General features: G+C 48.4%; 1 protein-coding gene across 2 annotated transcripts; it reads right to left on the reverse strand.

Annotated features, from left to right (window-relative positions):
* Positions 1-7,427: 7,427 nt before the first annotated feature.
* Positions 7,428-34,762, reverse strand: LAPTM5 (lysosomal protein transmembrane 5). Of its 2 annotated transcripts, none has more exons than XM_054517260.1 (8): positions 34,636-34,762; positions 28,274-28,367; positions 21,195-21,271; positions 19,909-20,037; positions 17,245-17,367; positions 16,482-16,577; positions 12,138-12,230; positions 7,428-9,299 (listed from the first exon to the last, which is right to left on the reverse strand). In XM_054517260.1, exons 1-8 carry the CDS (start codon positions 34,720-34,722, stop codon positions 9,225-9,227), a joined length of 774 nt encoding a protein of 257 aa, XP_054373235.1. In that variant the 5' UTR covers positions 34,723-34,762; the 3' UTR covers positions 7,428-9,224. The 2 variants fall into 2 exon arrangements, with proteins under 2 accessions (XP_054373235.1, XP_036252767.1); XM_036396874.2 differs by having other exon boundaries at positions 17,245-17,370.
* Between the last annotated feature and the right edge of the window lie 36,621 nt (positions 34,763-71,383).

Genomic DNA, 71,383 nt, shown 5'->3' on the forward strand with positions numbered 1-71,383 from the left:
AAAGACGGAGAAAGACTTTGGACAAGGGATGGAGGGACAGGACACAGGGAATGGCCTCAAACTGAAAAAGAGTAGGATTGGATGGGATATTGTGATGGAATTGTTCCCTGGCAGGGTGGGCAGGGGCTGGGCTGGAATTGCCAGAGCAGCTGTGGCTGCCCCTGGAGCCCTGGCAGTGCCCAAGGCCAGGCTGGACATTGGGGCTGGCAGCACCTGGCACAGTGGGAGGTGGCCCTGCCATGGCACAGGTGGCACTGGATGGGGTTTAAGGTCCCTTCCACCCCCTTTCCTTCCTCTGTGGATGCTTTCATGGTTATATTTATAAAATCAGGGATTTAGGGCAGTGCAAACACAGCAATCCCCTCGCGTGTTCACACGCACAGAGTTTGCTCCCCAAATACATGAAACTGCCCCCATCCATTTATGACTGTCAGGGCCCACAGTGAAATAAAAGCCTGAAATTTGGGAGATTTTGCCCTGGACCCGTCTGGGCTGGGGTTTCTCCTGTTTTCCTGCCCTGCACACAAGGATCTCTTGGTGCAGACAGCACTTGCTCCCCATGAATGGGGATCATTCAGAGCCCTCTGTAAATGAAGCCTCTATGGCTGTTCTTGCGGGGAAAATATAAAGTTGCTCTGTGTCATTCTGCTGTTAATTAGCAAAGATAAATACATTTCAGGTGGATATTTTCACCAGCAGAGCTTGTGGCACACAAGCAGCATTAAAGCTTTGAAAAAAGGGCGAGAGGCAAAGGTGTGCTGGGAGCTCTGGGGCTGCATTGACGCCTCTGGAAAAGCAGTGTTTATTTTTAAAATATGAAACATCATTTCTCCCCAGGCCCCTGAGAAGGAGAACACTGGAGTCAATATTTCAGGAGGAAAATATGCATTTTGAGCTCTTCCTCAGCCTCCTGCAAGGTAAACACACGAACTGTGAACGGCCCGTGCTGGCCCCAGCGTGGCCCTGCTGCTGTTGTGGCCTTCACATGTCCTGGCAGGGGGAGGCTTTGCCTCTCCTCCAACACCCTCAAACCCATGGGCCCTGACTCCAAAAGTGATGCTCTAATGTGGAAACCCAGGGCACTGGGAATATTTCTCTGTCTGCTCTGCCCTGACCCCCAGGGCAGCACTGACTTTGACCCTCATCCATGGAGAAAGTTTCCCAGACTTCAAGATAGACTGGAATCCACAGAAGTGTGAAATAGATTACAGAGAGTAGTGCACGTGTATCACTTGGTGAGAAATTTGGGTTTTGGAATTTTTAGTAAGTTGTGGATGGAAGCAAGATGGAGGGCACAGGGTGTTGTCCTGGGTTTCTTCTTCATGCTGCTTCTTCCTCCTTCTTCACGGGTGGCATTTTATAATTGGGCAGAAAAGTCCCATTGCAGGCTCTTTGGGATCAGTTATTGGGTTAAAAGGGAAAATAATCCAGGTGTCAGTTCTTAATTGGATGGTTTAGTCTTAAAAGACCTTGGAACAAGATATTGTTGGCCATTTTGTGCCTTCTAATGAAAAGTGCCAAACTCACAACAGTGAGACTGTTTTACTGATCAGAAATAACAAATACCTGAGTCCCAACATGAACTACTGTCTCAAGTGCCTTCAATCCAGACCCAGAGAAACCCACAACTGGTGTCCCGCCACTCTAAAACACCAAATCCTCCCTTTCCTTCCACTGATGGAGAACCAGAAAATTTTGGTGTCACCTTGCTCCTGCTGGAGGCAAAAGGTTCAGAGTCCCCCATGCTGGGCATTGGTGAGGTCACACCTCAAATTTTGGGGGCAGTTTTGGAAAATAAGGACCTGGAGGGGCTGAAGAATGTCCAGGGAAGGGAATGGAGCTGGGAAGGGTCTGGAGCCCCAGGAGAGGCTGAGGGAGCTGGGCAGGGGCTCAGCCTGGAGCAAAGGAGGCTCAGGGGGCCCTTGTGGCTCTGCACAGCTCCTGCCAGGAGGGCACAGCCGGGAACAGGGACAGGAGCAGAGGGAACAGCCTCAGGCTGGGCCAGGGCCGGGTTTGGGTATTTGGGAACGTTTTCTCAGGAAAAGGGTTGTGAAGCATTGGCTCAGGTGGAATCAAAGAACTGCTGGAGTCCCCATCCAAGGAATGTCCTAAGAGGCCATGGAGGTGGCCCCTGGGGACACGGTCAGTGGTGGCTGTGGTGGTGCTGGGGGACAGAGGATTTGGTGATCCCAGAGGTCCTTTCCAGCTGAGGAATTCTGTGATTCCAAGATCCCAGTGCTGCAGTTTGTCCTCCCCAGCGTGGACAGCTGGGAATCATCATCTGCACCCATGCAGGACAGAGCTTTGAGTTCCCCTCACTTCCAAAGCTCTGCAAGATTCCCCAAATTCCTCATGGTTTCCCCATGGTTCTGGTTGTCCTTCGGCTCCTCTGTTGTTTTCCAGACAAATTTCCTGGTTTGCAAATCCCTGGTTTGCCGATTCCCCATGGTAGAATTCCACACTGCTGGACCCCTTCACCTCTAAAGTGCCAAATCTGCCAGTCTTGGGGCAGGGAAAGCAAAGCCCAGCTTAAGGATAAGTCCTGAAAGCACTAAAATGAAAACATTAGAGCAAAATTAAAGCTGGGAGAGGTGGCAACTCCTCATTTGTCATCACACAAATAACTGATGGAATAAATTATGTAAATGAAGATCTTCCTCCATCACAGCCCTTCCCAGGAATGCTGATCAGCTGGGAAAAGCCGGGAAAAACAACAATGGATTTTTCATGGGACTGGAAATTCTTGTTTAGAAGCAGCATTGCACTCATGCCATTTGTTCTGCTCGAGTTTTAGTTCAAAAGTGCATTTTAGCTTTGGATTTCCCTATTTCCAGTAGACACTCCTGACTGCATTCAATATCTCGCTGTAAACTTCACCCTGCAGCAAGCCCAAGTGTTAAAATCAAAATGCAGCAGCAGTCCCTGAGGCACTGCTGTGGAACTGACCCAGAAAAATGGGAAGGTTTTCTTGGGGGGGAAAAAAGGGAAATCAGGGATCTCAAGACATTCCCAAACTTCCAGTGGAGCTCCAGCAGAAGGCAGATTAGGAAATCGTGTCAGGTTGGACCAGGAGAGGTTTTAAATGGATACTGATAAAAATTTCATCATGGAAAGGATGAAATTTTCATCATGGTCAGGAATTGGCACAGGCTGCCCAGGGCAGTGGTGGAATCAAATCCTTGGAATTGCTCAAAAAATGTGTGAATTGGGCATTTTAAGATGTGGTTTAGTGCTGACCATGGCTGGACATGAGGATCTAAAGGTTTATTCCCACCTTCACAATGCCATGAGTTAAATACTGGGTTTTTCATTATTCTTTGTAGCCCTGGACCAGAAATTCTTCTCCAAAGGGATCTGGAGGGTGCCTGAGTCCCACAGATGAGGCAGAATGAAAAGGCTGGGAAGGGAGCAGCAGCCAAACTCTGAGTTGTTTGCTGTTGGTTCTCATTTCTTTCTAAACAAACCTAGGACTTGTAGTAAACACAGCTCTGCTGCCCTCCAGCCTCCAGAAAGCTTCAAGGTTTTACAAAATGGTCTGTAATTTCTGCCTATTTCTGGTTTCCTTTGATGTTCCAGGTGAGTGTTCCAAGCTGGATTCCCAGCTCCACTTTTCACCCACAGAGAAATGATGACAAAAGCTCCAATTCTTGTGTTTTACCCCCACAGTGCTTCTATTTCACTTTGAGGGATGGAGGGACCCCTCCCAACCTCCTGCATCCCCATTTCCCACCCTGGCAACGTGGAATTACAGCAGTGGGGGCAGAGCAAAGCATCCAACAAATGATGCAAAGGAAAAGCTGGGGAGGCAGGAGTGGCTTTGAAAATAACCCCTGCACCGAGTCAGGATCAAAGGAATTTCTGTTTATCCTTCCAGCTGCAAAGAGCTAGCAAATATCCCTGGGGCTGCTGCTGGAAATAGCAAATGCTGTTTATGGCTGGGCCTTGTTTGTGTGTTTTATGGGTCACACTTATTTCACAGGGATTACTTTTTGTTTGTTCCCCGTGCCCACAGCTTCCCCTGGGACTGAGCTGCCTCCTGGGCACGGTTCCTGCCTCTCCTGCTGGCCACCTGCAGGGCTCTGCTCCTCCATCCCTGCCTGCATTTCTGCACCTGTGCAATTCCTCACTTCTGGCCTGGACCAGGAGGCCCTGATGTTGTTTCTGTGCTAAAAATGGCTGGGATGGCACCAGAACTTTGTGCAATTTTGGGTGGCACATTAGAAAAAAGGTCTAAAGGTGTTAGAGAGTAGCAAAGAAGGGACATGGAGATGGGGAAGCGTTTGGAGGAGCAGCTGAGGGCATTTGGAGTGTCCAGCTGGAGCAAAGAGCTCAGGGATCTGCACCTCCTCCCGAGGGGCAGCTCCCATCTCTGCCCTGGGCCAGGGACAGCAGCCAGGGCACAGCTGGAGCTGGGCCAGGGCAGCTCAGGCTGGAGCTCAGGGCAAGGTTCTTCCCCCAGAGGGTGCTGGGCACTGCCCAGGCTGCCCAGGGAATGGGCACGGCCCCGAGGCTGCCAGAGCTCCAGGGATGCCCAGGCTGGGCTTGCTGGGGGCTCTGGGCAGGACCAGGGTTGGATCCATGATCCTGTGGGTCCCTCCCCACTCAGGATATTCCAATATTTGATGATCCTATGAAAGAACAGCAGGATAAGATTCACCAGTTGCAAATGTGGTCACTGTGTGGGCAGCTCCTTTTCTCCAAGGGGAATGACCCCAAACACCTGATGGATCAAGGCAAGGCACACAAAAGCCCCAGGAATCAGAGGATCCCAGAATCCTGGGGTAGTTTGGGCTGGAAGGGATCTTAAAGCCCATGCAATGCCACCTCCTGCCATGGTAGGGTCACCTTCCACTCTCCCAGGTTGCTCCAAGCCCATCCAAAATCGCTGTAAAATACTTCCATTGGCAGGAATGTTCTACAAAATCCTCTTTTCCACTGAAGCTTTTGCTGGGTGGAAAAGCCACAGGGAATTTAATGGTCATCCCTGGAATCCAGGAACATCTCAGACTCCGAGAGATGTTGTTGGTTCATTCAAGACCCTCTCATTTAACTGTGCTGAGATCCTCAGCTCAATCATCAGCTTAATCTTCTCCTACAGCAGAGAAGTGCTGCTCATTTCTCCTCTGCCCTGACTAAATCCAGCTTGGAGCAGCACTGAGATCTTTGCGTGAGCTGGGCCTGGGCTGGGGACACATCCATAAATCAGTTTGGAGAAGCCAAACCAGAATAACAGGGGCATTTAAAAGGGTCTTTTCTCAGTCTCCAGCCCAGCCCTGGTGGGGCTGTGGTGGGGCTCAGGAGCAGCCTGGGCCAGGCTGGGCTCAGTTTGTGTTGGCCGAGCCCTGTGGCATTTCAGAAACCCAAGTCCACGTCCTGTCTGCAGCTCAGCCCTGGCATGGCTGGGAACTCACAATAAATCCACACATTTTATCAGGGCTGGGGAAACTGGAATGCTGGAATGCTGAACCCTGGAGGGAAAGCTCTGCCCCAGGCAGGAGATGGGCTGGCTTGGTTAGAGCCAGGCTCAATTAGACCAGGTGTGAACCCACACTGAAACCAGCCCCAGCTCTGCCAGGCACGTCCTGGCCATTTTTTAGCTACTGCAGCTCTATTATCAAAGCCAATTAAAGCAAGAGGCCCAGGGACTGATTTACCCTGCTGCAGCCACTCAACAGCCAGGAACATTCCCCATTATAAGCAGGAATTTAATTAGAGAGAGAGCATCTGAACCACTGAAAGAGGCGGAGGAGGGGTTTGAACAGGATTTAGCAGGACCACACTGAGCAGCCCTCCTCTGGTTTGGAAACCAAGAAAATTGCCAACATTTCACATTTGGGCAGCCCCAGTTAATGGGGTTTTGGTGGGAGGAGCCTGGTCAGATGTCCCAGAGCTGTCCCACAGCATCCCAGGCTCTGACAAGGAATATTTAGGGCAGGATGTGCTTTTCCAAAGGGAAGGCCCACACTGAGGCCTCCTCCAGGCCTGGCTTGGAGCAGCCAAGAAGGGAAATGAGAATGGCTCCAGCACCCAGCCTGGTCCCATGGCTGTGAGCAAGAGCAGAAGTGTGGAATGTTCTGTCCCAGAGCTGTCCCACAACATCCCAAGCTCTGATAAAGAATGTTTAGGGCAGGATGTGCTTTTCCAAAGGGAATCTCCACCCTGGCTGCCCATCCCCAGGCCTCCTCCAGGCCTGGCTTGGAGCAGCCAAGGAGGGAAATGAGGACAGCTCCAGCACCCAGCCTGGTCCCGTGGCTGTGAGCAAGAGCAGAAGTGTGGAATGTTCTGTCCCACAGCATCCCAGGCTCTGATATGGAATATTTAGTGCTTTTCCAAAGGGAAGGCCCACACTGAGGCCTCCTCCAGGCCTGGCTTGGAGCAGCCAAGGAGGGAAATGAGAACGGCTCCAGCGCCCAGCCTGGTCCCGTGGCTGTGAGCAAGCGATCTGTAGAATGTTCAGAAACCAATTAATAATTCAAAAATCACATTTAATCTCTCCACAGAGTAAAGCAGGAAACTGGGCTGGGCCTTGCTGCAAGGATCTAGGCTCTCCTGCAAAGTTTCCTGGTGGAATTTTGAGTTGCTCGCTTGCTCTTTGGTTACAGTTAAACAATTGGCAGACGTGGGGGCAGAAAATTGATTTTCTCATAGAAGAATTTGAGTGGTTTGAGCTTTTGGGGGGATTTCTGAGCATGTTTAAAAGTGCTGGAACCACTGAGATGTCATCTGGGGCACCCTTCCAGACTCCAGGTCTGCTGTGGAGCATCCTGGTGCCCAGAACAAGGAGATGGAGCACAGAAAAATGGAATTATCCTCCCTTAATGGGAAAATCAGCTGGAAAATATACAACCAACATTATCCTCTCCATCCCCATTACAGAAATGCACATTGAGTGAAAAGAGCAGGGGCAGCAGCAAATTTCTTATTCATCCTCAGCAAATATCCCATTGAAGTTTGCTGATAAATATTCCATTGAAGCCCGATTTGTGCTGGTTCAGAGTGGAGCAGCCCCCCCAGGCTGTGATCTGAGCTCTGCATGAGGCTGGAATGGAGACTTTATTTAAGACTGAGAAAACCCCACTTTTTTCCCACCGTGATGTTTGAAAAGAGCAGGAAATTATCCTGAAAGGGGAGCAGGTGTGGAATTCCAGGGACATCAGCAGCGCCATCAGTGACATCTGCAGGGCCTGAGCTGTGCAGAGTCACTGGTGAACAGGCCACAGATCCTTATCACTGCTGATAAGGCAGAGAGGCAGGTTTTGAGAGGAAATTGAATGAGAAATATCAGCTTTTCCTTTGCAAGCAGCACAAGCATGAGAAAGATCAGGCCAAGGTCAAAGCACCATTTTTTGCTCACTAATGTTTTTTAGAAATCAAATTATTTCTTCCTTCGCTTAACAATCAGACACGCTCCGAAACCAGACTCACAGTTTGGAAGCCATTAACATTTTTATTTTAATTGAAACTCATCTTCCAAGTGACATAAAAGCACAGAAAAATGCACCCACTCAGGTATGAAATGGCAGAGCTGGATATTCTGGGTTGTGTCAATCACCACAAGCAGACAGGGTGAGAGCTGCAATTCCTGGGGAATTTTTGGCTGATGCCTTTGCTGTAGGAATTCTGCTGGAGCAGCTGCAGGGCTGGGTTATCCCAGAGAAAATTCCTTCCCTGTTCATCCCTGTCACAGTTTGACATGGGATTTCCATGTCCCATTGAACATTTCCATGTCCCATGGAACATTTCCATTTCCATGGAGCATTTCCATTTTCCTTCCACATCCCATGGAACATTTCCATTTCCATGGAACATTTCCATTTTCCTTCCATGTCCCATGGAAACATTTCCATTTCTATGGAACATTTCCATTTTCCTTCCATGTCCCATGGAAACATTTCCATTTTCCATTTTGGCCAGAGGGACTGATAGGGGACTGAGCCAACCCACCAAGGGGACTTTTCTGAGTTTGTCATCTCTTTTGGAGTGGCAAGAAGTTTTGTTGTTTAATATTGTTAATTTTTTGTGCTGATGAATGCTTTGCCTATTAAATAAACAGTTTTTTCCCACTTTTCTCAAGGAAATCTTTTTCCTGAGCCAGTTAGGGGAGGAACCACTTGAATTTGTTTTTCTAGAAGAAACCTCTTTAGAAGTTTTTCTCCCAAAGTTGCCTTAAACCAGGACCATCCCTTAATCCCACTTGCTAAAGGTTTCCCTGCTCAGCCAGAGGAGAGCCACCATGGCAGAGGGCAAAGCTGGCAGGGCTCAGGCCAGCCCTGCACCCACAGCAGCCAAATCCCAGATTCCAGGGATGGCAACCAGAGCCAGAGTCAGGAAATTGGGGTGCCAGAGTCAGGAACTTGGGGTGCCAGAGTCAGGAAATGGGGGTGCCAGAGTCAGGAATTTGGGGTGCCAGAACTAGGAAATTGAGGTGACAGGGTCAGGAAATCAAGGTGCCAGAGTCAGGAAATTGGGGTGCCAGAACCAGGAAATTGAGGTGACAGGGTCAGGAATTTGGGGTGCCAGAGTCAGGAAATTGGGGTGCCAGAGTCAGGAATTTGGGGTGCCAGAACCAGGAATTTGGGGTGCCAGAGTCAGGTAATTGGGGTGCCAGAGTCAGGAATTTGGGGTGCCAGAGTCAGGAACTTGGGGTGCCAGAACTAGGAAATTGAGGTGACAGGGTCAGGAAATCAAGGTGCCAGAGTCAGGAAATTGGGGTGCCAGAACCAGGAATTTGGGGTGCCAGAACCAGGAATTTGGGGTGCCAGAGTCTGGTAATTGGGGTGCCAGAGTCAGGAACTTGGGGTACCAGAACCAGGAAATTGAGGTGACAGGGTCAGGAAATTGGGGTGCCAGAGTCAGGAAATTGGGGTGCCAGAGTCAGGAATTTGGGGTGCCAGAACCAGGAAATTGAGGTGACAGGGTCAGGAATTTGGGGTGCCAGAGTCAGGAAATTGGGGTGCCAGAGTCAGGAATTTGGGGTGCCAGAGTCAGGAACTTGGGGTGCCAGAACTAGGAAATTGAGGCGACAGGGTCAGGAAATCAAGGTGCCAGAGTCAGGAAATTGAGGTGCCAGGGTCAGGAAGTTGGGGTGCCAGAGCAGGACAAGACTCCAGCAGTTCCCTGGCAGGATGTGGCTGGGAAAGGCTGGGAACTGCTCTGGGTGAGCACTGGGGCTCTGCTGGGAGAGGCAGCAGCAGCACCCAGGGTCAGCTCCCCCCAGGCTGGGCTCAGATGGCCACGTAGGGAGGGGGACAATCCTTGGAAGGCAATTCCAGGGCTTCCTCATAGGATGGCAGCACAGCCTGGAAGAGATCAAAGGTTATGAGATCACAGGGAATTCATCCTGGAGTTCATTAGGAGTTAGAAATTAAACTTAAAGTAGAAACTAATTTTAGATTTAGCTGAAAAGTGCTGTTTCAACTTGGTGAGTCTATAGTTTGCTAAACGTATTTAATCTACTAACTTACTGTGCTCATAAAAAGCCTACAGAAAAAAACCAAAAAAAACCTAAAGTTACTTAAAAAAATACAAGTTTCTAATCTAAAGAGAGATAAGGAGGGGCCCCACTGACCTTAAAAAGAAAACTAAAGCTGAGTTGCAGACACAGCAACGTTACTAGAGAGCTGCACAGGCTCATAAAAACTGATGAGACAGTTTTAATATGAAATGGGAAAAAAAATGGGAAAAAAGTGGAAATAAATATGCATGAACCTATCGTGAAACTTTATGCATATGCAACGGGTTAGGGGATAAACTAGACTCAGGAATTCTCGGAGGTACACGTGTCCTTTGGGGGAGCTATCCCACATGTGACCAACCCTGAAAGAAATCAGACCAACTTTACAACTTTTACACGTTGTAGAGTTGGTTTTTTCTGCAAATCATGGTTCCTCTGCCTGGTTCCAAAGGGAACCAGGGACAAAGAACTGCTTGGGATTTAGGGCACAAAGGGCAGAAATGCAGCAGGGTTTGGATGCACCTTGTGCCAGTGCTGCCCCCATTCCCTGGACAATGAATGGCCCAGGGCTCCAGAATGTGCAGTATCCCAGCCTCATTCCCAAGGAAAGCTGAGGAATTTTGCAGAGGGGCACAGCTGGGGCACTGCTGCTGGCAAGGGAGGGCCCAGCAGATTGGCTGAGATAAAAGCTAAACCACAGCATTCCACATTCCTCAGCATTCCCTATGCCTCAGCATTCCCCATCCCTCAGCATTCCACATCCCTCAGCATTCCCTATCCCTCACCATTCCCCATTCCTCACCATTCCCTATCCCTCAGCATTCCCTATCCCTCACCATTCCCCATTCCTCACCATTCCCTATCCCTCAGCATTCCCTATCCCTCAGCATTCCCTATCCCCTCACCATTCCCTATCCCTCAGCATTCCACAACCCCTCAGCATTCCCTATCCCTCACCATTCCCTATCCCTCAGCATTCCCCATTCCTCAGCATTCCATCCCTCAGCATTCCCCATTCCTCACCATTCCCTATCCCCTCACCATTCCCTATCCCTCAGCATTCCCCATCCCTCAGCATTCCCTATCCCTCAGTATTCCACATCTCTCAGCATTCCCTATCCCTCACCATTCCCCATTCCTCACCATTCCCTATCCCCTCACCATTCCCTATCCCTCAGCATTCCCCATCCCTCAGCATTCCCTATCCCCTCACCATTCCCTATCCCTCAGCATTCCACATCCCTCAGCATTCCCCATCCCTCACCATTCCCTATCCCTCAGCATTCCTTACCCTCAGCATTCCACATTCCTCAGCATTCCCTACCCTCAGCATTCCATGCCCTCAGCATTCCCTACCCTCAGCATTCCATCCCCCAGCATTCCATCCCCCAGCATTCCCTATCCCTCAGCATTCCATCCCTCAGCATTCCATCCCTCAGCATTCCACATTCCTCACCATTCCCTATCCCCTCACCATTCCCTATCCCTCAGCATTCCCCATCCCTCAGCATTCCCTATCCCTCAGTATTCCACATCTCTCAGCATTCCCTATCCCTCACCATTCCCCATTCCTCACCATTCCCTATCCCCTCACCATTCCCTATCCCTCAGCATTCCCCATCCCTCAGCATTCCCTATCCCCTCACCATTCCCTATCCCTCAGCATTCCACATCCCTCAGCATTCCCCATCCCTCACCATTCCCTATCCCTCAGCATTCCTTACCCTCAGCATTCCACATTCCTCAGCATTCCCTACCCTCAGCATTCCATGCCCTCAGCATTCCCTACCCTCAGCATTCCATCCCCCAGCATTCCCTATCCCTCAGCATTCCATCCCTCAGCATTCCATCCCTCAGCATTCCACATTCCTCACCATTCCCTATCCCTCAGCATTCCACATTCCTCAGCATTCCCTGTCCTCAGCATTCCCTACCCTCAGCATTCCATGCCCTCAGTATTCCATACCCTCAGCATTCCATCCCCCAGCATTCCTTATCCCTCACCATTCCCTATCCCCCAGTATTCCATGTCCCACCCATCCATACAACACTGAAAATCCCATCCTCTCAGAAGAAAAGTGAAGAAAAAGCTGATTTTAAACACTTTTAGCTATGGAAACCAAAGTCCCACTGGAATTGCCCCCAAATTCCTGGGTCAGGGATCACAGGGAATCCATTCCCATTTATCTGCTGTGCCTGACTTTCACCTTCTTTGCACATTGACTTTAAAGATTTTATGCAGAAAATAAAGAAGTAAAATTAAATGGATATATTGTAATTAAAAGCTGATTATTACCACTTGCTACTGGGGATTTGAAGGGTTGGAAATTCTCTCAGATCCCAAAAAAGCAGAGATAAGGATCACCGCTCTGGAGGATTTCTGTTCATGGAATAAATTCACTTTTTCTCACCTCTCCAACTGCTTATGAGTCCATTTTCAGGAATAAATTCACTTTTATGCCCCTTTTCCACTTCTTGTGGAAGAGGAAGTGCAGTTCCTGGGGAAATTTTGGCTGATCCCTTTGCTGTAGGAATTCTGCTGGCAGAGCTGCAGGGCTGGGTTATCCCAGAGAAAACTCACTTTTCCACTGCCTGTGGCTCCACTTCCAGGAATAAATTAATTTTTCCTCACCTTTTCCACTGTTTTGGGTCCACTTTCAGGGGCAAATTCACTTTTCCTCACCTTTTCCACTGCGTGTGGCTCCACTTTCACCTCCTCCCTCCTGCTGGCTTTGATGAACTTGAAGCAGCTCAGGACACACTTGAACATGTAGGCCTGGAAAAGAGGGAAAAGGGAAGGAAAAGGGCATTTTCCCATGGCACTGCAGGGCAAAAAGGGCATTTCCCCTTTTGCCACCAGCCTGGGATTTTCCTGCTCTTTTCTCGGGAGACAGAAGTTTGGGACCACGATCCCATGGCCTTAAATCAGAGTCTCCATCCTTCTCTGGGAATGTGATGATTCCATGAATTCAGAGCAGCACTGGGTGGGACTGGGATCAATAATTCAGTAAATATGAAGTGATTAAACACAAACCCCATTAAACTCAGCGCTGAGAGCTCTGAGAGCACAATATCCTGAGCAGGAAAGGAAAGCGTGGCCTTGGTGTCATTTTCCAGAGCAGATTATAAAGTCTGGATTCCATGAATTCAGAACAATAAAAGTAATATAAAGTGATTCATTAATAGAAATATAAATTTATAAAAATATAAATTGATTAAAGTGATTAATTCCATGAATTCAGAAGAACACTGGGATGGGACGGGGATCAATAAAATAAATAAGTAAGTAAATAAAAAGTGATTAAACATAAATCCATTAAAACACAACATTGAGACCTCTGATATCACAATATCCCAAGGTAGGAAAGGAAATTGTGGTTTTGATGCCACTTTTTGGAGCAGGTTATGAAGTCTGGATTCTATGAATTCAAAACACTGAGGTGGGACTGGAAATCCAGTAAATAAAAAATGATTAAACATAAAATAATGGGACTGGGATCAACAATCCAGTAAATATAAAGTGATTAATCATAAAATCCATTAAAACACAATATTGAGACCTCTGAGATCACAATATCCCAGGTTAGGAAAGGAAATCGTGGCTTTGATGTCATTTTCTAGAGCAGGTTATGAAGTCTGGAATCCATTAATTCAAAACACTGAGATGGGACTGGAAATCCAGTAAATATAAAATGATTAAACATAAAATAATCCCATCCCAACTCTGGGATGGGACTGGGATCAATAATCCACTAAATATAAAGGGATTAAACATAAAATCCATTAAAACACAACACTGGACACCTCTGAGATCACAATATCCCCAGGTAGGAAAGGAAATTGTGGCTTTGATGCCATTTTTCTGAGCAGATTATGAAGTCTGGATTCCATGAATTCAAAATACTGAGGTGGGACTGGAAATCCAGTAAATATAAAAGGATTAAACATAAAATCCATTAAAAACTCAACATTAGACACCTCTGAGATCACAATATCCCCAGGTAGGAAAGGAAATCGTGGTCTTGATGCCATTTTTCAGAGCAAGTTACAAAGTCTGATGCCTCAGGAAAGCACCAAAGGCACCACAGAGATCCAAGGACTGCCCCAAAAATCCCTTCATTCAGCAAAATCCCACTTTTGCACTTCCCTGACAGGACCTCCTGGCACCCCACGGATTTATCCATGCAATAAATGGATATTTATCCATGCAATAAATGGATATTTATCCATTTCTGAGGAAAAAGGGCTGATTGAGGGGCTGTGGCCCAGGGAAATAAGCGGGGTCTGTGGGGCTGGCCCTGTTAAATCAATATTTTCCCTGCTCTGAGCAGCACCAGTCGTGTGCCTGGTGTTTGTGTTGGCCTGGGAAGGGGCTGGGAGCAGTTGGGATTTTCAGGGAACACAGGGAGCCACAGATCCCAAAGCAGGGCTGTGCAGCTGAGCATGCCCAGGACAATGAGGGCTCTTTGTGCTGGCCCCAAGCCAAGAGAAAGAGAAACGAATGAATGAAATATCTGAGGTGAAAAAATCCATCTCGACATTGCAGAGATCGGAGGCAAATCCAAACTTTGGGCATCTTTTGGGAATGTTGCAAAACCCTTCCTGTTTCCAAAGCCTCTTCATGCAGGGAGCAAATCTTGAGCTGCCATAGAAACTGGGTAGAAACCTCCACTCATCCATGGGGAAAAAACCTAGAAATCTGAAAAATCTAAAAAATAAATCTAAGAAATGAATAAAACTACACAGCAAAGGAATGCACTCCCTGAGTTTGGTTTTCAAATAAAAACTACACAGAAAAATAATGCACTCTCTAATTTTGGTTTTGAAATAAAATCATACAAAGGACTTCATTATTCCCTGATTTTGGCTTTGAAATAAAATCGTACAACAGAGGAATGCATTCCTCAATTTTGCTTTTGAAGTATATAAAAATCACTCAACAAAGGAATGCATTCCTTGATTTTGGTTTTGAAATAAAATCATACAAAGGATTTCATTCCCTGATTTTGGTTTTGAAAAAAATCATACAACAGAGGAATGCATTCCTCAATTTTGGTTTTGACATAAATAAAAATCACTCAATCAAGGACTACATTCCTTGATTTTGGTTTTAAAATACATCAAAATCATACGACAAAGGAATGCATTCCCCCATTTTGATTTTGAAATAAATTAAAATCATACAACAAGGAATGCCCTTCCCAATTTTGGTTTTAAAATAAATCAAAACCACAAGGAATATTTTATTCCCCTTAATTTCTGCTTTTTTATCCCCGTGGTGCTGGAGGTCTTTATGACTCCAAAGTGAGATAAAGATTATTGTGGAATTATTATATTCCACACATTATTGTGGAATATTTGCCCACCTGCCACCCCTGGAAGTGTCCAAGGCCAGGCTGGAGCATCTGGGACAGTGGCAGTGAGATGAACCCAAAGGTGCCTCCAGCCCACCCCACCCCATGGATTTAGGATCACTCATGGCTGCAGAGTGGAATTGCCCTAATGGCAGCATCACACTGCCCTTGGAAGAATTTGTCCAAGGAATTTTGAACAACAGATCCTGTCAGAGCCCTACAGGCAGCAAAGACCCAGCCCCACACTGCCCTTGGAATATTTTTTCCATGGAATTTTGAACTGATTCTGCCACCACAGATAATGCAGAACCAACCCCATGCTGCCCTGGGCCAGGAGGCTGCAGGGAGAGAATTCCATGGGATTTTACCCATGGAAGAAGAGAAGGATTGGCACTGGGATTAAAGGATGGGGGTCCTGATGGCTTTTTGGGGTTTATTATCCCACCCCACCCCTCCTGTTACAACCCCAGCAAGAAAACCCATTGAAATTCCAGCATTTTGTGGGTAAAGCTGTGGAAAATTCCACTGAATCCATGTGCCAGGTCAGGGAGATTCTTGCCAGCCAGGGCTCGGGGTTATCTTTGCTCCAGCTGCACACTCCACGCAAATATTAAAAAGAGATTTTAAAGCCATGCTTGAAACGCATCCACACAAAACTCTCCACTCCCCACTGGCTTATCTGGCCCACCTGGAGGGCTCGGAATATAAAATGGTTTCCAGCTTACAAGCAGCACTTTCTGTCCAAGCACCTGCAAGATTCTGGTTTTCTTCATGGGGCTGAAGGCGAAAAATCAGTTCTCTGAGCCACTGAAGCAATAAAAGAATACAACTCCTCTCTAGTGGAGCTTCCTGAGGCACCAGCAGGGTTTAGCTCCTGGCTTTAATGAACTTTGGGAGTGTCAGGGTGGAGAACCCTGCTCCCATCAGAGAGGACACAGCCACTCACCCCGTGAAAGATCTCACCTGCTGCTCAATAATCTCATTTATTTGGGCACTTTACAGCAGAGCACTTTGCTGCGGTTTTTTTCAACCTTTTTCTCCTTCTAGACAGGAATGGACAGTGACAATTTGGGGCTGTAAGAGGGATTTTGCTTGGTAACTCACAGAGAGGAGCAAAGGCAGGGATTTGGATAAACCACATAGAGGCACAGCTCCCACTGTGCCCGAATGTTGGATTAAGCTTTTTTCTGACCTAGAGATGGGGTAACTGAGAGGTGTTTTAAAAACTTTTATTCTATTTTCAGTCTCATGTGGGGGGTGAGACAATACAGATGTTATAATTCACACCATCACAAAAAAATCAGAAGCCAAGTATTTCCTAATTAATAAATATATTATAAGTGTTTCTTGGTTTATCAGCTTTAGCCACACCGTGCTGTAAATGCCTTAAAGCCAATAATCTAAAATTAGTGGGACCCTTCATGGGTCCCACTTCAATGCATCTTTCACAGTTCTGTTTCTCCAAAGTATCCAGCCTTACTTGCCAGGCCATTCTTTGAAATTTGTTCCCAGTTCCATTTCTCTCTCAACAGTGTCTGCCCTATTCCATGGCATTTCTACATCAGCATTTCTCATCTCAAAGTTTCCCACACCCAAGGAGAGCCCAACAGGGCAGATCTGGGAGAGAATTAAAGCTGAATTTCCTGGGGAAGCCTCAGTTCAGAGCCTTTTACCTTGAGGACGAGCACAGCCACGAAGGCGATGGTGAAGGTGATCATCACTTTGGCATATTCCTCTGCTGGCAGCTTCTCCAGGGCTGGCAGAGAGCCCTGGGGGAAAAGGGAGAAGGTCTCAGCCCAAACCACTCAGGTCTCAGCCCAGAGCACTCATTCCCTCTGCCAGGGGCACCCACAGAGAGGAGTTCAGGGTTCAGGCAGAGCAAGGAATGAGGGATTTTCACTGGCAGCAGGATCACAGGGATGTTGTCTTACACCTGCTGTTTACACTCCCTGGGCAAAGCCCTGTTTAAATGAACTTTTAAAATTTTAATTTCCACTTTTGCCACCAGCCTGGGATTTTCCTGGTTTTTTCTCTGGAGGGAGAAACTTGGGACCGTGATCCCAGGGCCTCAAATCAGTGTCTCCATCCTTCCCTAGGAATGGGATGATTCCATCTGCTCATAACAACACTGGGGTGGGACTTACTAAATATTATTAAATATTAAATATGACTGCTTAATAAAGATGAAATTTGAGGCATTTTTCATGCCAGCAGCTCCACAATTTGCATCCATCAGATTCCTACAAGGAGAAACAAGGTGTATTTTTAAGGAACACAGGAACTGTCAGTCAGGAGCAGTGCTGGGGAGAACACAGAAAATCCTCTTTGTTGTCAGGCTGAGCAGTTCTGGATGCTCCAGAGGAGCTTCACAGCCATGGAATGGGAATTCATAGGAGTTCCAGGGTGGGAAATGAGCAGAGCTGGCTCTAGACCTACCCCGCTCTCCACAGGCTTGAGGCTGAGGAAGGTGGGCACCTCCATGTAGGAGCTGCACAGGGTGAGGATGCTCAGGCAGAAATCCAGCAGCTGCAGCGCCAGCAGGGGAGTCCTGGAGTGGCCCTGCTGAGGGGACAGGAATTGGGTTACAATCATAGGGTTTGGTCACTTCTGCACGTTATTCACACTTTACACAGAGCCTGTGGCTGGTTCACATGGAGTCTAAACCACTAAATTCCCTTAAATTCAGCCCAAAGCTTCCCTTCTGCTGGCCCAGAGAGTGAGCAAACTGTTTGTGGGGCTTCATCCGAGCTCCAGAGAAGCCTCTGGCCAGGGCAGTGACAATGTCAGTTTGTCTCCAGTGATGCCTTGTGAAGGCTGACCTAGAACAGAGACTGGACAGAACTAAAGAATAAAGCAGGGATTTATTAAAAGGCCTCAATGGATGCACCTTGGGCAGCACCAGAGCCCAGCCAAGGCTGCACCCAAGATGAACCAAAATGGTCCCAAAATGCACGGCCGGGCACGGGGTCTCTCCCTTGGATCAGTTCTGCTCCATTTGCACCTTGCAGTTCATTGTCCCATTCCAGCTTTAGCCCCTGCAGTCCCACCCTGCTTGTTTTTCTCTCTCCAGCCCACGGTGTTTGTGCTCTTGGGCTGAGATTTGGATCATTTGTCCTTGGTGCCCAACTGGAGCAGGAATTGTTTTGTCTCCCTGCTCTGTGCACAGAGCTCAGCATCCCATAATGTGAAGCCCAGACCCACACACTAAAGCAGCACAGAACCTGAAAAACAGAAAAGCTGAACCCGAGGTGTCACCAGCAAACCCTTCCTGCTGGGGGCACACCCAGAGCCACCTCCCTCAAAGCCAGGAGGAAATCAATATTTCAGGACAGGGGAAGATAAATATCCCAGCTGCCACTGCTTTCCTTCAGCCTCCAAGGATTGCCTCCTGTCTAGCCAGGAGAAACCACCTCACATCTGGGTTCAGGATCCTAAAAGTCTTTTCCAAACTAAAGGATTCCATGACAAACCACAGCCCAAGATAACAACCCTTTATTCCAACCTTCCAGGATCCTAAAGGTCTTTTCCACCTTAAATGATTCCATGACAAACCACAGCCCAAGATAATGATCCTTTACTCCAACCTAAAGGATTCCATGCAGAACCCAGCCCAAGGCAATGACCCTTCATTCCAACCTTCCAAGATCCTAAAGGTCTTTTCCATCCTAAAGGATTCTATGAAGAGCCACAGCCCCAGGGTAACCATCCTTTACTCCAACCTAAAGGATTCCGTGCAGAACCATAGCCCAGGGTAACCAACCTTTATTCCAACCTTCCAGGACCCTAAATGTATTTTCCATCCTAAAGGATTCCATGACAAACCACAGCCCAAGATTATGATCCTTTATTCCAGCCTTCCAATATTCTGAAGGTCTTTTCTACTCTAAATGATTCCATGAAGAATTGTAGTCCAAGATAATGATCCTTTATTCCAAACTAAAGGATTCCATGACAAACCACTGCTCAAGGTAATGATCCTTCATTCCAACCTTCCAGAATCCTAAAGGTGTTTTCCACCCTAAATTATTCCATGAAGAATTGTAGTCCAAGATAATGATCCTTTGTTCCAAACTAAATGGTTTCATGAAGAACCACAGCACAGGGTGGTGATCCTTCATTCCAACCTTCCAGGATCCTACAGGTCTTTTCCATCCTAAAGGATTCCATGCAGAACCACAGCCCAAGATAATAATCCTTTATTCCAACCTTCCAGGATCCTAAATGTATTTCCCAACCTAAAGGATTCCATGACAAACCATATAGCCTGGGGTAAAGATCCTTCATTCCAACCTCAATGATTCCATGAAGAACCACACCCCAAGGGAAGGATCCTCCATTCCATGCATTCCCCACCTCAGAAAAGCCAGAAGCCCCCAGAAGGTGAGGAATCTTCGCTTCTTTCACAGTCCCACAAACCCCAAGTTGTGCAGCACTTCACTCTCACACACTGAAAATGGAGCCCTGTCTCTCTCTACAAGGCCTTTTAAGGATAAACTGTCCAATTAAGAAATGACACCTAAATTATTTTTACTTTTAACCCAATAACCAACCACCCATGGCCTTCAATGGGGACTTTTTATCCAATTACACAAAACCACCCAAACCCATGGAGGAGAAGGAGAAGGAGAAGGAGAAGGAGAAGGAGAAGGAGAAGGAGAAGGAGAAGGAGAAGGAGAAGGAGAAGGAGAAGGAGAAGGAGAAGGAGAAGGAGAAGGAGAAGGAGAAGGAGAAGGAGAAGGAGAAGGAGAAGGAGAAGGAGAAGGAGAAGGAGAAGGAGAAGGAGAAGGAGAAGGAGAAGGAGAAGGAGAAGGAGCCTCTGCCCCAAAACCTCCATCTTGCTTTATATCTATCACGATATTCTAAGACTTTAAGTTTCCCACCCTGTGATGTGATTCCACTTCTATCCAAACTCCACACCCACAATCCCAGCTCTGTCATTCCATTCTGGAAGCTTCTGCAGGGCCTCAGGTCAGTGCAGTGTTCTCTGGGGGTCAGTGCCTGGCAGCACAGAAAGTCTGGAATTCTCAGTGACCAGGGTTCCAACACGGAGGAGGAGCTGCCACCCACCCAGAGCCCCCAGGAGGAGGAGCTGTCACCCACCGTGTGGCCCAGGGAGGACATGGAGATGATGGCTGGCACCTGGATGTAGGAGCTGAACATGGTCAGGAGGCTCAGGAGGAAATCGATGACTTGCAGAGCCAGGAAGGGGATCAGGAGCCGCTCCCTCATCTGAGGAGGAAAAGCAGTGCTAGTTATTTATTATATAACCATGATATATAATGGTTATTTCCATTCCAAGTGGGAAATGAGACCAGCTGGCACCTTAGATAGTGCTCCAAGAATTAACACTTCCCTGGAATTTCTGATTTCAGTGACAACCGATCCAGAGAAAATTATCAGAGCTGATTTTTTTTCACCCCTTTGGAGAATTCCTGTGAATTCTCACTCTGTGACATTGGCACTTCCCATCAGAGCTGTCATCCCACTGTCCCTGAAATTCACCTGTGCAGAGGGAGAACTGGGTTCAGATTCCTGGGATTTCCAGCCCCAGGCCTGGCCATTCCTCCTCCTGCCCTGGGAAATGAGTCCCCACAGTTCTCTCACAGTGACAGTTCTCTCTGACTTGCAACAGGGCAAGGAAATGAGGCAAGAAAACCTTTCTAAATCATAAAATCTCCTTCCTTTGACACCAAACATAGCCCTGATGGAAATGCTGCCCAGATTTGGTAGATCTGGGTGTTTGAAGCTTTTCCCAGGAACTTGAGGCTTCAAACCAGTCCCTCTCCCCCTGTGGAACCAGAAGACATTTTCACCTGCCTTTTTTCCTGTGTGATTTTGTGATTCTGGGATCTCTATCTGCCTTTTTTTTTTAATGTCTGATTCTGGGATTTTAATCTGCCTTTTGTTCCTGTGTGATTCTGGGATTTTTATCTGCTTTTTTCCTGTGTGATTTTGTGATTCTGGGATTTTAATCTGCCTTTTTTCTTTGTGTGATTCTGGGAATTTTATCTGTCTTTTTTATCCTGTGTGACTCTGGGAATTTTATCTTTTTTTCTCATATGATTCTGGGATTTTTATCTGCCTTTTTCCCCCTGTGTGATTTTTGTGATTCTGGGATTTCTATCTGCCTTTTTTCCTGTGTGGTTCTGGGATTTTTATCTGCCTTTTTTCCTGTGTGGTTCTGGGATTTTTATCTGCCTTTTTTCCTGTGTGATTCTGGGATTCTGGGATTTCTATCTGCCTTTTTTGTCTATGTGATTTTGTGATTCTGGGATTTTTATCTGCCTTTTCCCCCCTGTGTGATTCTGGGAGGTTTTCCTGCTTTTTTTGACCACAATTCCAGTGATCACCATCCAAACCCTGAGTGTCATTTGTGGGGAACATACCTTGAGCACCCCGAGCAGGAGGTGGAAGCTGATGACAAACAACATGAGGATCAGCAGGAAACTGGTGGTGATATCAGCTGAAAAGGATAAAAATTATAAAATTAATCACCACATCCCCAAAAGATGTCCCAACTCCATCACACCCCTAAGGGAGGGTTCAACCTGGCACAAAGAATTGTGTCTGTGCAGGAATTATTGCCACACAGCTGGAATTAACCCTCTTTTCCATTTTTACACCCATTTTTATCTCTCTATGAAGTTCCTGTATCCATCAGGCACTGTGGGTTGTGAGCTTGAGGGAACCAAGGCCTGAAATGTTAAATACCCCAGGCTAAAAAATGAAGAAATAAAAAAACCCAGAGGGCTTTTGGCTCATAGCTCTGAGCTGGAAATCATTTAGGGGCTGAAAGGCAGATAAAGGAACCAGCAGTGAAATGCTGAAGGATCTTCAGAAGCTCTCAGAGAAGAGTAGGAATTTTCACCCTTGGGAGGGTCGGGGGATCTCTCCCCCAGCTCTGCAGCTTTGGGGTGCAGGGGACACCTCAAAATGCCATATGAGGGGCTTTAGGGTGATTTTTGGCAGCTGCTGTGGGTGCAGGGGGTGATGTTTTATATCCACAGAGTTCCTGCTCAACCTTTGCCTGGAAGCAGCTTTCCCTCCTGGAATCACAGCCTGCCCTGCTGCTGATTCACCTCTCCAGAGGCAAAACCCTGCTGCTTTTTTTATCTGTCTGCGCAACCTTTCCCAGAGCTTCCTCCAACTCCTTTCCTTCTGTTTCACCTGGGTTTAAATCAGCACTGGCCAGTTTGGCTTCTTCAATTCCTAAGTGCTTCAAGAAAGGTTTAATTCTGCTAGAAATGAGCCAAAGTTTTCATTTTTCTGTTTTTTTTTTTTTTTAAACAGCTGATCCTTCCCATAGGTGCACAGGACTGATGGTCCTTGGGAGTCCCTTCCAGCTGAGGATATTCCACACAACCATGAATAAATCCAGTGCCAAACTCTGTTTTATCCATCACCCCGCCACTGTTTTCATAAAGAACTCTGGGAATTGTGCCTGTAGAATCCCTGCCACATGCCTGCTGCTCTGAAATCCTTAACTGCTCCATGTCACCCTTTTTTCCCCAGGAAAATTCATCTCCATCTCCCCCAGCTCTGAGTGTTCACCTGGACCTTTGGTGAGGGAAGATTTCAGTGCTTGGGCAGACCCCAATTCATCCTTTATTCCCTTTCTAGAAGTGGACATTCTTTATTTCAGTTAATATTTCTTTATTAAATATATTTATTTTTAGTTGGTTGGTTTTTGGTTTTTTGTTGTTTTTTTTTTTTTTTTGGGGGGGTGTTTATTTGTTTTGGTTTGGTTTTGGGGGTTTTTTTTGATGCCAAGAGGATAAAATCATTCCTAAGAAGTCAGGGAATGATTGGAAGGAACAGGAACCTGTCCCTGTTTTTCAGGCAGGTGACCCCAACAAAGATAACTTTATCAGAATTTGGACATTTGCTGTGTTTAGGGGGAAATGCAAAGATTTCCCCTGGGGTAAAGTGATTCAAATCTACCCCCAGCTCCAGAAAGGACTGAAAATGTCACTGAGAAGCTCTGGAACAATTCCAGGTTTGCTGAAAACCTTCCTGAGCCACATCTGGGCAGGTGGCAGCAGCAGTGCCACCCCTCCCATCCTCCCTCTGCTGACAGAGTTCATTTAAATGCAATTCAAATTCATTTCAATTGATACAAAAGAGATTTTCAATTCCCCTGCTGTCTCCTCTTTAAACCTCCTCCAGAAATGAGCTTTGCTGATGGGAAATTTCAGCGAGCAAAGCCCTGCCCAGCACTTCCTCCCCCCAGCACGAGGAGCCTCTTCCTTCCTCAGGCTCTGGGGAGGCTGCAACCCCCCAGGAACCAAAACCGCTGATCTGGGGGGGGACTGGAGCCATCTGGAGGGGTGGGATACAGGGAATGATCCAAATTCTCCACCCACCCTGCACCAGGAAAGGAGGGCTGCGATGGTGCAAAGCAAGGAAAAGGATTTTCCTCATTACCTGCTAAAACCCCAGTGAATTCAGAGCAGCACTGGGTGGGACTGGGATCAATAACTCAGTAAATATGAAGTGATTAAACACAAACCCCATTAAACTCAGCACTGAGAGCTCTGAGAGCACAATATCCTGAGCAGGAAAGGAAAGCGTGGCCTTGGTGTCATTTTCCAGAGCAGATTATAAAGTCTGGATTCCATGAATTCAGAACAATAAAAGTAATATAAAGTAATTCATTAATAGAAATATAAATTTATAAAATATAAATTGATTAAAGTGATTCATTCCATGAATTCAGAACAATGCTGGAATGGGACTGGGATCAACAATCCAGCAAATATAAAATGATTAAACATAAATCCATTAAACACAACATTGAGACCTCTGAGCTCACAATATGCCCAGGTAGCAAAGGAAATCGTGGCTCTGATGACTGCTCTGTGATGGCTGCTCCTCCCCAGGCCATGGGAATTGAGACCCCGAGGAGGAAGAAATCTCCTTAAACAATGAAGTGAGAACCCCCAAACCCAGCAAACCCCGAGGAGAGGGGGAAAGGGCTTTGTCTCCTGGAGAAAATCAGGAACACAAAGGGCAGCTCCCTCCAAAGGCAGCCAATGCTGCTTTCCTTCTGCTCCCACGGGTGTGGGAAAGGGAATTCCAATTGGAATTCCAAGGCAGAACAACAACCCCAGCTTTGAGGAGCAGGGGAGTGGAACCAAGGCTGGGATGTGGTGCACACAGAGCCAAAGATTAACAGGGAACAGCCTAAACCCAAAACAGATCTTAAAAAAAGGAGCCAGACTCAGCCTTTGTGAGACCAGTCCTGAAGGAGCCAATCCCAATCCCATTAAAAGCCAGGCTCCCAAAGCCTTTTCCCTAAAGGAGTCAATCCCATTAAAGCCCAATCTCCCAAAGCCCTTTCCCTAAAGGAGCCAGTCCCAATCCCATTAAAGCCCAATCTCCCAAGGTTTTTCCCTGGGTTTTGCCCAGCACCAGCACTCAGGAATTTGTCCAGAGAGGATTTCCCTCCTTATCCCAGGATTTTCTGGGGTCCAGCACAGCCACATTTTCCTGCCTCTCTCTCCCCATGGGCTCCTGCTCCAGCTCTCTGGCAGGATCCCTAATTAATTGGGAAGCAGCCATTGCCAGCTAATTGCCCAGCTAGATTTTCCAAGCAGAACCTGGAATAAACCCCCCCAAACAAATCTCCCACAAACACAAAGGGATGGAAAGAAAAGGAAAATGAAGGGAAAACAACTTTCCATGAGCTGGCTGCCTCCTGTTTGTTCCCAGGGAACAGAGTCATCCTCCCTGCTGGCAGCAGGGGTGGGTTGGTGCCATGGACAAAAACCCAAAAAATGCAACAAAAAAAAATCCCCAACCCCCTCCAAACAAACAAAACAAAAACCCTCAAACAAACAATAAGCCAAACAAAAACACAAACAAAACCCCAAACAAACAAGAATCCAAACCAACGAACAACAACAAAAAAACACCAAAAACAAAACCAAAAAATACAAACAAACAAACAAAAATGCAAACAAACAAAACCCCAAATCAACAAATGAAAAAACTCCAAAAAACAAAACCAAAAAATTCAAGGAAACAAAAACCCCAACAAACAAAAAACCCAAATACACAAGCAAACAAAAACCCCAAAGGAACATAACCCCAAACCAACCAGCAAAAAACCCCAAAAAGCAAAACCAAAAAATCCAAGCAAACAAAAGCCCAAATATACAAACAAACAAAAACCCCAAATAAACAAAAAACAACCAAACAAAACCAGAAAATCAAACAAACAAACAAATCTTCCAAATGTACAAACATTAAAAAAATAAAAACACCAACCCAACCCAAACCAAAAACCAAACTCTGAAAGAGGAAGGAAACCCTTGAGGTCACACTTGCATCAAGTTCTTCAATTCCCATCAAAAAATGGAAGTGGGAACACATTTTACAGGAATGGATGGATGATGGATGGATGGGTGGATGGATGGATGGATGGATGGATGGATGGATGGATGGATGGATGGATGGATGGATGGATGGATGATGGATGGATGGATGATGGATGGATGGATGGATGGATGGATGGATGGATGGATGGATGGATGGATGGATGGATGGATGGATGATGGATGGATGATGGATGGATGATGGATGGATGGATGGATGATGGATGGATGGATGGATGGATGGATGGATGGATGATGGATGGATGGAGGATGATGGATGGATGGATGGATGGATGGATGGATGGATGGATGGATGGATGGATGGATGGATGGATGGATGGATGGATGCTCCTGGTTTCCTTGTGCTGTTCCCAGCCCTAGCTCTGGAGCCTGCTGGATCATTCCCTGCTGGATCATTCCCTGCTGGGTCATTCCCTGCTGGGTCATTCCCTGCTGGGTCATTTCCTGGGAAAGCTCTGCATGAAGGGGTTTGCACTGCAGGAAGGGGTTTCCACCCTGAACTGGGGGCTGAGCTGAGCAGAGCAGCCTCCAACCCATCCACAGGAATATTTGGGAATATTTCTCCATGGGAAACGTGGGAACCATTGCACTGCCCCTTGCTCAGGTTCCTATCAGCAGGACTCACCCAAATTCCCATTTTTTGCTCACTGCTGATGCCCTTCCCCTTGGAACCAGGTGATTTATGTCCCTTCCAATCCAGACACTCCATGATTGTGTTGGATGAACCAAACCTTTGAGTGCTGATGTCAAACATCCCTGGGGGATCCCAGTGTTCATTTTTCCTTGGAAAAAACTGAAGCCAGTTTTTATAACTTCACCAGGCAGTACCTATTCCTGGTGTGGTGCTTTACCCTATTTCTGACTCCTGTCCTGTGGAACAATGTGCAGGAACCTGTACTCAATCTCCTTTTCCTCCACGTACAGGGAACAGCCTCTGGAAAACCAGGGAACAGCCTCTGGAAAACCAGGGAACAGCAATTCCTGCCTACCAGGGGTTGTGTTTTCCCTCCATGGGCATGCATGGGGCAGGGAGGGGGCCTGGCTTCCTGATTTTGCTCCCAGGGTTCTCTCAGCTTCTGGTTTTTGACAGAAAATGACTCAAGAAAGGAAAACCCCCCCTGCACTTGTTTCCAGACAGCTCCGGCAGAACATCCTGGTTGGGCAATATTTGAGGGCTTTGGTTTTTAGATGGCACCTCATGAGACAGCTCCGGGTCTTTTCAAGGATCTGAGCTGGATCCTTCTGGAGAAATTCAATCCTTGAGGAATTGTGAGCTACGGGACAGCTTGGCTGCCTCTTGCAGCCACCAATGTTCTGGAAAAATACACCAGGGGCTGGGAAAATCTGGGAATGGGGGTCACAGGGGGAGGGAGGGGTGGTGTGGCTCTGTCCAGCTGAGAGGCAGGAGATCCACAGGAATGGCTCCATGGGATTGTTTCCATGGGGATGGCTCCATGGGGACGGCTCCATGGGGATGGCTCCATGGGGATGGCTCCATGGGGATGGCTCCATGGGGATGGTCCCATGGGAATGGTCCCGTGGGGATGGTCCCATGAGAATGGCTCCATGGGAATGGTTCCATGGGAATGGCTCCCATGGGAATGGCTCCATTGGAATGGCTCCATGGAATGGCTCCATGGGAATGGCTCCATGGGAATGGCTCCCATGGGAAGGGCTCCATGGAATGGCTCCATGGGGATGGACCCATGGCAATGGCTCCAATGGGAGTGGCTCCATAGGAATGGTTCCATGGCAATGGTCCCATGGGAATGGCTCCATGGCAATGGCTCCATGGGAATGGTTCCACAGGAATGGTTCCATCGCAATGGCTCCATGGCAATAGTTCCATGGCAATGGTTCCATGGAAATGGCTCCATGGCAATAGTTCCATGGCAATGACTCTATGGGAATGGCTCCATAGCAATGGCTCTATGGAATGGCTCCATGGCAATGGCTCCATGCAAATGGCCCCATGGCAATGGTTCCATGGCATTGGCTCCATGGGAATGCTTCCACAGGAATGGCTCCATGGGAATGGCTCTATTGGAATGGCTCCATGGCAATGGCTCTATGGGAATGGCGCTATGGCAATGGCTCCATGAGAATGGCTCTATGGGAATGGTTCCACAGGAATGGCTCTATGGGAATGGTTCCATGGCAATGGCTCCACGGCAATGGCTCCATGGGAACGGCTCCATGGGAATGGCTCTATGGGAATGGTCCCATGGCAATGGCTCTATGAGAATGGCTCTATGGGAATGGTTCCACGGGAATGGCTCTATGGGAATGGCTCCATGGGAATGGCTCCATGGGAGTGGTTCCATGGCAATGGCTCCACGGCAATGGCTCCATGGGAACGGCTCCATGGGAATGGCTCTATGGGAATGGTTCCATGGCAATGGCTCTATGGGAATGGTTCCATGGCAATGGCTCCATGAGAATGGCTCTATGGGAGTGGTTCCACGGGAATGGCTCTATGGGAATGGTCCCATGGGAATGGCTCCATGAGAATGGCTCTATGGGAGTGGTTCCACGGGAATGGCTCTATGGGAATGGTTCCATGGGAATGGCTCCACGGCATGGAGGCATGTTGGAGTGCTGGTGGCAGTGTCCCACAGCCCACACATCCACGGGATCAATATGGGGTGCGATTTGTCCCCTCTCTCCATTGAGGAGTTCTGGGACACTTCAGTGTTTCCCTGGAAATGGCCAGAATGTGAAGGAAGCCAGGAGTGCGTGTGAGGCTGGAATGATCCACACCTGGGGAAAAGGGAGATGAAGGGAAACCAGGATTGCCAGGGGAATCCCAGGAGATTCCAGAGGGAGCTGAAGGACTCTGTGAGTGCTGCAGAGTTTGGACTGATCCTCTGAAATAAAAACTTCTCTGGGCTCCACATTGATCTCCAACACAGCCCTGGCCTAAAGCAAACCCCAAACAGAGCCTAAATTCCTTCCTGAGCTTTTGACCAGAATTCCAAACTCTTTGATGGAAAAAGCAGAGGGAGCAATGCAAGACTGAGGGATCCCTCCCTGCCCCACAGCTGCTTCCCAGCATTCCCAGGACCCACCAATTCTGTAGTAATCCTTGTCCAGGTCTTTGCAGAAGCCCTTCCCGTTGGCCACCTCCAGGGAATACTCGATCAGCAGCAGGACACTCATGACCTGGAGAACAAAGCAAAGAACACAATTCAGGGGCCTTGGCCCAAATTCCCAGCAGTGAATTTATTTCCAGGGGATGCTGGATGGACGAGTCTCCAAGTGAGCCAAACACAAAGGGTTTAAATCCCAGGAAGTTCTGAGACAGCAATTATCAGTTTATGAATATTTTGGATTTAACTGCCAGCAGAAGGAAGATGGAGAAATGATAGAGGCAGTGAGTTTTGTTTCAATGGTTTTTATCCTGGTTTTATGTTTGGAAATTCCCTTTTGCTCCAGAGTTGAGGAAAATGCAACACCAGTATTCCAAAGAGTAAAAAGAAACACAAAAGAGATGAAAGATCTCCCTGTAAGTGCAGCTGTGCCACTCCACTGACAAACCATCACTTTCCTTCTTTTATTATTTGAGGAAAATCCCCAAATGTTCTTTTTTCACAATGAACTGGAATGATTTTCCCCAAGTTTTCCAAGTGGACCATCAAACCCCAGCCTCCAGGGCTCATTCTGTTCGGAGTTTAATGAGCTGGGAGATGGAGGGAGGTCCAGAGCTGTGGGCTCAGTCCCGGCCCTGAACTTCTGCACTCAGCCAGGAATGTCTGAACCCAGCTTAGGAGATCTCCATGGAATCAGGGAATCCCAGAAAGGATGGAACTTGCTGGGGTATTCCCTGCTGGATCATTTCCTGGGAAAGCTCTGCAGGAAGGGGTCTGCACCCTGCACTGGGGGCTGAGCTGAGCAGAGCAGCCTCCAACCCATCCACAGGAATATTTGGGAATATTGCTCCATGGGAAACCTGGGAACCATTGCCCACATTGGAAGGGATTTGCCCATGGGCTGGAAGGGATTGGAAAACTCATCCCATTCCACCCCTGCCATGGGCAGGGACACTTCCCACTGTCACAGGCTGTTCCTGGCCTGTCCAGCCTGGCCTTGGGCACTGCCAGGGATCCAGGGGCAGCCACAGCTGCTCTGGGCACCCTGTGTGTCCCTGTCTGTCCCTGTGTGTCCCTGTCTGTCTGTCCCTGTCTGTCCCTGTGTGTGTGTCCCTGTGTGTCCCTGTCTGTCTGTCCCTGTCTGTCCCTGTGTGCAGGGCTCAGAGCAGCCCCAGGCTCTGCTCCAGGCCCAGCCATGGCCCCAGAGCCACGGGCAGGGCCTGAGCCCAGGAGCTGCCCCTGCCCAGGAGGCAGAGCTGCCCTGGGCAGTGCCAGCCCTGAGCAGAGCCCAGAGAGGGGCTGGAGTCTCCTCCCTGGGACATTCCAGAGCCACATGGACACTCTGCTGTGCCCTGAGCTCTGGGATGGCCCTGCTGGAGCAGGGGGTGGCACCAGTGACCCCCTGGGGTCCCTCCAGCTGCCCCTCTCCGTGACCCCCGAGCCCTCTGCCCCGCAGAGATGCAGAAGCCAGGCCCTATCTGCCACCCACATCAGCACCAGCTCGGGCAGAGATGAAACGATTTTTCCACCAGAGCTGCACCAACCTTTCACTTCAACCACAGCCTGAGCAGCACCGTGGGCGAGGAGGAAGTGGCACCGCTGTGGTCTGGGCTTGTGTTTGCAAACTGGGGCTGCTGGAGCAGCACAGAGCCAGCTGCTGCACGGGCTGGGCTGGGCAGAGGATGGGGATTCCAGAGGGATCCAGACACACTTTGGGCAGCTGGATGCCCAGCCAGGGGAGCTGTGCTTGCAAAGGAGCTATGGGAGGGAAGGCTCTGCCTTGCCCAGAAAGGGGAAAGGGAGGCTGGGAGGTGACGGGAGCTGAGCACAGCCCCTCCCTCTGCCTCTGCGTCAGCTGCAGAAGACCTAGAAATAATTTCAAACCGAATTCATCAACTTTCTGAGCCCCCAGCTGCAGCTCCCTGAACTGTGGCACCCACCAAGCCACGCTGTGAGGGGACTGGGAGCCCCTGTCCACCCTGTCCCTCTCAATTTAAAATCCTGTCCAGAGTCTGAGTGAGAAAGAAGGATGTGTCAGGTTTTCCCTGGGCCTGTCTGATACCAGCTTGTTCAAGAGTCACTCTGCTGTCTTCCCTTTTTTCCAATTAAGTAAATGAACTTTGCAATTTGCTCATGAGCTGGCAGCAAAAGGAGGAATATCCAGATCTCATTACACGAGGACACGACAAAGTTACACGAGTTCAGCTTAATGGAACAGCATTTCAGCTCCCAGGGCATCTCTGAACCCTGTCAAGGATGAAATTGCATCGATCCAAAGTGTCTTTACAGCTGCTGGTGCCCCTTGGGAGGAGAGGGATCTCTTAATGAAGACACATGGAGATCACACCTGACTGCAAGGTGGCTGAGAGGTTTTGTGTTCAGGCTCCCAAACACATTTTGCTTCCTTTATTTCTGCTGTTGGTCCAACCCCTCAATTGCCAGCTTGGGAAATACGGGCAGAAATTGCTTTTTCAAGCTCCACTTAAAAGGAGGCCTGAGCAAAAGGGATGAGCTGGGCCCTAAATATCAGTTTTGTTCTGAAGGAAGAGTGGGTGAGAGCAGGACAGCAAACCCCAAATTCCCCCATGCCATCCAGCAGATCTGGAGGCTGAAGCTGAGCATGAGGAGCCCTCTCTGATGTGTGCCAGAGAAGAACAAGGCCCTGGTTTCCTTTCTGGAGGAAGTGAGCCACACAGCCCAAGTGCAGTCACACAAGATAAGGACATGGCAGGAAACCCCAGCCCAGCCTGGGAGATTCAGGAGACTTTTAAGGCAAAAGTTGGTTTAAATTTTTCCATTTTGTGTAGAAAGAAAGAAGCCCTGAGATGTGAGCAGGCAGAGACCTCCAGGCCTTTCCCTTGGCATGGAGAGCCAGGCTGGCACAGGACACCTCTGCAGCAGCTGCCTTTGGCACGCTGGGATGTGGAGCCTTCCTTATTCCTGCAGGGAATGCACATCCAAGGGATGAACCCTCTGCAGAGGGGCCTTTTGGGGGAAGGCAGAGGAGGATGGATGTGGTGCCTGCCCTGCACTCCTTGCTCAGCTGCTCCCACTGCAGATCCACTGCTCAGCTCCAGCAGGAACCAAAAATTTCTCATTTCACACAGAAAAATACCCAGTTCCCTTTCCCTTTGCAATGCCACAGCAGGACAAATGTAGGTTTAAAATAGAGGATTTCACTTCCAAGTGCTCCATTCCCAGCCCCTCTCCAGCCCCTCATCCCTGATCTCCTCGAGCTGGAACTTTTGTTGCTGCCTGTCTGTAAAAGGAGCTTCACATTTCTGGGTGGAAGAAATTTGAATCCTCAGAAAATGAACAGCTGGAGCTGAGCCAGGGCAGCTCAGGCTGGAGCTCAGGGCAAGGTTCTTCCCCCAGAGGGTGCTGGGCACTGCCCAGGCTGCCCAGGGAATGGGCACAGCCCCGAGGCTGCCAGAGCTCCAGGGATGCCCAGGCTGGGCTTGCTGGGGGCTCTGGGCAGGGGTTGGATCTGGGATTGATCATCCCTGTGGGTCCCTTCCAGCTAGGGGCGTTCTGGGATTCCATGATATGCTGAAATAATGTAGGACTGAGATAAATCCAGTCATTAAATCAAGGGAGATAAATTAGGGTGTCTTGAAGGCAGAATCTGACACACAGAGCCCCCATTCCCTGGGACAATCCTGCTGCAGCTGCAGTGGGGTTAAACTGCTCTTTGAGGTCACCTTCTGCCAGTTTTTTTTTTCTGAAATATTTGCAGCTTGACTGATCTCCAGGTGATTTATCTTTGTGCACATGGCCCTGGTGCGAGGCTGCTCCTCTGCTGCTTCACAGGAGGCGTTTCTGCCAGGGGAGCTTGAAGGCCTGAGGAACAGGGGCCCCTGGGGACAGGAACAGGGACAGAGACAGGGACAGGGACAGGGACAGGGACAGGAACAGGGACAGGGACAGGGACAGAGGGACAGGGACAGGAACAGGGACAGGGACAGGGATAGAGACAGGGACAGGGACAGGGACAGGAACAGGGACAGGAACAGGGACAGGGATAGGAACAGGGACAGGGACAGGGATAGAGACAGAGACAGGGACAGGGACAGGAACAGGGACAGGGACAGGGATAGAGACAGAGACAGGGACAGGGACAGGGACAGGGACAGGGATAGAGACAGAGACAGGGACAGGGACAGGAACAGGGACAGGGACAGGGATAGAGACAGAGACAGGGACAGGGACAGGGACAGGGACAGGGAGAGGAACAGGGACAGGGACAGGGATAGAGACAGGGACAGGGACAGGGACAGGGACAGGAACAGGAACAGGAACAGGGACAGGGATAGAGACAGGGACAGGGACAGGAACAGGGACAGGGACAGGGACAGGGACAGGGACAGGGACAGAGACAGGGACAGGGACAGGGACAGGGTGCTCTGGGTGCTGGGTTGTTCTGGGGACACCAGCACAAGGAGCACCACCCAAACACAATGCCCTGTCAGAGCTTCTCCTTTTCTGTCTTGAATTTCTGAGTGGCTCTTGTGGCAGCCGAGGGTGAAGTGAGGAGAGCTTTGAGTTCTCATCTGGTTCCCTTTCACATTTCATCTTCTCCTGCTGCCTCCTTGGTTGAGCTGCTCCAGGGGAAGCAGCTCAGGCTCTGTGGGGCCCCTGGGTCAGCAGAGCCTGGTGAGAGCTCAGTGAATCCCTCTGAGTTCACGTGAGTCACGTCCAGAGGTGAGGACAGGGCCTGGGAGGGTTCCAGAGGGGAACTTCTGCTCTGTGAGTTACAGAGCTGCCAGAAGAGGAGCTGGAGTGCAGCTGAGGCCAGACAAGGTGCAGACGCTGCTTCCCGAGGCTCCTCTGGCTCCAATCAAGGAGCAGCAGGAAGGGAATTCTGTTCCTGCACTGGAGCAGGTTTCCAGCCCCGACCTTAAATCTCTCTGTCAAACACCTCGAGGCCTGAGGAGCAGGACAAGCTCCCCAGTGCTGTCTTTGAAAGTCACCTGCAGATCACCTCCCCACACCATGGAGCTTTGCTGATCACACTCTCCTCACTCCCCCCCTCCTTCCCTGTCTGTTCCAGAACGCCCAGGATTTATTCCAGTTGTCTCTGAAGAGATCAGCAGTGAGGCAGAGCTGATTTATGGGAGGAGAAGACCTTGCCACAGAGCCTGAGAGCTCTTTGGTGGGACTGCTGTCACCCAGCATGGCTGGGATTCATCCCTGGCACCTGCAGCAGGAATTTATCCTGACCCAAAGCCCCAGCACTGATGGAGCAAATCAGCCAAGGTATAAATCCCCTTCTCCCTTTCCCTCCCCCTGCCCAGCTGCAGCTGCACCATCATAGAGGGAGAGAAGAGGCAGGGGTAGAAATGATGGGTATTGTGCGACAGCTCTTAAAGTAGGACAAGACCTATCCAAAAATCACCCTGTTTTCCAAGGGCAAGAGGGATGGTACAGCTCTTGGAACCTTGGAATGTCCTTCCTGTGCCACAGCTGCCATTCCCATGGGATTTCTGCAGGCTGCAGCTCTCCCCAGTCCCCTCTGCTGCGCAAGGAGTGCTGAGAGCCCCATTATCACCCCGAGGGCCCAAAACCCTGACTGTGCACACCCAGAGCTGTGGGGAGACCATGGAATGTCCTTCCCGTGCCACAGCTGCTGATCCCAGGATTTCTGCTGGTCCCCAGCTCCCCCTCTGCTGTCCCAGGAACCTGTGACAGCCCCGTTACCACCCCGAGGGCTCCCAAACCATGACTGTGCACAGCCAGGGCAGCACGGGGTTTATTTTAATAACCCAGCCATGCAAGAAACCACATCCTCAGGACGGTTGAAAACACCTAAAGCTCCTCAGTGCCACCAGGAGCGTGGGAGAGAGAGGTCTCCAGGCTGTCCTGCTCTGCCATCCCTGCCCTGAGCAGCTTCTAGACACGGCCATGATCCCAATGGAAACCAAAAGAGACCCAGAGGAGGCAGCGCTGCCCATCACCCTTTGCTTGTCCTGCTCCCAAATCCCTCCAGTGCCCCATTCCCACATTCCCACTGCCAGGGCTGCCCATTCCCACCCAGCAGGCTCTGGATACACTCAGGTAGGAGCTCCTGCACTGAGCAGAAAATCAGGAAGCAGAGCGAGTTTCCCTGAGCTCCAATTGGCAGAACCAGGAAAAAATTGTTCAAAACCCCTCCCAGTGCAGCAAATTCCACTTCTCCCTGTCCCCCCTCACCTTTTGTTCATCCCTCTAAACTCATTGGGTTTTTCCTCTTGGGAACAGAGAACATTCCAGTGTCAGGGAACCCTGTGAACCACAACAATGCACCCTCCTGGAGAGGTTCCACCTCTGTTTTCCTGCCTCCCTGTCCCCCGTGCAGGACTCACCATGTGGAAGATCCCCAGGGCCACTGTTGCTGTCTTGATGTTGAAGCAGCAGCATTTGGGGGGCTCAGGGGGAGTTTGGGGGGTCATTTTCGGGTCTCTGAGCGCTCCTGAGATAATGAGGTTGGATTTGCAGCTGCCCCACGGAACACAAAATGAGAGCAGCTCGGCTTCCTTCCTGCTCTCTGAATGTGTGAAGTCATCTACAAAGTCACATGAGGCCTTTGGGTTTCTCAATCACAAAGAAAGCAAAACTGGGGGGCTTTTTGAGCACATCCAGCTGGGAAATCGGAGCCCCAGTTCTGTGTCCAGCACGGGGTGTCAGGAGAGGACCATCAGGAGCAGGACGGGGGCTTTGTCCTACAAAAATCCTCAGGAACAAAACAGGGGCCAGGAATTTCACCTCAAACTCACCCTGCTGTTTTTGCTGTTTTTGCAAAGTTCCTCCCTTTGGAGCTGGCGTTCCCTGCCAGCAAAGGCTCCGTTCCCTGGAGCTGCTGCTGGAGCAGCCCTGGGCTCTGTGAGGAGGAGGAGGAGGATGGCAGAGGGTGTTGGTGCCTCTTTGGGGCTACCTAAAAACACAGGCCAGATAAAATTAAGGGAATAAAAAGCAGTTATATTTATTGAAAGGCCTTTTGGGCAGACGAATTCCCCCAGGGGCTATACCCAAAAATGGACCAGGTGTCATGGATTTGCACAATTTTATAAATTTGGGCCATTTGCACATCGGGGGTTACTCTTCCAATTACAGCTTCAGGTAATGAAGTCATTTACCCCAGATTTGCTGCCCCCAACTCACTTTTGTTTCCATCTCTTGAGGCCTGAGGCAGTGAGGTGTCCTTGATTGCCAGGCCTGGAGAGGAATTGTTGTGTCTGCCCCAAATGGGGAAGCAGCAGCTCACACTGTACATGGAGTTTAGAGTTACACACTAAGGAACTGCAGGATTACAAATGTATGAAAAATATAAAAGCTAAAATCCTAAGGCATCAGTGTTGGCTGGAGGATCTGCAGCTCTGGTCCCAGCTCCTGGGGATGTGATCTGTGCCCTCATCTCCCGGAAGGGAAACCAGCGGGATCTGAGTGTGGTGGCTTTGTCACTGTGCAGGACATTGGGGTGTCCCCCTGCTAACTGAAATGTGCTCTTTGACAGGAGATTTTTTACTGTTCTCATAAAAAAACCCATTTTAGATTCTCTTGTCCTCTTTCCCCACCCCATGGGACAGAAATTCCCTCTTTAGACCCCTGTGGAGTGGATTGTTCTGAGTTTTGGGCTTTCTTACAAAGGTTTGATGTGTCCCAGCAGGGGAAGCTCTCCAGGAGGGAAATGCAGGTAAATAAAATGAGAATTGGGCTCACATGAGCTCTTGTGGGTGTCAGAGCCCAAAAATGCTCCCTGGATTTGCTGTTTGATGCCTCCAGGAGCGTTCCCAGCACAGCATCCCCACAGTGATGCAGCAGAGGGGCTTCTTGGTGGTTTTTATGGAATTAAATGCAGGGATTCCACCTGGGTGCTTCATAAATACAATCCAGTTGCAAACACTCCTTGATGGATCCTTGGCAGAGCAGGAAGGTGAAATCTCTTCACCAGCAGGGAAAGCACAGAGCTGCAGCTGAGGACTGAGGGCACCGCATCCACCCGTGAGAAACAGCCTTAAAAATCTGGTTTATTTTTACAAATAGATCATTTTGAGCATCTCTCCTTTACAAACCAGATGCAAACACAGGCTTGGTTTTGCCTTCCCCACATGAAAAATGTTTTCTTCAGGGGCTGCCTCCACCCCTGATAAATAGGGCTAAAAATAAGGTTTATTTTTTTTAATAGATAATTTTGAGCATCTTTCCTTTACAACAGGCTTGGCTTTGCCTTTCCCACATGAAATGTGTTTTCTTTAGGGGCTGCCTCCCCTCCAAGCTGGTTTGTGGAAGGAGTTGCAGGAGGATGAAGGATTTCCTGCAGATCTGAAAAGCTGGTTTATGGTCTGCCCCTGCCCCTTGTCCCCTCAGGGGCACACAGAGCTCTCCTTGTGTGCCCGAGCATTCCGGACCCAAACTGAGCTCTGGCTGTGGGAAAACAAACACAAACAGACACAAGTCTGTTCCATTTCTTTTTGAGTTGGTGCTGCAATGAGCAAGTCATCCAAGGTTTGGGTGGGAAGGCAACTTAAAGCTCTTCCTATGGCCCAGGGCCACCTCCCACTGTGCCAGGTGCTGCCAGCCCCAATGTCCAGCCTGGCCTTGGGCACTGCCAGGGCTCCAGGGGCAGCCACAGCTGCTCTGGCAATTCCAGCCCAGCCCCTGCCCACCCTGCCAGGGAACAATTCCCAATTCCCAAGATCCCATCCAGCCCTGCCCTCTGCCACTGGCAGCCATTCCCTGCCTCCTGTCCCTCCATGCTTGGCCCCAGTCCCTCTGCAGCTCTCCTGGAGCCCCTTCAGGCCCTGCAAGGGCTCTGAGCTCTCCCTGCAGCCTTCTCCTCTCCAGGGGAGCACCTGGATGTAGTGTAAAATGCTTGACCATGGGTGTTTTGTTGGGCAGGAGACAAAGCTTTTGCCATGAAATATTGGCAAACAGTAGGCAAACTTTTCATCCCTTGAGGCAAAACTGTCCAGTGGTAAAACCTCGCGGTAAAACCTTTGCAGCGGTTCTCCTCTATTGATGGCTGGAACCAAAAAGGCAAATCCAGGAGCATCCTCTGGATGCAGTGGAATGTTGAGAACACAATCTTTTAAGTTGATGACAAGAAGAGGCCAGTCTCTTGGCACTGTTAAGTCAGAAATGACACAGAGTTAGTCAGAAGGCTGAGTTGAACGAGCACGCTGTTTTCACTGAAACTGCTTCTTTTATAAACTGGTCCGATACAGGTGGAGCTGATTGGTCATTTAATCAATACATTTCACATGATTGGCTAATTAACAAGACACCCATTTGTAAACAATCTTATGAGAATAACAGGAAAACAGAAAAACATGACCTGCAGGTTGTTTTAATGATTGGCTATCATTGTTTATCTCTGGCTCCCTAAAGCTTCCCAGGCCAGTTCTGGGAAAACTTATCTGGCTTTCTCTCTCTCTGATCAGGCTGCCACATCCACATCTTGGAATCTTTGAAAGAGAGGGAAGTCCTGGCTGCAGAGGCCCCATGTCCTCTGTGAACTCACTGATGTTCCTCAGGCCATGGAGCAATCTCTGGGAATCAGAAGTCTTCTTATGAATGATGAAAACTGGGAAAAGCTGGGCCTGGGGTCCTGCTGGAGCCTGGAGGCCACTGAGGCCTGGCAGTGCCACCCCCATGTCCCCTCTGGGGACTCCAGGTTTTAGGAGGTTGCTCTGCTCAAAGGGACACAGCCTTGGCTGGGCATGGAATGCCGGACATGGATTTGAGGCATTTGGTGCTGCTTTGTCTGTGACTCCCTCCTGGCAGCAATTCCAGCCGGAATTTCTCCTTGGAGAGGTCATCAGAGTATCTCCCACCAGGAGAGGCTGGGACCAGGTGCTGTCCCTTGTCCCCAGAGCAGGGAAGAATTCCAGCCCTGTGTGAGCTGCTCCTCAAGGAAAGCTGGGCTGGAGGGTGGGGCAGCCATTGGGAATAAATCCAATAATAAATAAATAAATAAATAAATAAATAAATGTAAACATGCCAATAATAAAAAATACAATAAATAAGGATAAAAATAAATATAATATCATCATATGATAGAATATGTGTTATATAATAGTTTCTATATAAATATAAATAAAATATAAACATCAATATAACAATATAAATATACATAAATATACAAAAATAAATAAAATATAATGGATATAATATATATAATACCTACAATATGATATTATTGAAATATGTTGATATTTTATATTTATATAATATAAATAGATAAATATTTATATTATAAATATAATATGTCAGATAAAATAAATAAAAATAAATATAAATGTATGTCTTGGTTTAGGGCAAATTTAGGAGGAAACTTTTGAAGTGGCTTTCTTGAGAAAATAAATTCAAGCTGGCTCTCCTCTATCTGGTTCTCCTCTCTTTGCTCTTGGAACCAGGCTTAAATGTTAAACTTGGTATCCAGCATAAACAGAACAGAATGGGGATACAAGTGTCATAAAGTCACCCTAAGACAATATAATAATGCATTTTGATAGATATATTTATCATATTATCTAAAGATATGTAAATATAAAACTACAAATAAATATCTATGCCAAAAAAGTAAAGAACTATAAAATCCGTGGGGGCATTTGAGGGAGATTTGGGGTGGATTGGGGGGTTCAGGGGGATTTGAGGGGGGCTGAGGGGTGTTTGTGGAAGTTTGGGAAGATTTCTGAACTTTTGGGAGGGCTGAGGGGGTTTAGGGGGACTTGGGGAGGATTGGGGCAAACTGAGAGGGTTAAGGGGGGATTTGGGGGGCATGGGGAGGTTTAGAGGGGATTTAAGGGGGTTTGGGGGAATTTTGGGGAATTTGGGGAGGACGTGGGAGTAATTAGGGATTTGGGGGGCGTGGGGAGGTTTAGCGGGGATTTAAGGTGGTTTTGGGGAGTTTGGGGGAATGTGGGAAGGATTGGGGGTTTAAGGGGGGATTTAAGATATTTAGAGGGGATTTGGGTGGGGTTGGTGGAAAATTTAGGGGGACTGGGGAATTTTTGGGGGGTGGATTTGGGGGGAAATTTCAGGGTTTGGCAGGCACTCAGGAAATTTCCCTGCCTAACCTTTTCTTCTGCCCATTTCATAGGTGGCTTGGGGCATTCATTGCTCTGTGGAAGGGATGAAAGGTGGGGTTAGGACACAAAGCTTTGGGTCCATGCTGCCATCACAGGTGGGCAAACAGAGCACGGGGAAATTCCTGAGTTTGTCCCAGAGCTGAGCTGGGCTCAGCTCCTGCCCAAATCTCCTGTCCCAGCTCCCAGTCCCCACCAGCCCTGGGAAATATTTCCTCTGTCCTTCCTGTGAGAAACACAGCTCACTATTGAAAATTTTATAAAAGTTTATTAAGGGATAAAAGGGACAAAATCCAGCACTGGGACACTTGGCCCTTTGCCAGAAGCACACTTTAACTTAATCCATGTTCTCTGTATCCTGTTACATCAGAGGATGCGTGTTCATAAAGTGCATGTTCATAAAGTGCATATTCATAAAGTTTATACATATTCAAACATTCCTTCGAGTTTAGATTAGTTTTTAGTTTCGTTTTTGACTTCTTTTGCTTCGTTTTAACCGTTGACTTGTCTTCATGCCATCCTGTAGATTAAACTGATACATTTTATTTCTTCTTGTGGTTCCACCCTGTTGTATTTTCACTCCCTGATAACGAGGGTCAATAGATTCTTCTTTTTCTTTTTCAGTGTTCTGGGTTTTGTTTCCATTATCTTGTCTTTCAGATAAGATAGTCCCCAAATGTGGGAAATCACCCAATTCTCTTACACCATTTCCTGAGTTATTATATGAAGAAGCATTTCAATATTTTACAGTCTATATTATGCTATGGTCTAAAATAATTATATTATTTTTATAGTGTATTACACTGTATTTACACTATATAGTCGTATAACACTATATAACAGTATATATTACACTATGTTTACACTATGTAGTAGTATTACACCATATAATAGTATATATTACACTATATTTACACTGTATAATAGTATTACACCATATAATATAAATTACACTATATTTACACTATATAATCATAATACACGAAATAATAGTATATATTACACTATATTTACACTATACACTAGTATTATACCATATAATAATATATATTACACTATATTACACCACTATTTATAAAAGCTATACAGTGCATACATAAACTGACAGATTATATCAAAAGCAGGAATTACAAATTGTACTATATGAGGTTTTTTGTGATCAATAATAACTTGCAAAACAAAAGTCATATATATAAATTAAATATTTAACTATTGGTGAGAGCTAATAATTATATTTACATTATATATATTATAAGATGATATATTAGATATGTATTTATATATAAATATATACATATGTATAATATAAATATATATGACAAATAATATATATAAATATATATGACAAATATATAATATATATTCTATATATTTAATATTTATAAAATATATATCTTTATACATTTGTTATTTATTATATATATATATATTATCCATAAATATCTATTATATATATCATACATATAATTATTTCTTATTATAGATAAGAAATATAGATACTATAATATAGATAATTATATATATATCATATATATAATTATTTCTTATTATAGATAATTTCAACATAAATATTATAGAATTATATTATGTATAAATTATATTATTTTTAATTAATATATATATATGCATATTTATAAAAAATATATTTGTTATATTTTTTATTTATAACATTCCTAATTGGTTTCTCCGAAGGTTTCGCTTGGTGGATTTACCCTCCACAAGAAGCCAAACAATGTGAGAGCCCTAATGAGGGGAATGTTGCATTTATTGCCAGCAATAAATGCAATAAATCCCTGCCAGAGCTTGGCACTGGGGCTGCCACCACAAATTTCTGCTCCAATTTGAGGCAGGCTCAGGCTCTGCTGCTGCCAGGGAAAAGGGAGAGTCTGGGTGAGTGGCTGGGAAATGGGTTCTGCTTCTTGAGTGCCCTAATTAAATGAAATGGATGTTTTAAAATCCCAAATGGATTTGCACAGGGAGGTTGGTGCAAAGGGTGGGATGGAGGTGGGGAACTGTGCAGTGATGGAATCACAGGATCTGCCAGATCCCAGCTGGAAGTGTTGGCGGGACAGGGGGGCAGGTGGGGCTTTCTCCAGAAGTCACAGAATTATAGGATCATGGAATGGTTTGGGTGGGAAGGGATCTTCAATGCCAGCTCATTGCAGCCCAGGGCCACCTCCCACTGTGCCAGGTGCTGCCAGCCCCAATGTCCAGCCTGGCCTTGGGCACTGCCAGGGCTCCAGGGGCAGCCACAGCTGCTCTGGCAATTCCAGCCCAGCCCCTGCCCACCCTGCCAGGGAACAATTCCCAATTGCCAAGATCCCATCCAGCCCTGCCCTCTGCCACTGGCAGCCATTCCCTGCCTCCTGTCCCTCCATCCTTGGCCCCAGTCCCTCTGCAGCTCTCCTGGAGCCCCTTCAGGCCCTGCAAGGGCTCTGAGCTCTCCCTGGAGCCTTCTCCTCTCCAGGGGAGCACCCCCAGCTCTCCCAGCCTGGCTCCAGAGGGGCTCCAGCCCTGCAGCAGCTCCGTGGGCTCCTCTGGGCTCTCTCCAGCAGCTCCAGGTCCTTGATTTTGGGGGCTCCAGGGCTGGAGCAGCTCTGTAGGTAGGGTCTCACCTGAGAGGGCCACAGAGGCACAATCCCCCTTTTCCTGCTGCCCCCTGGGATCAGCCCAGGGCTGGGGGGTTCCTGGGTTGGGTAATGTCCAGTTTCACCCACCACCACCCCCAAATCCTTCTCCCAGGGCTGCTCCAGCTGGATCCATCCCAGGAATTTCTCCATCTCAGGGGCAGCACCGGACTTGGCCTTGTTAAACCCGAGTGATTCCCATGGGGAGGGGACTATGCACAGCCTGGATTTTCCAATATTCCCAGTTTTACCTGTGCATCTACAGCATGGCATAGCAAAAGCTGATAGGCCAAGAAACGCTTTTAGTGTACTATATTTAGGAAATATAAGGCTTCTGATTGTAATAGCATGAATTATAATGTCTGTATTGTCTCACCCTTCTCATGAGAATGAAAATGGAATAAAAGTTTTTAAAACACCTCTCAGTTGCCCCATCTCTGGGTCAGAAAAGGGCTTAATCTGGCATTTACCCCCCCAGGACCTGGAGTTGCTGTCCTGTCCCTGCCCTGTGTCCCCAGCCTGTCCTGCTGTGTCCAACCCCCCCTGAGCCCCACACCAAACGTTCCCAGCCTGGCAGGGGTTTGGGGCTGCTCCTAACATCCAGCAGAAGGATTTGCAGGTGTCAGAAATCATTCATTGCTGAGTGAGAAATCCCAACCCCTCCCACAGCAGCCAGGAGCTCTCTGAGGGCTCCAAAGAGAAAATTATCATTTTGCTTATTGGGAGTGACAACAGAACCTCTCCATTAATGTGACTTTCAGCCAGCAGCTCATTATGCTTTATGTCTGTGCTGATGTGTGTTTGGCCATTTATTATTCCTTTTCTCCTCACGCTGGGCCCTGCTTTAGGATTTATGACAGCCTCTTCCCTGCTTTATTCCTTCATTATATTTTATGGCAGCTTTGCTATGCTTAATGTCCACACAGCCTCCCCGTGGATCCACCTTCCTGGATTTATCCATTACCTTGCACGGCTCCTGCCTCACTCAGAGATAAAAAATCATAATCTGGAGGATATTTAAGTGCTCACAGAGGTGAAAGTCCATTGTTTTCATTCAGCTGGATGGAGGGAGCTGCTGCTTTGGCTTTCCCTCACACAGCTCTGCAAGGACAGGACCATCCTCTGGTTTGAAGGGAGGCAGCAGCTTCCCTGCAATATTCACCCAGCAAGGATAAATCAATTAACCACTGCAGCTGTTTAATTGTTATTAATGGGGGATTCATGGAGAGATGCCTCCCACATTGACAAAACCTTAAAAAATGAAATGCTGGGTTCAGCTTCCCACACAGGATCGTGGGATGGTTGGGGTGGGAAGGGATTTGAAACTCAACCCATTCCCATGCCATGGACAGGGACACTTTCTACTGTCCCAGGTTGTTCCAAAATGCTGCTCCTTCACCTGGAGTTCATTCCCATTCTGAGTGTCCAGACTGAGATATTTGGGATGATTCCTGCCTGGATGAGGAGCCTGGAGCAGCACCTTGCTCATTAACAACTCACTGGCAGAGAGGGATCCCTTTTGCAATGCCCCAGAGTCCATGAGCAGATCACCCCAAAATGGGGAGGATTTGGGTCTTTGAGTGTGTCCCACAACCCCTCAGAGCCCCCAGGGCTGGGAGGCTGTGCCTGGGAGGGGCTGGGACGTGGGGGATGATCCCATGGGCAGCCACAACCCCAAAAAGCGCTGCTGGAACCCAGCTCCAGGCTCCTGCAGCACCAGCTCATCCCTGGGAGCATCCACTGAGCTCCAGAGCACTGGGAATGCTGGGGAGTGCTGGTCCTGCTCCAGCACAGGGATCAGCTCGGGCCAGGAGACAAAACTCCACAAGAGGGTTCACATGCAGAGCCAAACTCACCTCATCTGAGGGCAAAGAGCAGCCCAGGGCTGGGCCCTGCCCGCTGCAAACCACAGGACATTTGCTCCATTAGTTCTTCCCACAGTGGGAAAACAAGATATTTCTGGGATTTAATCACCAGGGAAAAACCTTATCCCTGCCTGAGCTCTGTGCCCAGCCTGCCCTCCTCTCTCACTGTCCCATCTGCAATTCCCTCCCATTCCCACCTTTCCATCCCTGCTCTGCTCTGGAAAAGGGAAAACAAGAAACCAGTGGGTTACTGAGCTGGAGAGGGAGCATGGCTGCTGCTCTGCCTGCAAACCCCAAAAGATTTATTAGGAGACACCAAAAAAGGTGAGAGTTCCTGCAGAAAGCTTGGCAGGACACCCTGTGTGGGTAACTCAGCGATCTCTCCAATGTTTCCACGTTCCTCAGGCCTGGGGGAGGGAGGCTGCTCCTGCCCCCATTCCCAAACAGATTCACAGCAGGGAGAGAAACTCCTGATAGGTTTTCATAACAAACCAGCCACAGCCAGCAGCAATAGCCAGGAAATGTAGGAAAACAGGGATTTTTGGGCAGCAGAGTGAAGCCTCTTCAAGCACCGGGAGCTGTAAGCCAAGCTAAGAAAAGCAAAAAGCTCCTGGAGCTGTCGTGCTGGTGGAGTTGTAGGGAAGGAGGGAAAATGGGTAATAAATCCCCCCTGTCCTGAGTGGAAAGGGAAGCTTTGCTGCGCTAACATGAGCAGCTGGGTAAAATTCCACAGGAGAAGGAGCAGACTTCACCCTTCGATCCCTGCACTGTTTTCTCCCGGGAAATGGGAAGAGGACCCAGCTGTGCACTTTTCAGAAACAACATCTTTTTTTCCCCTCAAAAGCTCAGTGTGAAATCCTTCCCCAAGGCTGGAGACCCCGCTGTGCCTCTGCAGGGCTCCATCTCCTGCTCATCCCGGCCTGCAGGGATGTGGCTCCCCACCACAGTAAATCCCATTTTTGGGGGATTTCCTCAGCACAGCCCCATCCCTGCTCTGTTCTGCCTCAGTGCAGGGGGTGCTGGAGGTGGCACCTCGGGGTCACCCTGGGCTGTGTCTTGGCCATGGGGATGTCCCTGAGTGTGGCACTGCTGTCCCCATCTCCCGCTCCAGGAGCTGGCAGAGACCCCAGCACAGCAGTGGCTCTGGGTGTCCCCACACACAGCTGATCCCAGCTGATCCCAACCCTCTGGGTCTGCCTGGGAGAAACCTTCCCAGCAGTTTCAACCACTCCTACAAGGAAACATCAACATTATGGGGCTGTGTTGAAGATTGCAATGCAGGATGTTTTCAATCACCATCTGCATGGCAGATTACCTTTGTCAAGTGGGCAGTTTGCCTTATCTCTCTCTCTGAGTGACCACAATCACTCCTCCCTCGGGAGGGGACACCTGCTGATAACAGCTATGGAATGTCCCTGCATGGCTGATAAGAACTACAGCATCCCATTGGCAGATGGGAGCCCAGAGGGAGGAGCCAAGCATTCCTACCCGGATAGAATCTGGAGATTCTGGAACACCAGCACGGCTTCTGCACTGGATTCCCCAGAGGAGCAGCAGCTGCCTCTTGCCCTGGATCTGCAGAGGCAGAGACTGCACCTTTCTCCAGGATCCCTGCTCCAGCAGAACCAGCCCTGGCACTGCAGGAGGGCTGAGCCACAATTCCAATGGTTCTGCTGCCACCAGCCTGACCCACAGGGTGTCAGGCTGGGTTCTGACTCTGGCACTGTTGCTTTACTTCACTGCATTCTTTATTTTATCCTTTTTTTTTTCTTCCCTATTAAAGAACTGTTATTTCCTGCCCCCATATTTTTGCCTGAGAGCCCCTTAATTTAGAATTTATAGCAATTCAGAGGGGTGGGGAGGGTTTGCATTTTCCATTTCAGGGGAGGCTCCTGCCTTCCTTAGCAGACACCTGGCTTTCCAAACCGACAGGCTGCAAGTTCTTGTGGCTGTCCCTGCTCCCACTGATCCCAAATTCTTGTTTGAATTCTGTGTTTGTGTGCTCAGATTACACAAAGTCCATCTTTTCTGAGAGGATAAGAAATCCATGTTCTCCAAATATTCCCACAATTAATGCTGACAGAGCCCCTGTGCAGGTGCCTCACCTTTAGCATAGATCACACAAAATGTTGAAGTCTAAACCAAAATATTTGAAGCCCAAACCTCAGCTGAGGAGAAGCTGGGGCTCTCTATAAAAGCATTAAAACTTTGCAGAGTTTTTAAAAAGAAAATTCATCCACCCACAAGTACAAGAACGGGAACATTTTGTTTTGCAATTTTCCAAATGAAACATTTCACCTCCTCAGGTTGAGAAAACATTTGACCTCGGAATATGTCTCTGAGTTATATATGGGAAAAAAACCCTGCAGCAATCAACTCAAAACGTTTCACTTGACCAGATTTTGACAGCCTGGTTTTTCAAGACACCACAGCTTTGAATCCTTTCAGGCTGATTTTTTTCTTTTTTAATTCCAAATTTCAGCGCTGCCCAAGGCCCCACAGTTGAGTCATTCCCAGCTGTAATTAGCCAGAGCTCTCCAGAACCCAATCAATGATTACACGAGTGAGCCACAGAGGCCTTGCAGGGATTGAAGCAGGGGAGAGGCCTTAAGCTGATTTCCTGGCCAGAGATTAATTCCACCTCAAGTAGAAACAAATGGAATTTATCCTGCAACCCCTTGAGAAGGGGCTGAGATGGCAATTCCTGCTCCCATCAGGTTAATGAGGCCTTGGGGTGGGATTTGGATTTGGATTTGAATGAAGTGGGTGCAGCTCTGGGGTTTGCACAGAGCCCTCCTTTGTTCTCCTCATCTTGCATCCCAAATATCCACATCCCAAAATCCTGCAGGGGTTTCAGTGGAACAGCTGGAGGTGCCCCCATCCAGGGCAGGTCCCACATCCCTCATGGGATCATGGAATGGGTGATGTGGGAAGGTATTAAATATTAAGCCCCGAATGTTTCGGGGTGTGTCCTGCCTGGCTTCATCTGGCCTCGCTGCTGGACCAAAGGCAGCAGCTGTGGCGTTTTTCACCCCAGAGAAGCCTTTGTCTGGCTAGTTGCTGTAGCTGGGCGCTCAGAACAAGTCCAGGCAAAATAGGAACTCAGTTTACCTTTGGTGGAAAAGATTCAGGCGACGGTGAAGAGAAAAGGAGCGGGTTCTGCCGTGTAGCTTAGATCCAGAGTTTATTGTAGCGTGGTAGATTTCTGAATCTGGCAACAGCTCCAGACAGTCAGACACGAGACCACAGCAGAGACACGGCAGAGACCCCAACCGCGTGGTCTCGTGTCCTTTTTAAGCCCCGGGGACAGGGGGAGGGGACGGACAGGTGAGGGCCAACCAGGTGTGAGCAGGGGAAGGGTCAGGGGATGTGGACGCTGGGACAAACCAATGAGCCCAGGCCTGGGGGGAATCTGCCAATCACACGACGCCTTGCTGGAAGGTGCCAGGCAGGAGGGCAAAAGGGGAGGGGGAAGGTTGGCATCCTTGAGGGGGATGGGATAGGTGAGACAGGAAATGGCGACGCACTGCAACAGGAAGGGAGCTCCCAATGCCACCATTGCAGAGACACCCTCACTGCCCCAGGTCACCACAGCCCCAAGGCCACTCTGACACTCATTTCTGAAGGTGCTTTGCTGCCTGAAAAACACAATTTGGGTGAAATTTTGTGGAGAAATTTTACTCCAATAGGAGTTTTTCTAGCAAAATCAAGTGTTCTGTGTGGGGATTCTGGGTAATGTCCCATTGTCCAGTATGTCATGCATTGGTTGTGCTGGAGAACAAGACAAGGGCAGAAGCAGCTGCTGGGTCACGAGTATTTAGTGGCAGCTTCAATGGCTCGTGAGTGGTGGGATTTTGAGATTGATGGGAGGATGGTGAGTGTGCTGATTTCAAGGCCGGTCCAGGCCATAATTCAGTGGTTACTTGAGATAGTAATGGCTGTTCTTAGGAGTAGGCTAATGATGAAGATTAGATTTGCCTGGGGGTTCATTAGCAGGGGAAGGAGTTGCACCATCATTTTTGGGGTATGGGCCCGATAGCTTGTTTAGCTGACCCTACTAGAAAGTAATATAAAGGAAGTCTGGAGGGTTTTGATTCCTCTAGTGTAGGTTCGATTCCTGCTTTTGGGAATGGAGCACTCAGCCCTCACATGAGTACCTTTATTTGAGTCATTTTAGTGCTTTAACCTAAAGCAGAAACCTGAATGCAGAACAAAATCTAATTTGATGGTGAATTTTGGGATGGAGCTTGTTCAGATAAATTCCAGCTGGAGTCAGGCAGAGTGGAGATGTCAGCTTAGACTGGAACTACCTCAGGCTTAAACAATTCCTCATTAAAATGGACCTTGGCTTAAAAACCTCAGTGATCACAGGGAGTTTCACTGCAATGGACCTTGGGTGAAGCTCCTCAATGATCAGAGGCAGTTTCATCCCCAGGAGTGGAATTTATAACAATAATTTTAAAACCATGATCAGGAGTTCTTCAAAATGATTGAAAGGAATTTCTGTGAGAGCTTCTCGATGCAGTTGTGGGACTGTGGAGTTGATTGGACCTTTTTTAAGATTTCAGTGAAGGAAAAGAAGGAAAAATAGCTGGAAACATTTTGCAATTACTGACCCATTCTTTGCAGCAGCACAGCCTGAACCAGAGCAAAACACGGAGCTGCTTCTTCCTCTCCTTTCTGCACACCAAGAAAAATGATCTGAGCAGAGTTTTTTATAAACCCAGCAGGAGAAAGCAGTGGAGATTCAATGAAATTCACTGATGACTTCATTTGTTTTTATGGATCCAGTTGGGAGGGCCTAGGGGTGGGGCTGATGGGAAGTTTTTTTAATAGAAATATCCCTTCTTCATGTACCCATTGGCTGTTCCCGTGGATTTTCAGTGTTCCACAGGTTTGGGAGCAGCTCAGGAGGAGCCCCATCAGCTGGAAGTGTCCTCTGAAGTTGGTGCCTGTCCAAAATCCAAGTTTGATTTACAGGTTTTCTTCTCAGAGGTTGAAACTCAGCCCAGGAGCCTTGGAAGAATTTAATTCTGGCAATTCCTCCTTTCCTGGTGCCTTTTGAACCTGAGGAAGGGTCTGGGTTTAACCCAACCTTGGCATCCCAATCCAGCCTTCGGGCTGCTCCCTTCCCTGCTGGATTCACTGAATGAAAAGTTTGGCAAACCTAATTTTTAAATTCTAGAATTAAGTTTTTATGGGGAAAAGTTTTGTTCCTCTAAAGCAGCTGTAATAAAATGGGAATAAATGGAGTTTTTTTTCCCCCCAATGGTTTGATCTCTAAGACCAAAAAAAACCTCCCTAAATTATTCCAGTGCCACCTTTGTGTCCACCTGCCTCTTTTTTTGGGATGGTGCCTCAGGATTCCTGGCTTCTCTTGTTTCCAGGGATGAACCTTGGAGATCTGAGCCCACGGGACAAGTTCTCTGCTGGCTCTGGTGGTGCAATCCCTGGGCACAAATCCACCCATCCCACGGGCACAGGGAATTCCTGCTGAGGGAAAACCCCATCCTCACAAGGGAGTGACTGCAGGAATTATGGACAGGGCAGGGAGGGGACTCTGTGCTCTCCCTGGAACCAAATTTTCCCAACCTGGCTCAGCTCCACAGCTGCTCCACGGCTCCAGCAGGGAGGGTTTGGTGCCAGGGGCAGCTTTCCCTGGAGGAAATCCTGATTTATACTCAGAGGAGCCTCTGCTGGGAGAGCTCCACCCCTGCCAAGCCAAAGGGTCGGGGTGGGAATCCCGGGAATCCCTGAGCTGACCTCTCCTCACTTCCAGGCCACCCGTGGAGAAGCTGCTCTCCAAAACCCCACACGCCGGGAGAGCTGCAAAATTCCAAAAACAAGACTCCTGTAGAGCTCCAAACCCCAAAGAGGAGACACCTGATAACCCCAAAGACTCACAGAGGACACTCCTGGAAAACCCCTAAGAGGATATTCCTGCACCAAAACCCCAAAGAGCACCAAAACCCCAAAGAGGACACTCCTGGAAAGCCCCGCTGATACTTCCAAGGCAGGATCACAAATCCACGTTACAGGAATCCTGGGAGGAGCCTTGGTCTGACATTCCCAATCACCACCACATTCGCCACAGACAAAACATTCTGGAAGGGTGACAGGAGCTGTTCTGCCTTGCTGATCCCAGATGGGCCCTGCTGCTGTCACAGCCATTATTTAGGGCTCCAATTTATCTAAAATCTGCTTTTGAGGGGCCAAATTCTGTTTATTTTCCATTGTTGTCCTCCCAGTTCTTTTAATAGTGCTCCATGAAATCCAGGATTGGGAACACAAATGCCCCTTCTCCAATCCCAGACATCTGAACCATGAATTCCCTCCTTTTCCTCTTCCAATCCCAGATATCTGAACCCTGTATCCCATCTTTCCCCTCTTTCCCGTGTCCTGCTTTAACTGGGAATGAACATCAAGAGTATCTGGCACAGCTGGAGTTCCATTATCCTCTGGTGTCTTATTCCCAAAATTCAGAACCTCAGAAGTGGCTGGAATCTGCTCTGGAAAACACAGAGCAGAGCCTGCCCCTGGTGCCATCTCCAACTCCCCAAAATTCCCTAAATCCCAGCCTTAATGGTGCTGCTCACAGAATGGGACATTTGGATGAAACCTTTTGCAGCGTCCTCGGCTGCAAGGTGTCTGGGGCTGTGTGTCCTGTCCCCATGTGTCAGAGCTGGGCAGTTCTCTGCTGTTCTTGGGGCAGTTTTCTTGATCTCTCCCCCAGCCAATCCTCCCTGCAGGAGATCTCTGCTGTCCATGGCCACTGAGTGTCCCTGCAGGGCTGATCCAATTCCAGCATCCCATGGGGAGATGCTGCGCCCAGGGCAGGAGCCAAGCATTCCTACCTGGATCCAATGTGAGCCTGGCACAGCCCAGCAGCCTTTGCCCAGGGCATTGCCAGAGGAGCAGCTTCTGCTGCCCTGCATGGCCAGAGGGAGCCCAGGCCCATCTCCAGCAGCCCTGGAGCTGCAGAGGAAAACTCCCCCCTTGTGCAGGATCCCTGCTCCAGCAGAGCCACAGCTGGCACTGCAGGAGGGCTGAGCCCCCATGGGATGGGGCTGTGCCACCCCCTGACCCACAGCGTGCCAGGGCCTGCTCTCACTCTGCCAGGGTTGCTTTGTACTCTTGCATTTGGATTTTTAATTTCCTAATAAAGAACTGTTATTCCTATTCCCATATCTTTGCCTGAGAGCTTTTCAATCTCAAAATTATAATAATTCAGAGGGAGGGGGTTTGCATTTTCCATTTCAGGGGAGGCTCCTGCCCTCCTCAGCAGACACCTGGCTGTTCAAACCAGGACACCCAAACAAAAGCAGCGGCGCCATCGGCGTTAACCGGGGGAATCTTCATTGACCTCTCCAAACCTAAAATTCCTGAGCAGCACCTACAGGATAAAAATCAGAATTTCATGTTTGCTTCAATGAACATTGTGGAGTAATGGAAGGAGTTAATGTGGAATTGTAGGAGCCAGGGAATGGAGAGCGCGCAGAGTGGAGATAATTCCCAATTTTAGCAGTGAGTGTCCTTAGGAGCCACCAGTGGCGGAAGGCTGGGATGGAGCAGCAATTTGGGACAGGTTTGGGATTTCTGAGGGGATGCTTTGGGTGGTTCTGATGTTCCTGCCAAGGTCCAGGTGATCCCAGCAGGATCTGGAGCAGGGAATGAGGGCTCTGAGTGCATCTGTGGGATGCAGGAGTGCCAAGGTGGGGAATGAGATGCAAATTGGGGGAGTTGGAGGAGATAAAAGGGGATTTGAGGTGTACTCGGAGCTGTGCACCCAAGATAAGGCCACAGAGCTGCCAAAGCAACCTGGAACATGAGTTATCCAAGATTTTCCTCTCTCAGAACATTCCTGAGCCCCAGGGCACAGAAGGTTCTGAACTTGTGTCCTTCCTGCCCTTTATTCCTGGCTTTTATTCCAGCAGATCCAATAATTTTCCCATTACTCTGAAGAAAAGGTGGGGTTTCCCTGGCCTGTGCTCCCCACAGCAGCAGGGACACTCCAGAATGGAACCACACACTTGGATTCAGGGATTTTCCTCAATCCCATTCCTGCAGCCAAGAATATAAAGGTGACAGAATTCCCCACCCTTCTTCCCAAAAGGAACCTCCTGTGATCCATAGGAACCTGGATCATGACCCCTCCTTTGCCCAGCTCTCCACACAAGGAGTTGCCTACGAATGGGAAATTCCTGATGAGGAGATCCCAGCTCTGCACATCCCAAAGGCACCAATCCCAATTCCAGCCTGGCTCTCACAAACCCCAGGGCTTTTCCAGGCTGCTCAACAAGTGGAGGTGGGCAAAGGAGAAAAGGCAGAGTTTGATTGGGAAAAAGGGATCCCAAATATCCATTGGTGTGGAACACACTGGAGTCAATGCTCCCAGGGTAGGGAGTCCTATTTAGGATTTCTCCTATTTAAGATTTGCCCTATTTAGGATTTCTCCCTAAAGCCTTTCATGGTGCCTCAGGTCCTTTCTGGGGCTGCAGTTCAACACAGCACTGATAAAAAGGCAGGATTGAGGTGGAAATGACTGAAGAAAATGAGGAAATTTGGGGTTTTACATAAATTGGATTTTTTTTCCACCGAGATCTGACCTATGGCACCCACTCCGTCCCTGGGGAAGAGGCAGCTCTGTCCCTCTGAGAAATATTCCCAACATTTTGTGCCTTTCCCCAGAGCAGAGGTGACTGCCCAGCCTCCCTGCAGGATCTCTCAAGGGCTAACGAGGACAGGTGAAGCCATTATCTGCAGGTGTAATTAATTGTGATTAATTCCACCTCTAATGAAGCTGGGTTTGGCCATTTCGAACCTCAAAAATTCCCTTCATAACAAAATCTCATCTGCTTTAATTTTCTGCTGGGGGAAGAAAGGGAAACAACCAGAAATCCACAAAAAATGAAGGATTTGGAATGGTAAAATAATTCTTTATGGCTTTATTTGAATCTCATCTGCTTTAATTTTCTGCTGGGGGAAGAAAGGGAAACAACCAGAAATCCACAAAAAATGAAGGATTTGGAATGGTAAAATAATTCTTTATGGCTTTATTTGGGGTTTTCCCTTTAAGAATTCTCCCTACAACCACAACCCCTGAGTGGAAACAAATCCGACTTCATTTTCCTTTCCATGGGCAATCAGGCTCTATTTATTTCCTAAATTTTTTTACCAAGCTAATTTATTTTTGGAGAGAGTTCAAGTTGTTCCTTTCCATTCCAAAAAGGGGTTCCAGTCTTTATTTTCCTCATTGGAAAATCCAATTTTGTCACCTCAGAGCAGGTCCCTCTGTTATCCCCCACAGCTGCAGGCCAGCACTGGAGATATGGAATTATTCTGGGGAAGAAAAGCCTGGAATATCAATAACTTTTTCTCCTCATTCTTAAGGAGTTTGAGGTTTTTCTGTCACAAAACCAGAGCAAATCCACTCTTTTGGAGGATGGAGTGAATCAGATCCTGTGCCAGTTCTTCCCTTGGTGGTGTGACCCTGGGGACACCAAACCTCCACCAAAGCTCTCTCAGAGCTGGACAGGGAGAGAAAATGGAACAAAATCTTGTGGGTTGAGGTCAGGGTCAAGAGAGATCCCTCCATGATGGGGAAACCAGGCTGGAATCAGGGATTTTAACTGGATTCATTGCTAAGAAAATAATAATGAGAAGTAAAACCACCTTAAAAAACTTTTCCCCTGCTCCTTCCCAGCTCTCCCTCTTCCCCATCATCAGTTCCACATCCAGGCCTGGCAGCCACAGGATTTTTGGGTTCCCAACCAGCTGCATTTGAGGTCTCAGGGATGGGGGATGAGGAATTCTGCCGATTTTTGGGGTTTTCCTCACATTTCCTCTGTCACCCCCTTGTCCTGCGGCATCCCATGGGAATGCAGCACTCCCGTACTGGGAAAACCACGGGAAAAATACACGGGAGAGGGCAGCAAAGGGTTTAATTTCCAGCCTGCTCAGACATTTCACCAAAGCCCCTCATTTGCAGCCCTAAATTCTGCTTTTCACGGTGCTGAGGTGAGAACCTTGGCTGCAGGGCCAGCTTGGAGCAGCGAGGTTTGGGTTGGAGAGCAGCTCTTGGCCTCTCCACGAATTCTCACAGCTTTTCTTGGTTCTGCAGCTCAGGCTGGGAATTCACCTGGCATTCCCAGAAGCCAACAAGGACACAGAGGGTGGGAGTGGGTGAAAATGGATTTACAGGAGTTTGTTTGTGGTTAAGCACAACCAGACATGAGGCAGAGGGTCCTGAACTCACCACAGGGTTTTGGGGTTTTGTTTTTTCCTTCTGCTCTCACCCCCTGGGCTCACAGCAGAATTCCCTCTTCACAGGTACCTTGGATCCAAACAGGACAAACAGGCTGACCCAGGAATATTTGGATTTTATTCGTGCTCTGACTGTACCAGCCAAACCTTCCTGGCCACCACAAGCCCCCGAGTGGCTTCTCCTCGTGCCCCATCCCTGTCAGGGATGGAATTCCTGCCCTTCCCAGTCACTCCAGCTTTCCCAGCTTCCCCCCAAGCCTTTTCCCTCAAATCCCAGAACTTTGCTGCCCCACAGCCAGAGGTGCCAGCTGTTTGCTGGCTCAGCCCTGGGCATGAATGAGCTGCCAGTGTTTATCAGCAGCCTCTGGCAGGAAAACAAGAGCCCTTCCCTAAAAATCCTGCACATTCCCAGGCCTCTGGAGCCCATGAATGCAACCTCAGTGTGGATTTTCCTCCGTGGTGCCTTTGACTCTGATCCCAACAGATCCCAGCTGTGCTCCCAGAGGGATTTGTGGCACTAGGAAAAGGTCCTAGAAATGCAAAGAAAAGTCCAAGAACACATTCCCAGGGATAGGGGCTCCTGGGGGGATATTTTGGAAAAGCAGCTCCAGGACACACAAAGGGGGATTTGTGTCGGTCCCTGTGGATGTCTGGAAGGGGCTTTGGGACATCTTGTTCCATAATAAACCTGTTTGAGGAGGGAATTAACACCTCCTGCTGCTGCCTGCAGGGCAGGAGCACGTTCCTGCTGCTCTGGGCATTCTGAGATGGCTCAGGGACAATTCCAGCCCCAATTCTCCTGGAATTTCTGCTGAACCCTCACAGAACCATCTGGCTTTGCCCAGGGACAGGCCTTGATCCCATTGTTCCCACACCAGAGCCCCCTCCACATTAAGCACATTCTTCCTGCTGCTCAGGGAGAATTGGGAAAAACATGGGAAAACTGCTCAGGAATGGATCAGCCAGTGCCTGATCCAAAGGGAGATCCAGACAGCATCAAAATAAGGGAGAAAGGAGCAAAGAGAGGATTCTCCATGGACATGAACAGCCTCAGGCAGAATTGGGAAATGAAACTCCTGCCATGAGTGTGGAGGGAAGGATGGACAAGTTCAGGGATGAGAAATCCACATAAATCCACTTTACAGGAGCAAAGGAGAGGTTTCTCCATGGATATGAACATCCTTGGATAGAATCAGGGTGTGAAACTCCTGCCACGCATGCCATGAGTTTTTATAGAATCATGGACAAGTTCAGGGATGAGAAATCTACCTAAAAACCACTTTACAGGAGCAAAGGAGGTTTCTCCTTGGATGCAAGCATCCTCAGGCAGAACCAGGATGTAAAATATCACAATGGAATATCGAAAGGAGAGGAAGCACTGCTGTGCCTCCAGGAGTTCCATGAATCAATGGGATTGTCATGGAATATCACATCGTCCCAGACTGCAAGGCAAGATGTTTTCTATTCACCATCTGCATGGCAGCTGTCTCCTGTTCATGGGCAGTTTGCCTTATCTCTTCCACACCCACTCCTCCCTCCAGGGACACACCTGCTGATAACAGCTATGGAATGTCCCTGCATGGCTGATAAGAACTACAGCATCCCATTGGCAGATGGGAGCCCACGGGGAGGAGCCAAGCATTCCTACCCGGATAGAATCTGGAGATTCTGGAACACCAGCACGGCTTCTGCACTGGATTGCCCAGAGGAACAGCAGCTGCCTCTTGCCCTGGATCTGCAGAGGCAGAGACTGCACCTTTCTCCAGGATCCCTGCTCCAGCAGAACCAGCCCTGGCACTGCAGGAGGGCTGAGCCACAATTCCAATGGTTCTGCTGCCACCAGCCTGACCCACAGGGTGTCAGGCTGGGCTCTGACTCTGGCACTGTTGCTTTAGTTCACTGCATTGTTTATTTTATCCTTTTATTTTCCTCCCTAATAAAGAACTGTTATTCCTGCTCCCATATTTTTTGCCTGAGTGCCCTTAATTTAAAATCTATAGCAATTCAGGAAGGGGGTTTGAATTCTCCATTTCAGGGGAGGCTCCTGCCTTCCTCAGCAGGCACCTGGCTTTCCAAACCAAGACATACATCCAGTGGAAAGGAAATGCTGCTGTGCCTCCAAGAACTCCATGTATCAATGGGATTATCATGGAATATCACATCCAGTGGAAAGGAAATGGTGTTGAGCCTTCAGGAATTCCATGTATCAATGGGTTTATCATGGAATATCACATCCAATGGGGAGGAAATACTGCTGAGCCTCCAAAAATTCCAGGTGAGCTCCAGTGGGAAGAGCCAAGAACATCCAGCTCCTGGTGCAAAAATCACTAATTAGCAGATCCTGCCTTATTTTTGGAATGTTTTCCCAAAACTCTGCTGATTCCTGAATCTTTCTGTCTCAGCATTTCTGTTTTTTGGGAAGGTCACCAGGAAAAATCAAAACAGGAGTAAGCAGCAACTTTTAAAGTAGCATTTGCTTCAGCCAGTGCCGGTTTTGAATTATTTATATTTATTAAAGAGGAGAAAAAGGAATATTTCCATGTCCTGTTCACCTGGGAATGCTGTGGGATTGAGGGATTGCAAACAGCTCCAGCACAACCCATTTCTTAGGGGGGAAAAAAAATACATATATTTATATCTGTTATTTATACACATTCCCCAAAAATCTGGGGTTATTTCTTCCCTGGATATTTGCATTTGAAAGACAGGACTGAATTAATTCCAGACTAAATGTAAACATGGCATACCTGGATCCAGGAGGACAGGCTGTCCCTGGGATGTTTTTTTGGGAATCTGCAGGAGGACAAGCTCTGGCTGGCTCCCACCTCACTCCCAGGGCCTGGGCTCTTGTTCCAGCCCCTCCTTGGGAATGGAGGGAAGCGTGGACAGGGATGGGACACATCTGGGAAAACAAATCCTGAATGACTCCCAGGGAATGAAGGTGAAGCTCGTCCAGGTTTGGCTGGAAAAGGAAAAAGGAGCCTCTTGTTCAGCCCCGAACAAACACCGGGAGGGTTTGGACCCAGCTGCCTCTGGATTCGGGATCTGGAGAGCCCAAATCCCTCAGTTTGGGGCTGGAGGCACTGCAGGGGGCTGGGATGGTGAAGGAGGGCTGGAATTTGTCTCGTCACAGGGACTTGTGGCTGGATTCAATCCCTGAGGAATATTCCTGATCTGGGAAGGGTTAAAGGCAGGGTTCAGACTTGAGTCTGGATTCAATCCCCTCCTTTTCTCAGGGAAAGGTCAAAGATGGGTTTGATTCCCTCAGTTTTCCAGGAAAAGGTCAGAAACATGGTTCAATCCCCTTGTGTTTCCGGGGAAAGGTTCTGGATCTGGAGAAAGGTCAAAGATGGGTTTGATCCCCTCATTTTCCAGGGAAAGGTTCCTTTTCTTTTGGTTCCTTGCTCCTCCCCAGCTGCTCCCATGGGTCTGCTGAGCCTCTCCTGGGGCCGAGGTCTCATGCTGAGCTGGTTCTGCTCTGACAAGGGCTCAAACCCTTTCTGAACCCCAAGCTCTGCACATTCCGCTTTTCCATGGGGGATATTTGGGGTCCTACATGGAGATCTCAGATGGGAACAACCAAAACTGCCCAAAATCATTTCTCTTTGCACCCAACAAGGGCAAATCCTTCTCAGGCTCTCTGGAAATGCTGGTGAAAATCAGGAGGAGCCCTAAAAGCAGGAATTGCTTTAGGCCAACTCTGGAAAGCCCCAGATTGGTTTTCTGCAGTGTTCAAGCTCTGGGGACACTTCAGGGATAAGGAAAAGTCTCCAGACCTGGACAGGGAGGCCCTGGCATGGAGGAGCTGTGGATTCTCACCCCTGGCAGTGCCCAAGGCCAGGCTGGACATTGGGGCTGGCAGCACCTGGCACAGTGGGAGGTGGCCCTGCCATGGCAGGGCTGGCACTGGGTGGGGTTTAAGGTCCCTCCAACTCAAACCATTCTGGGATTCCATGAGGCAGGAATGACAGCAGCAATGCCCAGATGTGATCCCTCCCCAAAGGATTTGGGAAGGGGGAATTTGGGAAGCAGCTCCTCAGCTAAAAAGGTACCACTGTGGGGTCAGAGGTTTCAAGGGGACACAAAATGTCCCTCTCCAGAGAGAACCCATTTATCCCGTGGGACTTGGATAGGATTTACCTGCAGATTAGGGGGATTTAAGGCCCATGGTCCCACAAGTGTCCAACTTCCCATCAGAGCCCCCAAGGATCCTGGGTGCAACTTAATTCCTTGAGAATTTATTTCATTTGGAGCACCCTGAGGGCACCCGAGGCATGGACAGTGCCTGGGAAATGCAGGATGGGATATCAGGAGAACACTTTGCCTCTGGAGGGACACTGGGAGGCCCTGAGAGATCCCTTTGGGAAGCTGAGTTGTCCTGGAGATCCCAGAATGCTGGAATGGTTTGGTTGGGAATGGATCTTAAATCCAACCCAGTGCCACCCCTGCCATGGCAGGGCCACCTCCCACTGTGCCAGGTGCTGCCAGCCCCAATGCCCAGCCTGGCCTTGGGCACTGCCAGGGCTCCAGGGGCAGCCACAGCTGCTCTGGGCACCCTGGCACAGCCCAAACCTCTCCAACCAGGCCTTGCCAGGCTACAAACCCCCTGTGGCAAATGGCACTGGGGGCACCTGGAACCATGCAGGAAATCATTCTTTCCTTTCCTTTCTCCATTTGCTGCAATGGTTTTTGGTGCTGGTTTCCATCCTGGATTGAGGAATGGGAATGCCAGAGTGGTTTGGGTGGGAAGGGATCTTCAATGCCAGCTCATTGCAGCCCAGGGCCCCCTCCCACTGTGCCAGGTGCTGCCAGCCCCAATGCCCAGCCTGGCCTTGGGCACTGCCAGGGCTCCAGGGGCAGCCACAGCTGCTCTGGGCAGCCAGGGCCACACCAGAAGAAGGAAAATTTCACCAAAACACCCAATTTCCTCTTTGTGTGTTTGCTCTTGTGAACAGAAATGGGAACCCTCCATAAAAAGTGGTTGTGGAATGACAGTTCCAAAATCCCTGTTTCTTGCAGGAAAAGTTTCCTGTATGCAGGACTATCCCTGTTATTCCAGGCACCCTTCAGTCCATGAAAAACCCTCAATTTCTGATGTCACTCAATCCCTCTCCCATCCCCATTCCCTTTGTCTGCCTTTGGAGCTGAAGCTCTCCAACTTGTGTTCATTAAATGGAGCTGAATTTGAAATATCCAGGAGAAATTTATGTTAAAAATCAATTAATTTAATTTCATTTAATCCCCTCAGTCTTTCAGTCTGATTCCTGAAGGCCCCAGCCCAGTCCTGCACCCTTCCAGGGAGACCAGGAATTTCCATGGAGAATTTCCAGATCTGGTTTTGAGTTGGAGATCTGGGAAATGCCACAACCTTTGAACTTGCCCCAGCCCCGGGGGTCTCCAGCACAGGCAGAGCAGGGAGCCAAGGGGAGAGCTCCCAAAATTCCAAGGGCAGAGATAATTCCATCCTCTCCATGAGCCCTGATCGCTGGGGCCTCTCTGCTGAGGGAAGTATTCCCTCTGCTGACTGGACCAAGGAACTCTTTATGGACACAGCAAAATCATCAACTTGGGGAGGGAAGAGAAGTAAGAATCATTTCCTAAATCTGCAGGAAAATACCCAAAGCCAATTTATTTAGGGATAAATGAGCCAAATAAAGTTTAGGATGAGTTTTTTCTCATGGAAGAGTCCCAGTTCTCAATCAAGTTCTTTTGATAAAGTTTAAGATCTCGAAATTCTTCCAGGCTGTTTGAGGAGTGCAGCAAACCCTGGATATTCATTTCCAAGGAAATAAAACAACATAGCTGCTCTGTCAGAGCTCAGAAATGCTCCAAACATCCAATAAATTTCCCTCCTAATTCCTGTTTCCTTTAAAATTCCCAATTGTCCATCTCTTACTCATTATCTCTGTATTTATCTTGCCCCAGTTCCAGAAGCACTGATGTCATCAATCACCCAATTTCTCCACTGCTGCAAAAACTTTCAGAGTTTTGGGAGGAGGAGGGAATTTTTCATGGCTGTTTTTGGTCAGATTTTCAAGATTTATTCCTCCAGCACCCAAGGTTTAAGGACTTAGATGATGCCCCCCTGTCCTGGGTGAACAGGAGAGCAGAATTCCATCTGGATTGGGTTATCCAGCTCCTTGGCAGCAGCAGCTGTGCCTGTCTAGGATTAATTTGAGCTCAAATGAAATTATTTGATCCCTAAAATTTGGCTGATCACACTGCGGGGTTTTCCCCTCTGTGGAACAGCCCAACCATTCCTGTAGGAACAGCTCCATTCTTGGCTCCACAAGGGGGAAAAGAAAAAGGGATTTTAACTCTCAGTTGTGTTTTGTGATGGTTCAGGTGGAGAGAACTGGTTGGGATAAACTTTTGGAGCACTGGGTGGAGCAATCCCACCTTTTTGATGGGGTTCTGAAGGAGTCCAGACTGAGTTACCACCTCAGCCCCAAATTCAGCTGCAGAATATCTCAAATTCAGCTGCAGAATGTCTCGAATTCTGCTCCAGAACCAAGATCCAGAGCTGCAGGCTAAAATCCTCTTGTAAAGCTTTGGAGAAAGATATAATGGATACATCTCTGGTTTTGATACTCTGTTGATACTCAGTTGAAACTCCATTGATACTCCACTGATACTCCATTGATACTCTGTGTCCCTGTAACACATGAAAGCCTGAGGAGTTGAAGGTTTTAAACTGACATCGAGCAAAGGCCCCATGCCAGAGTGAGCAGATATTAAAGTATTTGTGATCTATGAGAAGTTTGAGCAGAGAGAGAGGAGAGTAATGAAAACCCTGTGCCCCCATGAGGAGCAGATCTCTGCTCCCCGGGATTAAGATGATTTTAGAGATAGATAATGAGAATTTTGCCTTTGAACAGCTCATCTTTAAAACAATACCCCAGAAGTTGACATGGCCCATAAACACAGCAGTGGGAAAAGCTTGTGGAAAATAGGAGGGATTTCACAATTCCAGATTTCCCCAGGCAGGTGCTGTTTCTGAGGAAGCCACAAGAGAACTGTTTATTCTTGTGGAGAAGTCTCCATAACATGAACAAGAGGGACTTCTCTCCCTAAGTGAACTGAAGAAAGACTATTCTAGAGGTCTAGACTATTCTAGATTATTCTAAACTAACTTAAATTTTAGGTTTTATTTCTTCACATTGTCAATGGGAAAGAAAAGGTTGTAGAGAGAGGAGTTCTGAAGGTTTTGTTCTGATTCTTGTTACTCTTTCTTTTAGTTACTGTTAATAAAGTTTTCTTTATACCCCTTTAGAGTTTTGAGCCTGCTTTGCCTTTCACCTGGTCCTAGCTCACAGCAGGAATGGGTGAGTGTGTCCTGGTGAGGGCACTGGGGATTGGCCAGCACTGAACCCACCACACTCACATCACTGTTGGGTCAGGAATGGGAGTCAGGCGACACATAAAGTCTAACTCTCTTCAGGAGGCTAATATCGAGTTTATTAGAAACTCATTCTTTTTTATACACTGCTCCAATACAGGTGGACCTCTGCTGCATTGCACTAAATAGTTATTTAGTTGTTTGCACTGGGCGTTTGGTAATTTGCACTGTTCACATGATTTGTATCCTATGAGCACACGGTCTTCCTCTTTCCTCCCCAACAAGTGCCAGCCCTGGTGGTCTCTTCCCTCGTTTACGTGTCCCCCCACCGCTCCTCACTTGTATCCCACTGGCCGTGGTCCTCTTCCTCTGCCCCCATTCCCCGGGTATAAAAGCCCCCTACAGGCCCCTAGCCATCCTCTTTCCATGCGGGTTTTTCCATCTGGTGGTTCTCAAGTCAATAAGCAGAGGACATTCATCTCCACGTGGAGAAGAGCGCTTCCAATCTTTTGCTTTCATCTGCGTAAGCTCATGTGGGCTAAGGTCCATAGCTAGCTGGATTGGGATTGGATTGGGTCCATAGCTAGCTGTTCAGGATTGGACCCGAACAGCCCATCCAGACACGGAGTCTTACAGACCTCACTGGTCATTTAATCAACACACTGTCACCATTGGCTAATTAAGAAGACCCCCTTTGGTAAACATCTTATGAGACAACAACTGTTCCAAACACCAGCTGCAAGATTGCTTTAATTCTTTCTCTCAGCCTTCTCAAAACTCCTGTAACAGATGATCTGAGGTTTCCTTCATTTGCCTCACAATTGTCACAAGGACCCTGAAGACCCCCAACAGGAGCTCTGGCCTGGCTGAGGATGACGTTTCCAGGTGATTGTTTGCAGGTGTGCTCGCTGTACCTTCACAGAACACTGCTCCAAACAGGTTCTGCTGAATGGTGGCTTGTCCTTACACGCCTGCTCCTGCCCCATGGGTTCTGACAGGCAGTGGTTTGTCCTTACACACTCACAGACCGAGGGGTCTCAACACAATGGGCCATGAATCTTCCCCACCCTTTGGCCACTGCCACTCACTCTGGATTGAGACTGTGTAAACTATACAGACTGTATAAAGTAAAAGTAACTTTTGAGATGACTTTGGTGATCCCCCACTGATGACAGCGAGTCTGTGTGGCTGGACCATGAGGATGCAGCAACACTGGGATGGCCCCAGTGAGGGGAGAGAATGATGAGGAGGACTCCATTGACATCAGAAGGCTAATTAATTACTTTATTATACTACATTATTCGATACATCTAAAACTGAATCTGCCAAGCACTCAGCTCTGCACTCACTGCACAGAATCTCGTGACTGTCACCCGACACACACACACACACCTGGCCCTGACAGGCCAAGGGAACAAAACCCCATCACTTTGGGTGAACAATCTCCATATTGCATTCTACTTTGGCACAAACACAGGCACAGAAAATGATAAGATTTGTGTTTTCTTTCTCTGATGTTCAGAGAATGTGAAACCCAGAAATATTCTTGGGCAGAATTGTGCCTTGCTTTTCTCTGTGAAGAGAAATGTGGGGCTGCAGCCACTTGCTTTGGATTGAGACTGTATACAGTGTAACTTTTGAGATGGCTTTGGTGAACCCCCATGGACAGCAGCGAATCTATGTGGCTGGACCATGAGGATTCCGTCTCGTTGGTAGCTATATTCCCCTTCCCTTCTTTTTCTCTCTATCCTTTATTTTCTTTTCTGATCCCTCTATCGCATTTGCTGGTGGCCCTCAATAAAGGTGCATTTGTTGTCATTAAACTGACAGTCCCCTGCTGTTTGTCTTTTGCACTTTTGGGATCTGGAAACGAACCATCACGACCCCGCTTGCCCTAGAGGATGGTGACGATTCCCCAGAACAACTCCTGGGAAAGCTCATCGGGCTTTCTCTCTCTGACCAGGCTGTCAGTATCCACACACTCATTGGTGCATTGGCCAGGAAATCTCAAATTGGTAACATCTCAAATTGGCAAACCAAGACCACTACACAAAATTGGTGTTTCCATCCGATTTCAGACTGAAACCTCCACCCAGGCTTAGCCCAGCCTCTTTTCAACAACAGGACATTCCCACTTCATTTCCTGGGGCTCCATCCCTGCTTAACATTCCCTTCAAAACCCACACCCTCCAAAATTCTGGATGTGATGGGGAGTTCATTCTGCACTGCCAGCATGGGCTGAAGCAGCCCCAGGGAGCCCCACCTCTCCCAGTCCTAATTTTTAATTTTTTTCTCCTCCTTCCCCAAGTCCTTCTGTGCTGCCTGTGCAATTCCATTCTGCCAGGAAACATTCCCCAAAAAAAAGAAAAAAGGAATGAAAGTTGACTTCTCTATGCAAATCACAGCCCTGTGCATAATCAGGGAGGACACGAGCTCACCCAGTGTCCTCCAAACAGCACTTGGGGATGAAAAATGTGCAGCACTCACTCAACCTCCAACCCCCAGACCTTGCCCAGGCAGATGTTAATAAGGATCATTCCTAATTAAGGCATTTATTTAAAGCAGGTGACATTAATTGTTCTAAAATGGAAATGGGACTTTAAATGGGATTTTAAGGACATTCATGGCTCCTTTTCTGTTGTTGGTGTGAGGGGTTTGGAGCTGTGGGGGAACAGGAAATGTTCCCTGCCAGAAGGGGCTGGGGTAGGGCCACCTCTGCTGCTGGGGCTTGCATTGGATGGTGTGGTGGTGTTTGAGGGTCCCAGGATGAGGGAAGAGATGAGAATCTTGACTCCATGTTTCAGAAAGCTGATTTATTATTTTATGATATATGTTATATTAAAAGAAAACTATATACTAAAACTATACTAAAAGAATAGAATAAAGGATTTCATCAGAAGGCTAGCAAGGAACGAATAATAAAATCTTGTGACAGACTCAGAGAGTCCGACACAGCTGGCTGTGAGTGACCATTAATTAAAAACAAATCTCATGCTGGGTAAACAATTCTCCAAATCATATTCCAAAGTAGAAAAACATGGAGAAGCTGAGGCTGCCCAGCTTCCCAGGAGAAGAAATCCTGGTGAAGGCACTTTTCAGAAAATATGTCAGTGACAGGATAGATATTCCCTTGTGGGAAAAGCCTTTGGGATTCTGGTGTTCAGGATGCCAGAGCTGAGGTGGGAAAAGAGCTACAAGGACATCGAGTCCCAGCTGATCCCCACCTTGTCCCCAGCCCAGAGCTCTGAGTGCCACCTCCAGGCATTCCTGGGACACCCCCAGGGCTGGGCACTGCAAACCTCCCTGGGCAGCCCCTGCCAAGGCCTGAGCCCCCTTTCCATGGGGAAATTCCTGCAGTGCCCACCCTGAGCCTGCCCTGGCCCAGCCTGAGGCCGTTCCCTCTGCTCCTGTCCCTGTTCCCTGGGGCACAGCCCGGCCCCCCCGGCTGTGCCCTCCTGGCAGGAGCTGTGCAGAGCCACAAGGGCCCCCTGAGCCTCCTTGGCTCCAGGCTGGGATGTGCCAGGCCATGAAATCCAAGGAACTGGGAATTCCTGAGCTCTGTGGGATCAGTGCTGCTCCAACAGGACCTGCCCTTTGTCCCTCCTGTCCCTGGGACTCCAGCCCAGCCCTGATGACTGGCACAAGGTTCCTGAGGGACACAAATCCATCCCAATCCTCATTTTGCCATTCCTGGAGCAAACTCCAGCAAGAAAAGCCCCAAACAACCCCACTTTTCCCTCAGGAGATCACACTCCTTTGGGAATTGCTGTTTAAACACTGAGGAGCTTGTTCTGTTGACAAAACCAACCCAAAAATCGAAAGTGCCACTCCCAGGGCTACCCAAAAATTAATCTGGCTTGTGATTAATTAAACCTAATTAATAAATCACACTCTGATAAAAGGGTTTGGAGCTGTGTGCCAAGAACAGGACCAGCACTGGAATGCCACAGGAATCAACCGTCCCTGCACCCCATTCCAGTCCCAGCTGCTCTGCTGATTATTCCTATTAATTATATAATTATTATTCCTATTAATTGTATAATTATTATTCCAATTCATTATATAATTATTTCTATTAATCCAAATCCTTCAGCCCACACAGCTTTAGGATCTGCTCACAGGGAGGATTTGATGCCACAAACAAATGAGCTGAGCCTCCCCTGGCCATGGGAGGGGCTGCCTGAGCCCCAGGAGCTGTTTAATTGGGATTGGGCTCTAATTGGATTGGATTTGAATGGTTCACGCTGCTCCCAAAAGGCTCTTAGTGCTTCATAAATCACATTTATTCATGGCTGGAGCCTCTGGTTCTTTCTGAGGGTTTCCTGAAAAGCAGCTCTGAACCCCTGTCCAGGATATCTGAAAGGATCTGGGGTGAGGTTGCAGCCTAAAACCAGCTTAAAATCAGCTTTAAATCATCTAAAAATCAGATTCAAATCAAATTCACATTCACAAAATCAGATTCAAATCAACCTAAAATCCACTTCAAGTCAGCTTCAAATCCACTTCAAATCCAAGCAGCTTCAAATCAGTTTAAAATCCAGAGTTCTGCTCCCTGCCAGGGAGGGGGAAAGGCACTGCTCCTTCAGGGGAATTCTCATTGAGAATTCCACATCAGGCCTTTCCCGCTCCACATTCCCATTTCTGCCACCCAGGGAATGATCCTGGTGACTTTGCAGCTCCTCTGAAGTGAAGCAGCCCAAAATCAGCCTCAAATCAGCCCAGAATCAGCCTCAAGGCAGTTTCAAATCCAGAGCTCTGCTCACTCTCATGAAGAGGAAAAGGCACTGCTCATCCATTTGATTTTCAGTGGGAATTCCACATCAGGCCTTTCCCACTCCACATTCCCTTTTCTGCCACCCAGGGAATTATCCCAGCTTCTCTGAGGTGAAGGATCCCATGGGATGGTTATTCCCGAGGCTTTAGGCTCCAAGTTTGATCCAGTTTCCCCTAAAGCTGCTGGAGCTTTGACCCTGTGAGTGTGAGGGAGCCCAGGGCAGCTCCAGGGGAGGCTGCAATCCTGCAGAAATCCCTTTTTCCATGAACTCTGAACATTTCCCCACCCTTTCATCTTTTGGAGTGAATTTCTCACGCTCGGAGATTGTTTTGTATGGATGAGCTGAACACAATCCCTGCAGGCAGCCGAGTTCAGGGATGGTGAAGGTGCACAAAGGATCCTCAAAAAAAGGAGGAATTATTGTGATAGGAGCAAATCAACTTCAAATCCAGCTTTTCCAGATGGAAAAGAACTTACTCCACCGGAGCTGGGAGCCAGAAAATCATGGAGCAAATTCCCATCTTGATTCCAAAGTGTTTCATTATCAGCACTGCAAGGAGATCCCAAACACACCTGGATCTGATCCAGCTGTGCTCCACACCTGGATCCCTCAACTCTGAACACCTCTGGTCTAATCCAGCCCTGGTGTCCTAGGGTGAGGTTATGGTGCTGTATCCCCATTCCTGTGCTCTGTTCATGCTGGATATCATGTTCTGTGCCTTCCAGACTGGCTCTGCAGAGCGAATGTTTTGTTTTGGTTTTGCTCTCAGCCGCTCCCCCACGGCTGGCGGAACACACAGACAGGGCAGTGCATGGTGCTGCTTGTGCTTTTTGCTTGGCTTTTCCCTTTGCTCTTGCTTCTGCTTTGCTCCTGCTTTGCTCTTGCTTTTTGCTCCTGCTCATTAGTTAGTTTAGCTGAGCAGTCCAAATTTTCCCTGGACTGTTTCTCCTTTCCCTTTTTGGACCAACTGGAACCTGCTCCGGGCTGGGACCTGGGGAACACCGAGAGTTTGCACCTTGTGGCTGCAGCAGCTGCCCCAGCACAGGAGGGACTGAGAACAGAGCGAGCACCCCCAGGAGAGACTTTCTGAATTTGTCATCTTTGTCAGAGCGGTGACAGAGTGGTGTCACCTGGTATTGTTCATTCTGCGTGCTGGGGGTGCTGTGCCTGTTAAATAAACAGGTTCTTTCCACTTCTCTCCAAGAAATCCTTCCCAAACCAGTTGGGGTGAGGGGCTGTGTGGGTTTGCTTTCTGGAGGGGCCCTTTGGAGGTTTTCTCCCAAATTTGCCCTAAACCAGGACACCTGGGCCAGCAGGAAAATGAATCCCACTGCTGCTTCCTGGGATGGGAAATGCACTGGGAGCCTCTGAGAAATCCAGTCATGGAAAGGGGGTGAGGTTCAATGAATTCCCAGGATTTCACAAGCTCATAACTGGAATTTCCACCCCAAGCTGAGCAAGGAAAAAACTCCCAGAGTGGGCTCAGCAATTCGAGATGGCTCTGAGATGGAAATCCATGGCAATCCTTGTTTTCCTGGAAAGTTCATCTGGAAAGTTCTCGGGAGCCTCTGGAGGTGACAGAAGTCCTGCTGCTTGTCCAGAGCCGCACTGGCTCCTGAGTTTTTGTGAATCAGTCACTGCCCTGGATTTGCACAGAACGGAAATCAAATGAGGCTTTTCCTGATCCTTTTCCTAAATTCCAGTCAGAGACAGGATTATCACAGGTTTAGGGTTGCTCTGGGCTCTCAGTCTGAGGTCGAGCTCTAAAACTCAATTTTGGGCCCATCAGGACCAGACCTGGAGGGGCTGGGAAGGGTCTGGAGCCCCAGGAGGGGCTGAGGGAGCTGGGCAGGGGCTCAGCCTGGAGCAAAGGAGGCTCAGGGGGCCCTTGTGGCTCTGCACAACTCCAGGACAGGGTTCCTCAAAGTTGGTTCTTTTTTGGACAAAAAGATTATTTACCTAGAAATACTGCATTTCCATTTGTTTCTTTATTTTGTTTTGTTTTTAATAACCTGCAGCAGGATGGGAAGTGCTCATTTTGTTTAAATCAGGCTTTGGTCCTCTCAAATGCACCCCACAAACCCTTTTTAAGGACATTATTAATGGAATTATTTTATAGGGATTAAAAGATTTATCCTTAATGAAAGATTTCTATTCTATGGAGCCAAGGAGATCTCTTGTTCTGTTTAGTCTTGTAATGTCCTAAAATTACTGGATTTTTGATTTGGATTTTTTTTTAATTATTGGGGTTTGTCCGTGGAATAAAAGAAGTTTTAGTTCTTCTGTCAAGTCTGTAATTCTGTGATTCTGTAATTCTGGGATTGTGTTATTCCATGATTCTGTAATTCTCTGATTCTACAATTCTATAATTTTATGATTCTATAGTCTATGATTCTGTAATTCTATAATTTCATTATTCTCTGATTCTATAATTCCATGATTCTGTAGTTCTGTGATTCTATAATTCCATTATTCTCTAATTCTATAGTTCCACAATTCTATTATTCTACAATTCTATGGTTCCATAATTTTGATTCTTTAATTTTAGGATTCTATTATTCTATTTTTTTTTCTCTAATTTCCTGGTTCCCTAATTCTCTGATTCTCTGATTCTCTTATTCTCTGAGCAGGGCCATCATCCATCAAACCACATTTTTAGGATATCCAAGATTATCCCAAATTTCTCCAGTCTGGAAGTGCCTGGGAGGAACTGGAGGTGGTCGGGACCAAACCCATCCCTGGTGCCACCTGAGAGCCCCGGGCAGGGGGACCCGGGCAGGGAAAACCCCCCAGGAAATGGGAATTCCTGGTTTGTGTCCCACAGATCCCATCCAGGGCTGCAATTCCATCACCCCATTGAGGTCCCGGCCATCAAAGGGACATTCGGGAGGAGGTGGCAGCGGGAGGGGGTGACAGTGGCAGAGCCATGGCAACGAGGAGCGTCACCCTGGCAACGCTCCCGGCTGGCCCAGGGACGGGGGAAGGGGGAAAGGCGTTTGTGGAGGGACCTGCGATCCCGGCCCCTTCCAGAGCCCCATCCCCATCGCGATCCCGATCCTCATCCCAGCCCCATCCCCATCGCGATCCCGATCCTCATCCCAGCCCCATCCCCATCATGATCCCGATCCTCATCCCGGCCCCATCCCCATCGTGATCCCGATCCTCATCCCAGCCCCATCCCCATCATGATCCCAATCCTCATCCCGGCCCCATCCCCATCGCAATCCCGATCCTCATCCCGGCCCCATCCCCATCGCAATCCCGATCCTCATCCCAGCCCCATCCCCATCACAATCCCAATCCTCATCCCAGCCCTATCCCCATCCCCATCCTGGCCCCTTCCCCATCCCCATCCTGATTCCCATCCCAGCACCTTCCCAATCCCAGCCCCTTCTCCATCCTGGCCCCTTCCCGATCCCCATCCTATTCCTGATCCCCATCCCAACCCCTTCCCCATCCCAGCTGCTTCCCCATCCTGGCTCCTTCCCGATCCCCATCCCAGCCCCATCCCAATCCCAGTTCCTTCCCCATCCCCATCCCCATCCCCATCCCAGCTCCTTCTCCATCCCCATCCCCATCCCCATCCCGGCTCCCTCCCAATCCCCATCTCCATCCCCATTCTCATCCTGGGCTCTTCCCCATCTCGATCCCAGCCCCTTCCCCATTCCAGCCCCTTTCCCATCCTGGTTTCTTTCCCATCCTGGCCCCATCCCAATCCTGATCCCAGCCCCTTCCCGATCCCCATCCTGATCCCTATCCCGATCCCTATCCTGATCCCCATCCCAGTCCCTTCCCGATCCCAGTTCCCCCCAGGGCTGGGAAGGGCGGCCGAGGGCCGTGGGTGGCACTGGGAGGTCCCCACTCCCCAGTAAAGGAATTTTCGTGTCCAGCCCATTCAGGAGCCGCTCCCAGCTGAGAACCGGAATGGGAAAAGCGGGGCTGGGAAAGGATCTGAGGGAACAGCCGAGGTGCAAAGGAAATGTGGGAATTTCAGTGGGATGGGAGTCAGAGGGGGTGGGAGATGTTCCTGGGATGCATCAGAATCCCACCAGTGCCAGAGGGGCCGGCCTGGAAACCCCTGAGAGACCCCAGAGCCGGCTGGGCTGGGAGGGAATTTATGGATCATCCCATTCCAAGCTGGCCTTGGACACTTCCAGGGATTCAGGGGCAGCCACAGCTGCTCTGGATAACCCAAGCCAGCATTTGTGTTTTAATTCTTCACATTTCATAACTCTTTTCCATTGTTTGGGTTTATTTGCTGCCTTTTTTTTCTCCTTTTTTCCCCTTCTATTGGGAATATTCTGGGTTTCTCCTCAGCGAGAATGTGCCCTCACAGCTCTGCTGTTTGATGATCCCAAATTCTATAATTTCATGATTCTCTGATTCTATAATTCCATTCTACATTCACATTCTACATTCCTGCAGGGAATGGATGTGGAAATGGGGGTGATGCAGAAAAGGCCCAAGTTTGGGTCCCTGGATATTCCCTGTGCCAGTGGCTGGATCCAGCAGGAAAGAAACCAAGCAGAATTTCAGTAGGGAAAAAAACCAAGAATTTGAAGAATTCAAGAATTAAAAGAATTTCAATAATTAAAAGAATTAAAAGAATTAAACCAATTAAAATTAAAGATTTTAAAATAAAAATTAAAAATCTAAAATTTAAATCTAAAATTAAAATTAAAATTAAAATTAAAATTAAAATTAAAATTAAAATTAAAATTAAAATTAAAATTAAAACTAAAATTAAAATTAATTTGAATTAAAATAATTCCAAGCCCCTTTTCCATGGATTAGGGCGCAAGCACCCAGGGAGCTCCGGGCCCTTTCCCCCCAGACCTCTGAGGTTCCCAGCCCGGAATGTCCATCCCGAATCCACCATGTGCAGCCACAAGAGGGAGATCCAGGCTCTGGAAAGCACCCGGGAGGCTGCCGAGGTTTGGCCGGGAGCGGGAAGCGGGGCTGAGCATCCTCCCCGTCCCGGGACAACCGGGAGCATCCCAAGGATCCCGCCCAGCCCCCGGAGAGGCCGGAGATGGATTCGGCATTCCCGGTGCGGGGGAGAGTTCGGGCCAGCCTGGGAGTGAAATCCCAGCTCAGGGGCCCCTTTGGCTGCTTTTGTTTCACTGAGATTTTGGTGTTGTCGAGGTTAATTTGGCA

Source organism: Molothrus ater, chromosome 24, assembly GCF_012460135.2.
Source record: "Molothrus ater isolate BHLD 08-10-18 breed brown headed cowbird chromosome 24, BPBGC_Mater_1.1, whole genome shotgun sequence".
NCBI classification, from domain to species: domain Eukaryota; kingdom Metazoa; phylum Chordata; class Aves; order Passeriformes; family Icteridae; genus Molothrus; species Molothrus ater.

Coding starts and splice junctions, on each gene's coding strand:
- LAPTM5 (XM_036396874.2), bottom strand. CDS start 34,722: ATGACCCCCCAAACTCCCCCTGAGCCCCCCAAATGCTGCTGCTTCAAC. Junction 16,578..17,244: donor TCAAGCCTGTGGAGAGCGGG/GTAGGTCTAGAG, acceptor CTTTTCCCCCAG/GGCTCTCTGCCAGCCCTGGA. Junction 12,231..16,481: donor TGGCTGTGCTCGTCCTCAAG/GTAAAAGGCTCT, acceptor CCTCTTTTCCAG/GCCTACATGTTCAAGTGTGT.